General features: G+C 41.7%; 2 protein-coding genes across 2 annotated transcripts; one reads left to right on the forward strand and one right to left on the reverse strand.

Annotated features, from left to right (window-relative positions):
• Nucleotides 1-1,120: 1,120 nt before the first annotated feature.
• Nucleotides 1,121-4,906, reverse strand: mpg (N-methylpurine DNA glycosylase). The gene has a single exon (XM_078400137.1). It carries the CDS (start codon nt 4,662-4,664, stop codon nt 3,519-3,521), a length of 1,146 nt encoding a protein of 381 aa, XP_078256263.1. The 5' UTR covers nt 4,665-4,906; the 3' UTR covers nt 1,121-3,518.
• A 25,760-nt stretch (nt 4,907-30,666) lies between these two features.
• On the forward strand, nt 30,667-60,395 carry blk (BLK proto-oncogene, Src family tyrosine kinase). Its single transcript, XM_078400139.1, has 12 exons — nt 30,667-30,756; nt 32,062-32,104; nt 36,579-36,669; nt 38,211-38,309; nt 41,672-41,775; nt 42,020-42,169; nt 42,747-42,899; nt 50,529-50,708; nt 51,344-51,420; nt 57,184-57,334; nt 59,025-59,156; nt 60,156-60,395. The coding sequence occupies exons 1-12, from the start codon at nt 30,667-30,669 to the stop codon at nt 60,353-60,355; spliced, it is 1,470 nt and encodes a 489-aa protein (XP_078256265.1). The 3' UTR covers nt 60,356-60,395.
• Nucleotides 60,396-64,050: the final 3,655 nt, after the last annotated feature.

Genomic DNA, 64,050 nt, shown 5'->3' on the forward strand with positions numbered 1-64,050 from the left:
GAGAATTAAATCCTGGAATGTTATCAAATGATAGTATTTCCCCATAATCCAACCTGCTAGTACCTGTACTTGTTCTTGCATGCAGGAATGCCCCATACCTGAATTACAAAAACTTTAACTGTGTGAATGCCCATTTAGCTGCATTGACTGTAGGTGAATGGCCAATTTCTTAGCAGTAGCATAGATATTTTATGCTCATTCACTGCCACCACAACATGATATCAGAGAGTACATCAGATATAGGGCAGACAAGGATGGTGTGCTTTTCTTGGCTCAATGCTCTTCTTTGGAGAAATTTTGAATAATTGTATGAAGAGAATGCAGTAAGGATTGAGAAATTCTTTGAAAGATTACATTGCAGGTGGTTTGGCATGATCACTTTTAAATTGAACAGTTTGGTCTAAAAACGTGGTCACTGAACCACAAACAAATTAGGCAGACACAAAATGCTGGAGTAACTCAGCGGGTCAGGCAGCATCTCTGGAGAGAAGGAATGGGTGATGTTTCAGGTCGAGACCCTTCTTCAGACTGATGTCAGGGGAGGGGGCGGGATAAAGATAGGATGTAGTGGGAGATGGGGAGATGGTGGGAGAACTGGGAAGGTGAGGGGAAAGGGAGGGACAGAGGAACTATCTGAAGTTAGAGAAGTCAATGTTCATACCACTGTGGTGTAAACTGCCCAAGCGAAATATGAGATGCTGTTCCTCCAATTTGCACTGGGCCTCACTATGACAATGGAAGAGGCCCAGGACAGAAAGGTCAGATTGGGAATGGGAGAGGGAGTTGAAGTGCTGGGAGATCAGGCGGACTGAGCGGAGGTGTTCAGTGAAACGATCGCCGAGCCTGCGCTTGGTTTGGCCGATGTAGAGACATCTGGAACAGTGGACACAATAGATGAGGTTGGAGGAGGTGCTGGTGAACCTCTGCCTCACCTGGAAAGACTGTTTGGGTCCTTGGATGGAGTCGAGGGGGGAGGTAAAGGGACAGGTGTTGCATCTCCTGCGGTTGCAGGGGAAAGTACCTGGGGAGGGGTTGGTTTGGGTGGGAAGGGACGAGTGGACCAGGTAGTTATGGAGGGAATGGTCTCTGCGGAAAGCAGAAAGGGGTGGAGATGGGAAGATGTGGCCAGTTGTGAGATCTCGTTGGAGGTGGCGGGAATGTTGGAGGACAATTTGTTGTATGCGACGGCTGATGGGATGGAAGGTGAGGTCAAGGGGGACTCTATCATTGTTACAAGGTCATGGGGAGAAGGTTGGAGAATGGGATTGAGTGGGAAAAATAAATCATCCATGTTCAAATGGCAGAGATTCGATGGGCTGAATGGCCTAATTCTGCTCCTATGCTTTATAATCTTATATCTATGCCCTTAGCCTGTGTTCCTCTACTCCTTTTAGACACATTGTCTGAGGCTGTAGAGGTAGAATGTTATAATTATGTGGAAATGTTGAGATACTGGAAATGGAAAATTGAGAGGTATTGAAAATGATAAAACATTTTGATAGTCAGGGAAGACATTTCTTAATTGGAGATATCATCAACCAAAATGTTAAAATTACCACCAAGGGTATGAGCAGAGGAAAAATATTGTAAATTATGTGGAATACAATCTCCCATCTTAGCCAAAAGCATGTGTCTGGGGAGGAATAGTGAATATAAGTCAAGGCAGATGTAAGATTTTATGGAAAGACTAGAATTGTGGCATTAACAGCTGGTACAGACCTGATAGGTGAATGGCCTCTATATTACGTAGCCTTTATTACCCTTTATGATAAATATAAAACATTTTATTGTGAACACAGTTCGCTGAAGTATACATGAAACAAACAAATATGGTGCATTTTAAGGTAGACAATAGACAATAGACAATAGGTGCAGGAGTAGGCCATTCAGCCCTTCGAGCCAGCACCGCCATTCAATGTGATCATGGCTGATCACTCTCAATCAGTACCCCGTTCCTGCCTTCTCCCCATACCCCCTCACTCCGCTATCCTTAAGAGCTCTATCCAGCTCTCTCTTGAAAGCATCCAACGAACTGGCCTCCACTGCCTTCTGAGGCAGAGAATTCCACACCTTCACCACCCTCTGACTGAAACAGTTCTTCCTCATCTCCGTTCTAAATGGCCTACCCCTTATTCTTAAACTGTGGCCCCTTGTTCTGGACTCCCCCAACATTGGGAACATGTTATCTGCCTCTAATGTGTCCAATCCCCTAATTATCTTATATGTTTCAATAAGATCCCCCCTCATCCTTCTAAATTCCAGTGTATACAAGCCCAATCGCTCCAGCCTTTCAACATACGACAGTCCCGCCATTCCGGGAATTAACCTAGTGACCCTACGCTGCACGCCCTCCTATGCAAGAATATCCTTCCTCAAATTTGGAGACCAAAACTGCACACAGTACTCCAGGTGCGGTCTCACCAGGGCCCGGTACAACTGTAGAAGGACCTCTTTACTCCTATACTCAACTCCTCTTGTTACGAAGGCCAACATTCCATTGGCTTTCTTCACTGCCTGCTGTACCTGCATGCTTCCTTTCATTGACTGATGCACTAGGACACCCAGATCTCGTTGAACTCCCCCTCCTCCTAACTTGACACCATTCAGATAATAATCTGCCTTTCTATTCTTACTTCCAAAGTGAATAACCTCACTTATCTACATTAAACTGCATCTGCCATGTATCCGCCCACTCACACAACCTGTCCAAGTCACCCTGCAGCCTTATTGCATCTTCCTCACAATTCACACTACCGCCCAACTTAGTATCATCTGTAAATTTGCTAATGGTACTTTTAATCCCTTCGTCTAAGTCATTAATGTATATCGTAAATAGCTGGGGTCCCAGCACCGAACCTTGCGGTACCCCACTGGTCACTGCCTGCCATTCCGAAAGGGACCCATTTATCCCCACTCTTTGCTTTCTGTCTGTCAACCAATTTTCTATCCATGTCAGTACCCTACCCCCAATACCATGTGCCCTAATTTTGCCCACTAATCTCCTATGGATGGATGACCAGCGCCATTTTAAAATGTTGGCAATACTGTCTCCTCTAGCTGTGAGGCCTTAATGTTGATTTTACTTTATTTGTGCAAGTGATTGTTTTAATTCAGGGATTTTAGATTATTTTCTGCTTTCTTGTCGATATTATTTCAATATGACTGTTACAAGGTCAGAATTGGTTCACTCATTTCTCGGAATATCACATCACGTGATATTTTGAACAGGCTTAGCATTAAAAAATGACACAAAAAGCATATCTGGAGAAAAGAAATAACGACTTGAGCTTCTAAAACAAAACTAAGCCACAGAACCACTAACAATATAACGAGGGCATTGATAATGGTGACATTTCAAGGAGCAAACCAGTTTGACTAGGTGATGTTTCGGGTCGGGACGCTTCAGTTGGACCCGAAACGTCAACGAAACTATGCATGTTCTCAAGAGATGCTACCTGACCTGCTGAGTTATTTCAGCACTTTGTGTCCTTTTGTGTAAACCGGCATCTCCAGTTCGACTAGTCGTTCATCGCCTCTGCTTTCCTGTCTATAACGCTCACACACTTGTTGCCTTTTATGTAAAAGCGGAGAGGTTTGCTGACCCATTCCCCCGCATAACCTATCCCGATGCGGCTGCTGGAGATGATATCTGTTCCAGCAATGGCTTGGGGACCTCGTTCCATCCAGAGATCCGTGGCCGTGGCCAGGTGCTCCTGGTCAAAGCTCTTGGTGATGTCCAGCACTTGGCACAGCTTCGAGGGGCCATTGCAGAGCTGGTGGTCTTTGAGCGGCTTGCCCCCTGCTTTCCTGCGCTTGCTGCGGAGTCCTCTCATTGCATCGAGCCCTTGCAGAGGCTCCAGCGAGCGCACCAGCACGGCCGCCCCGTCGCCCTCGCTCGACACGTTCAGGCAGAAGTAAATGCCGTAGATCTGGTAGACGTACAGAGTGCCTGGGCTCATAAACATCGCGGCGTTGCGGAGGGTCCGCCTGCCGCCGCGGGAGTGCGAGGCGAAATCCTCACCGCCCAGGTAAGCCTCGGTCTCCACGATCCTGCCCCTCACCTCAGTACCATCCGCAAGCCTCCGCACCATCACCTGGCCCAGGCAATCCCGGGCCAGGGCCACGCAAGGCCGGCGGAAGAAGTCCCAAAGGAGCCTGCGAGGAGACGCCGTGCAAGCGTGGAGACGCTCGGTGCAGGTTGCACCGTGGTCCTGGTGCCGGGGCTGGAGCTCGGCCGCTGCTCCCTGATCCCGGGGCTGGAGCTCGGTGGCTGCACTGTGGACCCGGGGCTGGAGCTCGGCCGCTGCACCGTGGACCCGGGGCTGGAGCTCAGCGGCTGCACCGTGGTCCTGGTGCCGGGGCTGGAGCTCGGTGGCTGCACCGTGGACCCGGGGCTGGAGCTCGGCCGCTGCTCCCTGATCCCAGGGCTGGAGCTCGGCCGCTGCACCGTGGACCCGGGGCTCGGCCGCTGCACTGTTGTCCCGTACCCGGGGCTCGGCCGCTGCTCCCTGATCCCGGGGCTGGGCCGCTGCACCGTGGACCCGGGGCTGGGGCTCGGCGGCTGCACTACGCTCCAGCTTCTCTGCAGCAGCTTGCAGCTCGCTGGATATCCCGCACTTCCCCGGGTACGCAGGGGGTTGCAACCTCCTTTTTCTCGATGCCATTTCAACAAGAGCCAGCCGGCCGCAGCCTGGGCTCCAGCGCTGCTGCAGACGGGTAGCTCCGGCTTCCTCTCTGCTTGCAGCTCAGCTCTGAGAGCTCCTCTCCTCTCCTCTCCTCTCGCCTATCAGTAACCCGCGGCACGGCAACAGGAAGTAGGAACGCTGGAAACAGACAGTCCCAACGCATTACTTCTCCGGGTTTCCAAAGCACCATTTCTGGTGTTTTCCCAATTCAGGCAGATGATTTAGCCAAAACCAGAGTCCCGACCCCAAACGCCATATCTGCATTCCCTCCACAGACCCTGCCCGACCCGTTGAGTAACTCAACCAGCTGTGTTTTGCTCAATATTCCAACATACAGTACCCTGTGTCTCCGGGTGATAATGTCATAGGGAAGGTTATGTCCAACTGCTCTTTGTTGAGCTTGCTAAACAGATCTCCAATGCTCTTGTTCTCTCCCATGTTACATTAATGATACATGTAAAATGGGCATGTATACTCTTCGAGTCATCGGTCATTATGTGCGGAAACAGCAAAGATACTAGAGGATCCTCTATTATCTTTGGGAAACAGTCTCTTCGGCCCAAATTCCCCACATCGACAAACGTGTCTCATCTACACTCGTCCCACCTGCCTGCGTTCGCCAATGTCCCTCGAAACCTGTCCTATCCATGTATCCATCTAAATGTTTCTTAAACGTTGCGATAGTACCTGCCTCAACTACACCCTCTGGCAGTTCGTTTCATACATCAACCACCCTTTGTGCGAAAAAGTTACCCCTCAGGTTCCTACTAAATCTCTCTCTCCCCGCCCCCCCCCCCCCCCGGTTTAAACCGATGCTTCTCGATTCCCCTACTCTGGGCAAGACACTGTGTTTATCCGATCTATTCCTCTCATGATGTTGTGCACTTTGCCCTTCTTTGTCAGGCCAAGGTCCTCATTTGTCCTCATTGTACACTCAAACCCAGATGCCCCCTCAACCGCAAAGCTGCTCTGCAGCCTTTTCCGGGCCAACTGGTCAATTCACCCCAGGTAATTTCTGACAAAGTGTTCTTTCACATCCGTCTGCGCGGAGTTCCCAAACCGGGAGCTTCGCGTTGGTTGGAAAATAAATGTCGGCCTCAGTGGGAAACATAACATTTTTCGTTTAAGGGTTTTGAAACTTTATTACCACTACTACACATTAACACGAAGAATTACATTACTTGACTGCATTTGTATTAATTAAACTTTACATAGTGTGGAAAATTCGAATGTTTTTCACTGATACAAGGCCTTTTGAATTACAAATTGATGAGATTTATTTCCCCTTTGCAGTGCCAATGATGAAGAAGAAATCAATATCTATGTACATAGTCAAAGGGCAAAGCTTGACTCTACCCTGCCATCTGGGAGTGGCACTAGGTAGAACACAGACATATCAGGAGCATCTCAAGAAGTCAGTATTCAGTGTCAAATCTTGGATCAATCTGCACCTCATCGGTGGGAACTGAAGCGAAAACACTTCAAAACGTAGAGCATTTTGAAAATCTCACAGGAGATATGTCTGTGTTTTCAGATTTAAGTTTTCTTGCTAGGTCATTTCCAACTATAGTGATTACTGGTATGGATTTCAGTAAATTGTATGTACCTGGCATAAGAAGTACAAAGGTAAACTGAAACAACTTCATGCTAGATGGTATTAACATTCCAAAATCCCTACTTCCCTGCATGTGGAATTCACAATTTAGTTGCTTAAAGTTTGAAATCAAGACCTTAGGCCTTTTCTTTTTACCCACCACGGGATTAGAGACTGCAGTGTTTGGCGGCAGGCTGTGATTATCCACACTGCACCGGACCTACCCACTAACCGCCTTCTTCTGCTTCTCCTGGATGTAGCTTCAGATACGCGAAGGAAACAAAAATGTGTGGGACCGATTCCTTGTATCTAATGCCACACATGGCTGCAATGTGTGTAAGTTATTATAAGGACAGCGGGCTCAGATTTACAACGTGCCAGTGATGATGTGCACTGGGGCCATTTCCCAAATCATTAAAAAAGTTGTTGGATATAAAACGGGCCAAATATTTGGCGTGCAGCAATTGTGGCAGCACTTTCCTACACTAACTGTCTCATCACATCAGAAGCTGCCTGCCCACAGAGTGACGGGTGAAACAGGCACCGCCGCCAGCAACCCATGCATCACCACAGCGATGAATTTCCATCACGTAGCTGTATCGTGATGGCAAGCTGGAACCAATGAGGAGAATAAACGCGTACAGTGTACTTGATTGAACATTACTTCAAATATGTAATGCAATACCATATAAAATGAACTATTATCATAAAGTTTGTAACCGTCATTGATAGGATTGCAAGGTCAGCTTGCAGTGCACAACGCTGTGAATATGGCCCATTTTTAGTCAGAGAGGTTGAATCGGCTCGGCCTAACGCTTTCATTTCTGCCATTGATAAATCTGAATTCAAATCCGCACCGAGACATTGCAAAAGAAGCTTGACACGTTACTGTAGAAAGAGTGCCGCTTTGTCACAGCACTGACAGCAATTTATTGTAAATTAATTGCCCCAAGACAGTATGGTGGCTCGTAAATTGCGGCAATAGTCTCTTTTTTATATTGGGATATTTTCCAAAATGAAAAGGATGGCCGATTATCAATAAATCTATATTGGAACAATGGTCGTCCATGCACGACAACTTTCCTCAAGAGAGTGGAGTGCACATTGCATATTTATCCTGGCGACCTGGTACCTTTATCAGTGTTGTTCTACGCTTGGAGGTGGTTGCCACCTCCATGTCTATGCTGCACGCAGATGCACCGTAGCTTTGCCTATGTTTATTTTTAGTTTTTCTTTCGCCAGAAAACGAGGATGCATTGATAGATTACATTTAATACTGACATTTGTGCGTCTACCCTGTATCTAATTAAAAAAACTACCCATTTTTTTGTTATTTAAAAAAAAAAGGTAAGTATATAATTCAAACACTCCCTGCTGGGTCTCGCCTATTTTGGATGGAAAACACGCTAACTTTCAGGTTTTAATGATGTTTTGACATTAAGCAAATATCTGCAAATGTTGATGAACCTTTTAAAAACAGTTTTTAAAACGCAGATAAACAGTAACAAGTGCAGGGAAGCAACCGGTTCACTATTTTCATTTTACTATGCTACTTTTGTCATGTTTATTAAAGACACATTTTGAAGGCATTAGTAAAAGTAGAATTGTTTTTATTTTGTGCAGCTTGTAGTTTTTAATTTCAGTCAATGAGATGAAATACAAGGGTTAGCTCTGTTGATGAAACACCGAGGTGTCACTGGGTTGGGAATCTTCAGAACCACCTGGCTAATTTTAGTGGGAGCTGATTTTAGGGCTGGCCCATCGGAAACCGGGCATGGAGGTGGTGTGGAGCGGTAATGGTAGAGTCAGGTTCGGACATGTTGCTAAAAACACCCATAATCGTTGAGTCGAAAAATCCAAAACAGTTTTGTACAATGTAGAAGACAATGTCTCGCCACACTCGGAGGCAGTCTACCAATCCCACCAACTGAGGCTTGCTTGGCTTTACCGAAATTACCCACCAAATAAAATAGATCTATTTACCCTGGGTCCTAATCTCCCTTTTTCTTCACTCTTCATTTGTTCAGTGTTTGCGGACTTGGTCAGTGTATCTTTCACACACCGGTATCCCTTTTAGAGATCAACACTAGAAGCCTCTCTGGGAATGTAGAGACAAACAACCGCAGGTGCTGGTTTACAAAAGAAGACACAGAGTCTTCTCCCTCTGAGCTACTCCAGCACTCAGTGTGTCCCCACTCTGAGAAAGTCACTTTATCATTGTAGGTTAAAAGGCATGCGCTTTAACACATTTTACGAAAATATTTGACTTAAATTACCACTTGCACAAAAAGATCGGGGAAATATATATCAAAATGATTTTGGGATAAAATAATTCGATTTAAACTAATGCATAATCCGTGTTCACGTGGGCATAAGTGCCAGTGGTCTCATGTTGGAAATGGTAGGTATTTTATAATTTTCTATTGTAGATAGAATATTCACTAAAACACAGTGACCATCATTGTGGGATTTGCACTTTTCATTGTATCATTGCACTTTTCACTGTATTGTTGCACTTATAAATTGAACAATTTATTTTTTACTATGTCCCCGGCAGTCTTAATATTCCTCGCTTGTAAGTGATTTGCTGTCTGGTCTTATTCCAAGATTAACTATAAACTATAATATAAAAGCTGTGTTCCCATTAGAACTACATTAATAATATGTAAGTAAGTTCAGAGGAGGATACGAAGAAGCTCCAATGGGTTATAGATAGGTTAAAAAATGGATACTGATTTAGAAAATGGAGTATAATATTGGAAAATGTGTAATTGTCCATTTTGGAATGAAAATTAAAAAGGTATATTATATAAATGGCGACGATGCAGAACTCCGAGATATAGAGGGTTTTGGGTTTCCTAGTGCATGATTCACAAATGATTAATATGCAGGTACAAGTATTTTGGAAAATTAACAGATAATATGTATTGCTATTGAATTAGTATAAAAGTAGAGCGATTATGCTTGAATTATAGCACATTGATGTAACCACATCTGGCGTACCATGTGCAGTGTAATTCTCCACATTCAAGAAATATGGTATCCGTGTTGGAAGCATTTCAAATAAAGTGACCTAAACTGGTAGCTGGCATGGGAGGGTTGTAATTATGAGACTTTATCCGCTGTAGTTTAGATAAGTGTGTGTGTCCACATTTAATTATAACATTTAAGATCCTGAAGTACAGACAGACAGAGAGCATTTCCTCCTGTAAGAAAATCTAGAACTCGGGCGTCATTGGTTTGAAAATAAGATGTCACTCACTTAGGGCAAGAATTAATTGTGAATAATTGGAACTGCTTTAGAGGGCAATGAAACACGTGTTTAGATATTTTAAGACAGAGGTACATAGATTCTTGAGCAAAACGCAAACTGCTGGAGTAACTCAGCGGGCCAGGCAGCATCAGTGGAAAGAATAGACGGATGACGTTACGGGTTGGGGCCCTTCTTCAGACCGATCATAGATTCTTGTTAAGCAAAGGGGTGAGAGGTTAACAAAGGTGTTAGGTGGGAATTCAGTTTTGAGATTACAATTGGATCAGTCATCATTTTATGAAATGATGGAACAGATTCATAGGGCTGAAAAACCTACTGTAGGGCCAGTTTTTGCGCATTAAGTCCCATTATCAAGAACAGACTACTATTGTCTTTCTTAAAAACAATTTCCCTGTTTTTTTGGGCGCATTCATTTTTGGAGCACTCTGGGAAAACAACTTACCAGTTGCAGGTCTGAAACAAAAACAGAAAGTGCGGGAAACACTCTGCAGTTCAGGCAGCGTCTGTGGGAAGAGAAACATAAATCATGTTTTAGGTTGAACGCCATTTTTTTTTGGTTCTGATCAAAGATCATTAACCTGAATTGTTGCACCTGTTTCTATTTCCACAGACACTGCCTGACTTGCTCAGGGTTTCCACCATTTTCTGTCTTTCAGGTTTTCAGAAACTTTAAAAAAAATGTTCATCAACATTTGCAGATGTTTGTTTAATGTCAGAAAATCATTAAAAAAATCTAAAGTTAGCATATTTTCAATCCAAAATAGATGAGACCTAGCAGGGAGTGACTCAATTACAAACTTACATTAAAAAAAAAAGGAAATAAATGGATAGGATTTTTTTTAAATTGTCGCTGGAGAGACCACAAACAACACAATCAAGAGAATGGAATGGTGTGGAGGGGTGGGGGTTACACGATAAAAAAATGTGCTCACCTATTTTGGATACAAATTATGCCAATTTCAGGTTTTTTTCTAATGATTTTCTAAACAAATATCCTTAACTGTTGGTGGACATTAAAAACTGCGGTTGATGAAAATCAGAAACTAAGACGAACCATCACAACCTTTGATAGACATTTGGACAGATACAAGGTAGACACAAAAAGCTGGAGTAACTCAGCGGGGCAGGCGGCATATCTGGAGAGAAAGAATGGGTGAAGTTTCGGGTCGGCACCGTTCTTCTGTTCTCGACCCGAAACTTCACCCATTCCTTCTTTCCAGAAATGCTGTCTGACCCGCTGAGTTACTCCAGCATTTTGTGTTTACCTTCTATTTAAACCAGCATCTGCAGTTCTTTCCTACACCTTTTGGACAGATACATGTATATGGCAGGTTTCGTAGGACGTAGGCCAAACGCAGGCAGGTGGGACAAATATAGATTGGCCATGATGGTCGGCGTGGACAGTTTGAGCCGAAGGGCCTGTTTCCACGCTGTATGACTCAAGACAAAAACATTAAACATGTATTTGCATTTTATCCTCCGAATAATCATTGATGGAACTAGATTTCCAGAAGTTTTATGATTGGAGAGATATTTGTTATGAACCATGGAGTGGAAACTGCGAGTTCGGAATCCACTACCATTCAATGGGAACTGAGCCTTGACCTGAACTTATTGTTGTCTTCTGGCGGGGAAAGGGCCGAGCTGGGCGGGTGCCTGGGGAACATCACAACATCTACCGCTGCTGGATACCTGGACTTCAACGTCACATGGGTTTGCAAAGGGTTAAAGTTTACAACCACAGAACGACCAGGAGGCAGTTCTCATCGTGCCGCTCAGAGGCTCAGAAGCAGATCAAGAACACATTTAGATTGAGTAAAATTAGTCTTGTTTATTTTTGGGTAGAAAAGCAGAAATTAATAAACAAAAGAGACGGAGGACTCAAATCTTGGCGCCAGCTCTGGCGGCAATGCGTGACTGAGGAACCAAGTCCAGCGTCCAGTGACCGCGACTGACGTCCTGCTGTGGATGTGAACTGAAGGAAGCCGGGACACGGGCACTGACTGGAGCCGGGACACAGGGACTATCCGAAGCGGGACACGGGGACTGACCAGAGTGGGACAGGCACTGCCCGGAGACGGGCCACAAGGAACTATCCGAAGAGCACTGCCCGGAGGAAATAGCACAGTTGGGAAAGGCACAACGCACGCCTTTCATGCGCCTGGTGTAACTGACCTGTGTTCCTTGCAGCACTGGTCTCTCACTCAAAGACACCCTTTATTCTTCGATTGCTTCATCTTCTGCTGCCGGGTCGGAGGGGTGTATTTTCGCCGCTCTTTTCTGGTGGAAATATAAATAAAAAGGCTTGATGCGTTGTGGTCATTTTTCGATGTGATGGTTTCCGATGATTCGCTGTGTCCTGGCCACTGAGACAGTTGGAAAAGAACAAGCTCGCATCTCTCAACCGAGTTCCAAATGCTGCCCTTTGCAGAGCTAGATGAAGCCGCTGCAATTTTCATCGATTGGGATTTAATGTAAAGAGACAATATTTCAGGTAAATATGCAATGAAGTCGAATGATTGTAGAAAGACAAAAATACTTTTTGTTTTAAAGAGAAAAAACATTAAGGTAACCACTGAGCTGCACCTGTAAAAGTTGCCTGATTGCCTATTTTCATGAACCCATCTTAAAAGTGGAGGATGGAGTTTTGAAAATGAATGAAATGCAACAATTAATTGCATGGGGAGAAAGATGTCAAAAGGAATCGTTCTGAGCGTCACAGGATGATTGCTTTTGATATTAGCTGGGCCACGGGACTTTCAGCTTGACTTGCCCTGATAGAGTTAACTTTGCGATGTAATCCGTCTGACATCGCTCGCCGGGTTTACAACTGCACTTTATTATTACTATTTGATGGCATATTGCTAAGACTATTATCCAATGGCAAACGGAAGAGAACACTCGGGGGAGCACGGATGGCTGGCTCTTCAAAAGGCAAAACAGCCAAAGTTATTGTCGTTCATTTGATATCTATCCCTAAATTTCACTAAAAGCCTCTGGCTACCATTTCAAACGCACGGAATGGCGTAAAGTTAGTATATTTGCGTTGTAGATTTGAACTACACCGCCACAAAGTAAAATTAGTGTAATAATTTGTAATTTCTTTCAATATATTCAAATATATATTGTCAATATATTTTTGCATAAAAATATATATATTTTCGCAAGACATGAGGAAATAAATTCAAGAATGTGAGAAATCTTAATTAAAAATAGAAATGCTTTCGGATGTGTACCAGATCCTCAGATAGACACAAAAAGCTGAAGTAACACAGCGGGACAGGCAGCTTTCTGGAGAGAAGGAATGGGTGACGTTTTGGGTTCAGACCTTTCTTCCACCTGAAACATCACCCATTCCTTCTCTCCAGAGATGTTGCCTGTCCCGCTGAGGTACTCCAGCTTTTTGTGTCAAACTTCGGTTTAAATCAGCATCTGCAGTTGCTTCCTACACATGTACCAGATCATCTGCAGCTGGAAAGGCGAGCAGAATACTGAGGATCCATTTATTGTGTAAATTAACTCCCTCGTGGATTGTGAGACTCTTTGTGAATTTGCAGTGTTTTTGTGCTTTAATGGGTTAATGACTCACCTGCCCATTAATTGATTAATTTTGACCAAGAGGCTGATATGGTGCACCCAGAGTTTGCATTGTGTTCCTTTTATTGTACTTTGGAACATCCTCCACTCCAAAGCCTGAGGAGAATTTTAATACATGGCTATATTAATTTCTTATTAAAAACATTAATTTTTGAAAGCTTTTTGAAGTCATGATGCAGCTTTATGAAATCATGATGCAGCTTTATAAGTCTTTGGTTAGGGCGCATGATGATGTTGATGATGATGATATTGTCACATGTACCTGGATACAGTGAAAATCTTTGTTTTGCATACAATCCTGTAAAATCACACGAAAGATAAGCACAATCATAGATAAGTATAAAAGTGCAACAATTGTAGTGTAATAGTCGACTTTACTGAGATAGTACACAAAGAGTCATCACATTTCTGGTGCCAACAAAGCTTCAAAGTTTTTAAGAGTATAGTTTTATCTTGGCCTTAAAGGCCCGTTATCCTGGCGGCACATATCCTCTCCTCCACCTGCCGCCATCTTGATTTAGACTATTTGGAGTATTGTGTGCAGTTCTGGTCGTGCCATAACAGGATGGATGTGGAGGCTTTGGAAAATGTGCAGAGGAGGTTTACCAGAATGATGCCTGGATTAGGGAGTATTAGCTACAGGGAAAGGTTGGACTGACTTGGATTGTTTTGTTTGATAAACAATCACGGAAGTTGCAGGGAGACCTAATAAAGGTATATACAATTTTGAGAGGCATAGATATGGTAGACAGTTAGAATATTTTTTCCAGAATGAAGAGTTCAAATACTGGAGGGCATAGCTTTATGGTGAGAAGGGTGGTGAGTGCCTGGAATGTGCTGCTGGGAATGGTGGTTGAAACAGATATGTTAGTGGCATTAAAAGGACTTTTGGATAGACGTATGGATTTACAGGAAATAAAAGGATATCAGTTAGGTAGCTAATTGATGGTCTCGGCATCATGTTCGGCACAACAATTGTGGGCCAAAGGGGCTGTTCTTGTGGTGTTCTGTTCGATGTTATATTTCTATGTTCTAATGAGAATTCCAAAATTAGTGTCTAATACATTGAATTTTAAGATTTATTCTATTTCCCCCTTCACGAGGAAGCAATGACAATATGAAAGTATGGTTTAAATAGATTCTTTTTCTTGACCTAATAAAATAATATACCATATTCACAATCTAGGCATGAAGGATATTGAATCTGATGTGGTTTTCATTAATTTCAGCCTTTGTAAGTCAGGAAATTGTTGACCCATAAAACCATGTATTGTCAATGGTCACCACGAATAGCAAATGTTGTTGTCTCAGATTGCCCTAGTTTAACAACCCTGGAAAATAAAATTTTGTGATGAACCATGCTTACCGTGTATTGGCCCTTCGTGGGGCACTGCAACAGATCAACTAAAGTTTTAATCAACTGCTCTTTTACTTACTTAAATGTTCCAAGTATACAAATAGAGAGGTTTTGCATCAGTTACATTTGGCTGTGATAAAACCATGTCTGGAGTGTTGTGCTCCACACTAGTCTTCTTTTTCACTGGGCAGCAAAGTAGGAAATTATGAGAAACAAATAGATGGCGACGAGTAATATTTTAAGCTACTCCAGAAATTGCACAAGATAATGTACAAATAACATGCCAAAAAGCAAGACAAACAAATGAACACATGGATTAGACTTATAATTAATGTCTCCAATCTGCCATATAAATTGCATAATGAAATACGTGAATTTTTTCAGACAGAATATTTCTAGGAAATAATTTTGGAATCTATGAAATCTTTGTGAAGGATAATGAGCCTAATAGATTTCACTTTCAAAATCTCATGTTGAACATTTAAAATAAACAGTAATCATGGAATATGAGCTTGTTAATTTCTATGGACCACTGGATGAATGTTTAATATGATTGCATGAAGGATTATTTATTCAGCTGAAATGCAGGAAAAAAATAAATGTGTGAAATGCTAACCATAAATCTGATAATGTTAGTAATCATAATTTCCAAATTGTGGCATAACTGCGGTTGTGAAGTTTTGTTCTACCGGCTGCATTACAAGCAATATAATGAGAAATAGTGAGAAAATTAATCCCCCAATTGTTATTATACATATTGTCAAGTATTTTGTTGGGGTCTTCCATGCTTTTTATCATGTCAAGGAAAATTATATTCCTTTGGTTGCATTATTTACTTAAAGAAACAAGCTAAAAGAATTGGAGGTACAAAAGACTGCAGATGCTGGATCGTGAGGGAAAAAAACAATCTTCTGGAAGAGATTAGCTGGTCAGACAGCATCTGGGGAAGGAAACGGACAGATGATATTTTGGGTCTGGACCCCCCAAAAAGTCGTCGGTCAATTTCCCTGCTCATATGCTGCCTGATTTGTCAAGTTCCTCCAGCAGTTCAAGCAATTTATTGAACATCAAATTCATGAAAACGGTAGAGTACAATAAAAAAATAGTTTAAAATGAAATTGGTATTGCCCAGTCATCTCCTTCCATTTCTAGTGATCTCTCCTTGCTCTTGATAACAATGTGCATTCACTGCTTATTATAGCTGCTCCCATACTGGGAGTTGTTTCTCTTCTGGGTGTGACATACCTAACTAAACAGTAGGCAAGATGCATGCAGTGGTTAATTTCAATCGTAGCTCCAATTGAAAGTAGCTGTAGATAATATAGATTGAAGCCATTTAGCCGTTTTAACATTTAACGATAAATGTGAATGTGGGGTGTTCTTTGGTGATTCTGAAATCATGGATTCTGTTGCTCAGAACTGGCTGCTACTGGTGCCTTTTATGGTAAAGCTTGTTCCTGCTGCAGGTTTTGTGATCTTAATGACAGTTATATTCCACACCAACTCATGTCTTATGAACCACTTCACCATCCCAACCGCCCAACACCCATGCCTGTTTCCACCACAAGACCCACACCATCACGACCTGCTATTTGTGAACCCCCTGTTATCATAATCATAATCATACTTTATTAGCCAAGTATGTTTTGCAACACAAGGAATTTGATTTGCCATACAGTCATACCAATAAATAGCAACAAGACACACAAAATACATTTTAACATAAACATCCATCACAGTGACCCCTCCACATTCCTCACTGTGATGGAAGGTGAAACAAAGTTCAATCTCTTCCCTTCTTTGTTCTCCCGCGATCGGGGACCTCGAGGCTTCCATTGACGGGACAATCTTGGCTCCCATAGCCGGCAGTCGGGCACTCCACGTCGAGGCGATCAAGCTCCCGCATCAGGGTGATCTCAGCGCCCCACACCAGGCGATCGGATCGTGGGTCACGGCTGGTCGAACTCCATCGCTGCTCCCACCCTCTGGAACTCACTACCTCAAACCATCAGAGACTCCTCACTCACCACATTCAAAACATCACTGAAGTCTCACCTGTTCAACACTGCCTTCAACCACTGACCGTCGCTTCACCTTATTCTTCCTTTCCTGTTCGTTTATTTATTTATTTTTATGTCTTACTTAACCATGTAAAGCGTCTTTGAGTGTCTAGAAAAGCGCTATACAAATGTAATGTATTATTATTATTATTATTATTGCGACTTTGGAGCTTCCCGATGTCATTCTCTACCCGAGGCTGGGAGCTACTCGATGGTGAAATCCGCAGGCCGTGGTAGGAGCGTTGATCCCAGGCAAAGGATCACAGGCTCCGATGGTAAGTCCACGGCCCCGCGGTGGGGCTCAAAGTCAGTCTCGAGCAAAGCCGCCAGCTCCATGATGTTAGGCCGCAGAACGACTGGAGATACGAACCGGAAAACAATGGCATTTCCGGCAAGGTAAGAGATTGAAAAAAAGTTTATTTTGGTTAAACACCAATTGAACCAATCAATTGGGGTTTTGAACAGTTTACTTTAAATAACAAGACAGTCCTCCTCCCATGGAAAATTAAATACCGTGAATTGTTGATGTGCCAGTGTACTGTTCAAGTGCAAATCTTATTTTTCTTCAACAAATCAAAGATTGCTGGCTTGTTTCTTCAAAAGCCTCTGCAATAAAATCAAGATTGCAACTAACATATACCATTTTCAGCTTAAATTCCATCAACATTTCATGGTCACCAGTTGTAATATACAGTTAATACTCCTTCAAATAATTCTGTTATCAAAACTCAAGGATTGTTTCAAGATGTAAGGGAAAACATAACATTTCAAATTTTATAAAGTAGGCTTTTCAAAATCCAGATATGGATACATATCTGAATCTGACTGAACTTTGCCCTGTTCCATGCAATTTTCACCGCTATTTCTTGATTTGCTAAATTGCTTTTGGACTTCCTGAAAGTGCAAAAATGATTGGCCAGGTTTCTGCTGCTACCTGTCCAAAACAACCACTTACACTGATATAGTGACTTCAATTAAAAAAACGAACAAAGTCATGAAACTCATTCCCCAAAGAACTGAAACATTTGGACTTTTTAATAAATTGTTGTTTAAATAAGATCAAGATGCCAAATGCTGACACTGTAAGTGCAGCACGTGTCTGATTTGTGTCCTGATCAGCATGAATTTTGACCCTGGAATTGTCCATAATGGAATGAATATTCTTGTATGATTTTGGTTTCAGGCACGAGCTACTCTTAAAGCACAAGGTCAGGCCTTGACTCAATGAACAGAGATCATAGAACAGTACAGCACAGGAACAAACCCTTCGGCCCACAAATGCCTGTATCAAACATGATGCTAAGACCAACTCATATCTGCCTGCAATAGATTAATTAGGGATCCAGTTACACTGTTCTCTTATTACACATGAATACATTTGATTGCATGGACACATTGGAGAGGGTCACTGCCATCTGATTTCTCCCCCAAGTTCTGCAATCAGGGAATTCATTGTGGTCTCTTGTAAATTGTGGAGCATCCATGCCAATCAATGTATTGTTAGTTAGGTGTGAAACTGTTGTGCAGCAAACCATGGGTCTAAAAGGGAAAATATTTTATGCCACTTATACCATGAACAGCATCAGTTCACTAGGTTAATTCCCAGGATAGCAGGACTGACATATGATGAATGAATGGGTCAACTGGGCTTGTATTCACTGGAGTTTAGAATGATGAGAGGAGATCTTATAGAAACATATAAAATTCTTAAGGGGTTGGACAGGCCAGATGCAGGAAAAATGTTCCCGATGTTGGGGGAGTCCAAAACCAGGGGTCACAGTTTAAGAAAAGGGGTAGGCCATTTAGGACTGAGATGAGGAAAAACTTTTTCACCCAGAGAGTTGTGAATCTGTGGAATTCTGCAGAAGGCAGTAGAGACCAATTCACTGGATGTTTTCAAGAGGGAGTAAGATTTAGCTTAGAGCTAAAGGAATCAAAGGATATGGGGATAAACAGGAACAGGGTACTGATTTTAGATGATCAGCCATGATCATATTGATTGGGAGTGGTGGCTCGAAGGGCCGAATGGCCTTCTCCTGCACCTATTTTTCTATGTTTCTAGGTTTCTAAATATTTTTTAAATGTCGCCCATCTGAAAGAGCTGCCAAACAGAGGGTGGAAGTTATCAATTATTCTGAAAGTTAATGCTGCTATCCCATTATTTGTTTTTGTGAATTTAATAGTTTAATATAAGACTTAATGAATAAAAAGACATTTTTCCTAATGTCAAATATAAGTTTCATTTAGTTTATTGTCACGTGTACCGAGGTACAGTGAAAAGCAGAAAGACTAATACAAGGGTCAGAGGTTATGAGGAGAAGGCAGGAGAATGGGGTTAGGAGGGAGAAATAGATCAGCCATGATTGAATGGCGGAGTAGACTTGATGGGCCAAATGGCCTAATTGTACTATCACTTATGATCTTTTGACTATACATGATTACAATCAAGCCGTCCACAGGATGAAGGGAATAAAGTTTAGTGCAAGATAAAGTCCAGTTAAGTCCAATTAAAAATAGTCCAAAAGATTTCACTAAGGTTGACAGTACTAAATTGCCAGTGGAGAAAATTTGTTTTCTTCCATTTATCTCTGGTATTGTGCTGAATATACACTTATGTTAGAAACGCACTATTGACAGTTGATAAAAGATACACTTCACTTTATTCAAACTCTTAATTGCAAAGGAAAAGTATAAGCACTCACAATTTGCACAGTATACTAATTGTTAAGACACAAGGTCTCAGTGTAACTTGTGGCATCCATTTGTTCTGTGAATCCCAGGCTCGGGATTCCTCCATTCTGAGTGCTCATTCTAGCTTCTCACCACCATCACAGATTCTTACTACATTCCCATTGTTCAATGAAGAGCTAAGTCCTGTTTCCAAGATCCACCTCCCTCCTATTCCTTTTGTTGACATCCAATGAGATGGTACATTGATAGGCCGGTACAGGTCCTACCCATTTTGTCTGGTTGCATCCTGTCACTGGACTACTGGTTGCTAGAATTATATCACCTGCACACCTTTCACCAGAAACACCATATCCTAGGAATTGGTACTGACCCAATCAGTAATGGAGAAATGTGGAATTGATTTTTCCTGACAGTTCATAAAAAGTCCTCGTTCATCTTTGCTCTTCCTCTGTTCATCCCCCTCACCTGGTTTCACCTTCCACTTAGCAGCTCCCCCCCTCCCTCCCTCTGTACTGCAATATATTGACAATCTGTCCTGTTTCCTCTCAGTTCTGATGCAGGGTCTCAACCTGAAACATTGATTACACCTTTTGCCTCCCTGGATGCCGTTTGACCCAGAAAACTCTTGAGCACTCTGCTTTTTGTTCTGGATTCCAGCATCTGCTCTATCCTCATGGCCTATGTGGTGTCATGACTACGCTTCAATGTATTTTGTTGTCTTACTGAGGAATCTAATCATCTCTTTAGTAACTAATAGTAACTGCCATTTCTTCTCCTCACTATTGAGGCCTTCGATGCCATTGGAGATGTTTTTAAGCTGGATTAATTGCTTCTTATCTCAGGAGGTTATAGAGAGGAGTTACAGAGAGGTGGTCACTCCAAGACCACGGGAGGTAGACAAGTGGGTCACGGTTAGGGGGGGTAAGGAGCAGAGGCAGGGACTAGGGAGTACCCCGGTGGCTGTACCCCTTGGAAATAAGTACTCATGTTTAAGTACTGTTGGGAGGAACAGCCAACCTGGGGGCAGCGACGGTACCCGGGCCCTGTTGCTCAGAAGGGTAGGGAAAGGAAGAGGAGAGCGATAGTAATAGGGGACTCTATAGTGAGGGGGTCAGATAGGCGATTCTGTGGACGCAGTCGGGAGACCCGGATGGTGGTTTGCCTCCCTGGTGCCGGTGTCCGGGATGTGTCTGAGCGTGTCCAGGATATCCTGAAAGGGGAGGGAGAGGAGCCAGAGGTCGTGGTACATATAGGTACCAACAATATAGGTAGGATAAGGGAAGAGGTCCTGAAAGGAGAATTTAGGGGGCTAGGAAGAGAGTTTAAAAAAAAGGACTTCCAAAGTAATAATCTCAGGCTTACTGCCTGTGCCACGCGATAGTGAGAATAGGAATGGAGTGAGGTGGAGGATAAATACATGGCTGAGGAACTGGTGCAGGGAGCAGGGATTCAAGTTTCTGGATCATTGGGACCTCTGTTGGGGGAAGTATGACCTGTACAAAAAGGACGGGTTGCATCTGAACCTGAGAGGAACCAATATCCTGGCGGGGAGATTTGCTAAGGTAATTGCGGAGACTTTAAACTAGTACGGTTGGGGGGAGGGACTCAAACACAGATAGCTAATAGGCAGTGTGTGAGGCAGGAGGCAGAAAAGGGAAACACTCAGACCCAATATGTAGGAGAGAAAGAAGTGAAAAGAAATAAACTGAGAATAAGAAATGATGGGTCCCTTAAATGTGTATATTTTAATGCTAGGAGCATTGTAAGAAAGGTGGATGAGCTTAGAGCCTGGATTGACATCTGGAAGTATGATGTTGTGGCGATCAGTGAAACATGGTTGCAGGAGGGTTGCGATTGGCAATTAAATATTCCAGGATTTCATTGTTTCAGATGTGATAGAATCGGAGGGGCAAGAGGTAGGGGTGTTGCATTGCTTGTCAGGGAGGATATCACAGCAGTGCTTTGGCAGGACAGACTAGAAGGCTCGATTAGGGAGGCTGTTTGGGTGGAACTCAGAAATGAGAAAGGTTTAGCAACACTTATAGGGGTGTATTATAGACCGCCAAATAGGGAACGAGAATTGGAAGAGCAAATATGTAAGGAGATAGCAGATATTAGTAGTAAGCACAGAGTAGTGATTGTGGGTGATTTCAATTTTCCGTACATAGACTGGGAATCACATTCTGTTAAAGGACTGGATGGTTTGGAGTTTGTAAAATGTGTGCAGGATAGTTTTTTGCAGCAATACGTAGAGGTACCTACCAGAGAAGGGGCAGTGTTGGACCTCCTGTTGGGAAATGAGACGGGTCAGGTGATGGAGGTATGTGTTGAGGAGCACTTTGGGTCCAGTGATCACAATGCCATTAGTTTCAATATAATTATGGAGAAGGTCAAATCTGGACCAAGGGTTGAGATTTTGGATTGGAGAAAGGCTAATTTTGAGGAGATGAGAAAGGATTTAAAAGGAGTGAAACGGGACTTTTTGTTTTATGAAAAGGATATAATAGAGAAATGGAGGATATTTAAAGGTGAAATTTTGAGAGTACAGAGTCTTTATGTCCCTGTTCGGTGGAAAGGAAAGAATAATAATTTGAAAGAGCCGTGGTTTTCCAGGGAAATTGGACACTTGGTTCGGAAAAAGAGGGAGATATACAATAAATATAAGCGGCAGGGAGTAAATGAGGTTCTTGAGGAATATAAAGAATGTAAAAGGAATCTTAAGAAGGAATTTAGAAAAGCGAAAAAAAGATATGAGGCTGCTTTGGCAAGTAATGTAAAAGTAAACCCCAAGGGGTTCTACAGATATGTCAATAGCAAAAGGATAGCGAGGGATAAAATTGGTCCATTAGAGAGTCAGAGTGGACAGCTATGTGCTGAGCCGGAAGAAATGGGGGAGATATTAAACAATTTCTTTTCTTCGGTATTCACCGAGGAGAAGGATATTGAATTATGTGAGGTAAGCGAAACAAGTAGAGTAGTGATGGAAATTATGAGGATTAAAGAAGAGGAGGTACGGACACTTTTGAAAAATATACAAGTGGATAAGTCTCCAGGTCCTGATAGGATATTCCCTAGGAGATTGAGGGAAGTTAGTGCAGAAATAGCTGGGGCTATGACGGAAATATTTCAAACGTCATTAGAAACGGGGATGGTGCCGGAAGATTGGCGCATTGTGCATGTTGTGCCTTTGTTTAAAAAAGGTTCTAAAAGTAAACCTAGCAATTATAGACCTGTTAGTTTGACGTATGTGGTGGGAAAATGAACGGAAAAGATACTTAGGGACAATATATATAATTATTTGGATAAACAAGGCCTGATTAGAAACAGTCAACATGGATTTGTGCCTGGAAGGTCATGTTTGACTAATCTTCTTGAATTTTTTGAAGAGGTTACCAGGGAAATTGATAAGGGCAAGGCTGTGGATGTTGTCTATATGGACTTCAGTAAGGCATTTGACAAGGTTCCACATGGAAGGTTGATTAAGAAGGTTAAATCGTTGGGTATTAATAGTGAGGTTGCAAGATGGATTCAACAATGGCTGAATGGGAGATAACAGAGGGTAATGGTTGACAATTGTATGTCAGGTTGGAGGCCAGTGTCTAGTGGAGTACCCCAAGGATCTGTGTTGGGTCCACTGTTGTTCGTCATTTACATTAATGATCTGGATGATGGTGTGGCAAATTGGATTAGTAAATATGCAGATGATACTAAGATAGGTGGTGTAGTTAATAATGAAGTAGAGTTTCAAAGTCTACAGAGAGATTTGGGCCTTTTGGAAGGGTGGGCTGAAAGATGGCAGATGGAGTTTAATGCTGATAAGTGTGAGGTGCTGCATTTTGGTAGGACAAATCAAAATAGGACGCACAGGGTAAATGGTAGGGAATTGAGGAATGCAGTGGAACAGAGGGATCTGGGAATAACTGTGCATTGTTCCCTGAAGGTGGAATCTCATGTGGATAGGGTGGTGAAGAAGGCGTTTGGTATGCTTGCCTTTATAAATCAGAGCATCGAATATAGAAGTTGGGATGTAATGTTAAAATTGCACAGGGCATTGGTGAGGCCGAATCTGGAGTATGGTGTGCAGTTCTGGTCGCCAAATTATAGGAAGGATGTTGACAAAATGGAGAGGGTACAGAGGAGATTTACTAGAATGTTGCCTGGGTTTCAGCACTTAAGCTAAAGAGAGAGGTTGAACAGGTTGGGTCTTTATTCTTTGGAGCGTAGAAGGTTGAGGGGGGACTTGATAGAGGTTTTTAAAATTTTAAGAGGGACGGACAGAGTTGACGTGGGTAGGCTTTTCCCTTTGAGAGTGGGGAAGATTCTAACAAGGGGACATAGCTTCAGAATTGAGGGACAAAAGTTTAGGGGTAACATGAGGGGTAACTTCTTTACTCAGAGGGTGGTGGCTGTATGGAATGGGCTTCCGGTTTAAGTGGTGGAGGCAGGCTCGATTTTATTATTTAAGAGTAAATTGGATAGGTATATGGATAAGAGGGGATTAGAGGGTTATGGTCTGAGAGCAGGTAGATGAGACTAGGTCGGAGAGAGTGGTCGGCGTGGACTGGTAGGGCCGAACGGGCCTGTTTCCGTGCTGTAGTTGTTATATATGGTTCAGTCAGTTGACCATTTCTGGATCAGTTAGCTCTGAAACCATGAGTCCTGGTAAAGCAAACAAGCTTCCAAACTCATCACTGATGCTTGGTGAAACTGAGAGAATGTTACTTTGCAGTAATGCTCTTCTCTAATGCTGGATTACATCATCTTGTGATTACTGTATCCTGGAGATTTTTTCCTTCAGATACATTGTTATCAATCTCTATATATTTTTTACATTCTTAAGAGTACTTCCATAAACATCAACTATCCTTGTATATGGCAATATCTACTTGTTAGTTTAAACTGAAAAAAACTGCTCATTCTTTTATTGAGCAGTTCTTTGGGTACGTTTGGTATGGTAACCCATTGGGCAGATTGTTTTTAACCCTTTGAGTACTACACTAAGCATAGGGGAAATCCTGAGATTATTCAGTTATTGAAAGTTGACAGAATCCCTGAGTAGTATTTTAACTGATAATTAAGATCAATCCAGACTAGGATGAAAAATAATTTGACCCACTCTACAACGTATAGAAAGAATATTTCTGCAACCAACATGAATGGAATCAACTTAGATTTTTATTGTTTGAAGTATAGAAATCTTTTAATATGAAATAGGGTTTCAATTTACTTCTAATGCCGCTTTAATATTTATAACTTGGTGGTCTACTGCTACTGACGTGTCTGCTAAATAACCCCAAAGAATCCTTTTAGTTCAATACAGATCTTGAAATCATAGCTTAATAACATTACGCACTCAGCAGTATTGTTTTCCGGCCCCAGTTTTTACGTTACTTTGACGTATTGAGCTGCTCAGTTCCATCAGTGTCTCATCTGTAGTAGTTTATTGACCTCTCACATGTGGACGTTCAATTGGTCTCGCACACTGGGGACAGAATTCATCAAAATTGCTCGGATACAGACAATTTTAGTTGTGCTCTTTGAAGAGTAATTATGTAAAGATTTGAAAAGCTAAGTATTGAATAGCTTCCTTGTTTCCATTTGAGTCTGATGTTTTATGAAGTATACATAAAAAGGCTTGCATTTATATGATGCCTTTAACACCAGTTTCACTTAATAGTTAATGAATTGCTATTGTAGAGTAGTCACTGTTGGCAGCATTTTTATTATTGAAGAACAAACGGTATGTGGCTGAGCTGCCTCTTCAGTAACAACCCAGAAGGATTAATAACCCTTTAACCGCTGAATATTGTTTGCACATAACCTTCTAAATATTTCCATCAACTATATATTGTTGGGGAAAATTCGATTTTGGATGGTGATACTAGTCTGTTGGCTTCAAAATAAATGTTAGCGTTGAAATTCTCTTTTCGCACTTCCATACCTTGAACTTATTCAACTGGCACCGATCATGCCATCTGCTCTTGTCCGCGATACAGATCTATGGATCGAAAAGACTGATAGTTCTGCCTCTCCTTTCATTTGATGATTGCTCTGTGCTCCTCTGGCAACACCTGCAAAGACCAAATCTTATTCATCTCTTTCGTTAACTTTGTAAATTTGCTTTTCCTTAGTCTGTATTTGGGACCTTTGCAGATCTACGTTGAACATGTCAGCCTAAGCTGCCATGCTCTCTGTCCTTCACCTTACTAAAGTAACATTTTCATTTGGTGAAAAAAACCGGAATAATCCTCAATTTGAACCCCTTTATGGGGTGGGGAATGGGTCCTAATATTTTTTGGATAGTTGTAGCATTCTTTCTTTATTTTAATTCTTCTCAATCTGAAATCCTTTGAGTAGTTGTGGGAAATTAGTAAGCCTGTCAAATGTTCCACAGTACTTTTAAATTGAACAACTTGATCTTCACTAGTAATGTTAAAGTATATAGATGTGGTCATAGCACGACTGGTTCTGAGGAAAAAAGTCATCAAATCAAATCCCTTCTCCATTAATAGGATAACATAAATGAGGCTGACTGTTCAGTACCACTCATTTGTATCCTATCTTCATATTGTTTCAGGTATGGGCCGTGGATATCAATGAATAAGCTTTCACCAAAATGGCTGATAGCACGTTATTGCCAAGGAATATCTGAAAAAAGATTTCTCCACTCCAAACCAGAGACAAACTTTTTCAGCAGTGAAATTTGGTTAGTTTTGATCTGAAATAATTTGATGAAAGTCTTTACTTGAAATTTAACCGATTTTGTTTTTATGCACAAGTGAAGTTGCTTCTTTTTGTGTAAATTTTGGACGCTCAACATTCAGAACACTTTAAATGCAGGTTTTCTTTTTGTATGTTTTCCTCCAAAAACATGAACACTGACTCTGAGAATTCCTCCTGTTAATTGAGATTTTGAGCAAGTAAAGAACTTATGTTAGAACAATGATGGTTGGTTACTGCAGGAACTGGAAAAAAAACTATCTGATGTAAGATTTTCACTAAACTTTTCCTTACTTGTCATTTAATTTAAAACAGTTACTTAAATGGAAAGTTATTTCAAGGAAGGTACAAATGACATTGTGCAGAGCGTAGTGAGCATTTTAAAGACATTTAGAACAAAACAGGAAACTAACCTTAAATAACACATACTCAGCCATCAGGCTATAAATTGAAATTAAAAATAAAATTAATCTCATAAAAAATATACCTCTGAAAAAAATGGTTAATTGAGAATCATGACTGCATGTGACCAAGTCATTTTGGAATTTTAAATGTTTCGTTTTTAAAGAAGAATTCTGAGTTCAGTTGTAGAAATTGTGGTTCTGTTCTCATGGTCTAGTGTATTTTGTATATTGATTGTGAAGAAACAACTCAAGATGAATTTAAGTACATTATAGTTTCAGAGATTTAGTCTAATGATCAATTCATGTTATAATACTATCAGTCACTTAAGAGGAAATTTAGAGCAGTGAATACTTTGGGAGAAGCAGTGAGTCTCCTGAACATTAAATGGTGCAAGTTGGACCAGCCTGATAGTCAGTATTTGTTGAAGTTGGATTAGTACATTGCTTGATTGCAATGATTCATATTTTTAAAGCATATGCAATGACATGCATTTGGAATGGGATCAAAGAATGCTCTGTCCATGCACACGAGGCTACATTTAGTTCATGTTTGCCAGTTGTGTGGCTACTGTGCAACATGGGCCCCTGTGGCACTGACTGATATAAGAATCTCGAGCAGCTTTGCCGAGGTGTTCAGAAGCCTGACATCAAAACTACCCATGGTACACTCCGAAGGCACTTCACAATTAACATGTTAAATATTGAAATTTAGTCAGTGCTGTAATTTACGGAAACATGATAATTAACATATGCATAGCAAGATTCTATAAACAGAAATGCAATATAAGGTGAAGTGATAATATTAATGGCATAATGGTATTCCTTAAATAAAACTGCATGACGGAGTTTGTTTTACTTTTATTCAGCGACCCTAATGTTTATAATGAATCAATATTTATGTGCTTACATTTCATCACTCTGATCTTAAAGAATCAAAATGCTGATAAAACTGCAAAGTCAAATTACATGTGAAGATTTGACACTTTAATACGCGTTAAATTTTAGTATACGTTAACATTTTGGAGATTGGAAAGTACAGTTGCCTTAAATAAAGCAAGCCTTAATCTCTTTAAATTTGATATTCTTTGTAGGTGCTAAGGAGGAAGAAATGTATCTTTATTGGTAACACTAAATGTGTGGGTGTGTGGTAGGCGTTGGTTGTAATCGTCTTCTGACATGCATTTTTTTTTGCCCCATGAACGTGAATGGAATCAGCAGTTAGGAAGTGACCACTGGAATGGAAAGTACATTATTTATCAAATCAATCTCATGTTTTTCCACTCTAAGTTTTCCTTCTACTCCTGCTGATTCCGATGCTGTGATTAGGTGTCTAGGGCACTGGAAGCAACCTGAAACCCTTTCAAACTGAATGTACTGCGCAATTAACTCCAGTAGGTTTGGGGAGAGGACTCCTGCCCAGGCTGTCCTCATATCCATGTTGCAGGGGCAATGCCACTGAATGATGACCAGGAACCAGTTATGATGGCCCCAATAGCCATATAGCCTGGTAAATGTCACTGCCAAAGCCTATGCATTACAATCACCATGTTGGTGAAAGCATAGAGATAACCTAACCAGGCGAAGAATCAGGGAGGAAACAAAAGGCTTAGTCATTGATTACATTCAAATTAGAGATCAATCAATATCTGGACATTAGCGGAATCAAGGATACAGGAATAATGCAGGAAAGTGGTGTTGAGGTGGAAGATCAACCATGAACTTGTTGAAATAATAGATCCGGATCAAAGGGTCAATTGGCCCACCACTGCTCCTAATTCATATGTTTTTAGTTATGTTCTCATGATTGAAAAGGAATGCAGATCAAAAACAGCAGTAAATTATTGTCTCAGTCATTGAATTTATGTTTATATCCAAACATGTCAAGTAGTCGGAGGCTCAATTAAAGGTACACTTTAAAATTACAGAACCAAACCAGATGGAACTCATCAGCTACAAGGGTGGAAAAGATAGGGACAATCAATGATGTCAAAATGAAGCTGGGAAGGCCCTTTGATAGAAACAATTGTCGGGTTACTGGGATAGAATGGACAAGTGAACAGAACTGCATTTCTCTAGAGAGACCTGGCATGAACACAATGGCCTCCTTCTGTATTGTAATGACTCCACAACATATGGATTCACATTTCACAAGGAACTAAATAAGAACAAAACTATTCTTGCACTAAATCGGCAAAGGCTCTGACTGATATGCCAGTCCGTGCTGAGTTATCTAATCTTAGGTCTGATGGTACAAGAGATGCTTCAATATATATTAAGGTCCCAGGATAGAGGGACAAATTCAACTCGACCTGCTGCTCCTGAACATCATCCTGTGGCATTGCCCTTGCAACATGGAGATAGACATAGCTTGGGCATGAGTCCGTTCCCCTTGCCTACCGGAGTTAATTGTGAAATATGTTCACTTAGAAGGGGTGCCCTGGGCACCTAATCACAGCAAGTCAGAATCAGCAGGGGTAGAAGGAAAACCCTGAGCCTCGAGAATTCCCAAGATTCATCAACTTTTGAGAGAAGTAATCAGTGAGTCAAGGAGTGTAAGATATTTGGATGAAAAAAGCATGAAATTGATTCAAAAGACTAGCCACATGACTCTTTAGTTTTCCGCAGGAAAAACTGACTTTTGCAGACTAGGGGCAAACTATGGTCTGCACTGAAGCCAAATCAATGCTGCAGATGGCCTCAACACTCTGCTTGGGCACAGGAAAACTGAGTAGTTGTCCCAATTGAATTCTCTCCATCGATCCTAGCTGTGGGTATGGACTTCAGCTGATCAAAGTCAGCCAAAATGGTCCCATTAGCCATATAACCTGGTAAGAGTCACTGTCGAAGCCAGTGCATTCACTCTGACCATATTGGTGAAGATGTACACTTGCCCACCCATCCAACACGATTATTAAATTTGCTGACGACACAACTGTCGTCGGGCTTATCTTAGGGGGGGGACGAGTCAGCATACAGGGATGAGATACAGCGACTGTTAGAGTGCTGTTCCGCTAATAACCTGACACTGAACACAACCAACACAAAGGAGCTAATACTTGATTTCAGGAGGAAACGGGCCGCGGACCCGGCCCCGCTCTGCATAAATGGGGCGTGGGTGGAAAGGGTGCAGACCTTTAAATTCCTAGGAGTCCTCATAAGTGAGGACTTCTCCTGGTCGGCCAACACCACTACAACTGTCAAGAGAGCACAACAGAGACTCCACTTTCTGAGGGTGCTCAGGAAGCACAACTCCAGGAAGGAGCTGCTGGTGGCCTTCTATCGGGGGACTATTGAGAGCCTACTGACATATTGCATGTCAGTGTGGTATGCCAGCTGCTCTGCTGCAAATAAGAAAACGCTCCAAAGAGTGGTAAAAACAGCAAAGAGAATCATCGGCTGCCCACTGCCCTCTATGGAGGATATTGCCATCTCACGCCACCTCAGCAGAGCCACTAACATCATTAAAGACTCCACACACCCCCGGTCACCACCTGTTTGAAGTGTTGCCCTCTGGCAGGCGTTATAGGTCAGCCATAACACGCACCTCCAGACTAAGAGACAGCTTCTTCCCCAAAGCAATCGGCACACTCAATATGAAAAGCTACTGAGTATTACTCATGCTGCACTCTTCCATGCTGCTACCTATCTCGCATTTTACCTTACTATCACCATTGTTTATTAATATATTGCAATATTGATTATTTATTTAACTTAAGCCCTAGTTAAATAACTGTTTTTAAATTGTGTCCTGTGCTTTTATGTTAGTATATTATGCACCAATGGAGTGGCAATAATAATTTCATTGTATGCAGTGCTTTCATCGACAATAAAGGCATTCATTCATGGAGAGATAACTTTGTCAGCTGAAGAATCATTGTCGAGAAGTAGAGAGAAAACTGAGGTAAAGTAATAAGAATTGGATTACATTACGCCACTAAAAATAGCACATGCTGACCCGCGATGCCTGCCTGTTACGTGGCAGTTAATGTGTACTCATCCTTGGCCTGATCGTGACTCAATTTATCCAGCGTGGATGATCATATACTCACAGGTCTAATACCAGTTTAAGGCAGCCTTTGTGTAGCACTCAGAATGTAGCTTGGTTGATTTTCCACTCGTCAGGTTCACTGCTGGCAGAAGAAATGTTGTTCACAGACGTCTGCACTCAATGTACTAACAAAGCATAGATCGTCTTGTTAAATGAAAAAAATCTGCACCATGATGAGAGGCAGACAGGTTGGGTTAATCCATTTGTGAATCAATCTCTGCCTTTGTTCAGGAAGGATGGGCTGTGCTACAAGCACTGACCAGAGGACAAATAGTTTCACCCACTGGAACCTGGGCAAAGGGGCTTCCTCTGAAGCTGGGCAACAGGTCAGTCTATTCCCATTTCTGGTGAGTACAGCTGAAAGATGCTTATGTTTTCCCTTTACTTGGACACTTAATACAGTTGATTGAATTTTAAAAAAATAATAACTTGCAGAAATCCTGCAAGTGCACAGAAGGCCAGCCAACAAACCAGGCATGTTTTGCAACCAGTCAGTATGCTCTCCGCAGTATGTTTATCGAACTTCAATAGAGTACAGTATTCGGCGACAGGGCGAATCTCCTCAAATTTCTGAGCAAGGCGAGATGTTCATAAATTCATAAGTGAAAGGGGCAGAATTAGGCATTTTGGCCCATCAAGTCTCCTCTGCCATTCAATCATGGGTGATCTATCATTTCCACCTGCCTACTCCCCACAATCCCTGACACCCTGTTGGTGAGTCCTGCCAATGAAGATAGGTGCATGGTCAGTTGTGGTACTTTGTTGTCACACGTACCGAGGTGCAGTGAAATTACTTTTTTGCATCCAGTTCAGTAAAAAATATGACTGTACATAACTGTAAATATTACAAGCATAATCATAAGTTAAATACAAGTGTATCGGAATAGTTGATTGCAAAGTTGTTGGTATCCCCCACTGCTGCTCCACCACTCTTTGCTGCTGCAGGCTATGTCTGGTCCGTGCACTTGGCCTCTTGCAGTGGTGTCTGATCCAATCGAGCCCCAGGCTGTTGGAGGGCCTCCAGTGGTCCACTCCGCCGATGTGTCAATCCGGCCACATAGACCGCGAGAGTGACTTTGCCTTTCTGAAGTCAACATTCAGCTCCTTGGCCTTGCTACTGTTGAGAATAAGATTTTTGTTCTGACACCATTCAGTCAGATTGTCAATCTCCCTCCTGTGCTCTGACTCGGCGTTATCCGTTATTTGTCCAACGATCGTGGTATTGTCAGTGAATTTACAGATGGGATTGTATTTGTGTCTGGCCAACGAGTGTGGAGCAGGGGACTGAGCTCTGGGGTGCCCCTGGGTTGATGGTCATCAAGGAGGCAATGTTGTTTTCAATCTGTACTGTTTGAGATCTGTTGATGAGGAAGTCATTACAGGATTAGATACAAGATTTCAACTGTGATGGTTACTTCTAGATCATTCTGGGTTGCCCAACATCTTTAAAACACCATTCATTCTTGGTATCTCAAAGGGAATAGCCATGTTGATTTCTTAGCTTTACTGAACTGTACGCAAAAAAGAAAATTCACCGTACTTCAGTACGTGTGACAATAATGAACCATTGAACCATTGAAATCCCTTTACTCCAAAATCCCATCCCCTGATCCTTTTTGCTTCTTTTATAGGATTGCTTGGAAGATCAAGTAGCATCGTTTAAACATTCTCAGGGTAAGCTTTTCTTACGTTTTTCTTTCTTACTTCTCTGTTACCAAGCTTGATTGTGAACTTATTTCTTGATAATCATTGTTTAAGATATTATGATTTAAATTTGTTATCAGTAATTTTTCCATATATATATCCATATTGAACTTAAAAATGCGAATACTCCTTGCATATATTGTTTCCTATTCCTATGACTTCTTTCCTTGGAGTTCTGTTTATAAAAATTCTATTCCGTATCATTTTTTCCTTCCATTACCATCCAAGGTCTTCTAAATTCAAGCATTTTGCGCTATTCAACATTTAATATTACTGAACCAACACTTAAAGACCCATCTTACATTCTCTCTTATCCCCTTTCAAATTTGGTGTGCTTGAGGAACGAGAAGCTTCAGCTTGAAGAACGTGTATGGCTGCATGTTTTGCATATTAGTAATGCCATATATAATGTTCTTTTCATTATAAAAATAAAGCCCAGTCATTCTGTTGTACACGATAACTCAGCATTTACTGGAGCTTCAATTCTACAGAACTTCTCACACCTTCATCCTTTCTTTTGCCATGTAATGATCAACATTTTCATTGCCCTTTCTTGACTTATTTTTCTTCTATTAGGGTCTTTCGTGCACTTTTGGTCTTTCATCTAGATGTCACAATTTAACAAAGATACTTATTTTGGAATGAAAACCAATTGACACTTAAGGTGCCCAAAGATTTGTGGGCTAATATTCCACTGTAAGAATGGAGGGTGCATTTGCTGATGATTTTGGTAGTTGTGGCCTCAAAAACCCATCACAGCAGGGTACATCGTAGCCATCCGATTGAATTGCAAATGTGCAAGCAGAAGTATTTTGTTTGTGGGGCATGGGCCTTGGGATAGAAACATTCTTTCCTACTGGGCTGGAAGTGCTTCAAAGATCTCTCGCATGTTTTTGTTAATTTTTACATTCATTTCTATCTTTCCACGGCACTAAATGTGCCTAGCTTGTGACAAGATCCACCAATCTTGGACTTTCAAACTGCTCTCTCTCCTCCGTGCTTCCAAGGCTGTTATGTCTTAGACATTAGTGAGTTCACATTGACCAAAATGTTGTGTGACAAAGGGTCAGATACAGCAAAAACCAGCATACAGTTCCCAGTATGGGGCTCCTGTTACAACAAGAGGACAATACTTGCATGATAATAATTTCAAACTGATTTCAATGGTCTGATTATCTGTATGTTAGCCTATTAGCTATGGCTCCAGCACCAGAATTGAGGAGCTGGTGATCTTATCCATTCTTGTCTTTTACTGCACTAGAGTCAAAAAGTCATAAAGCTATGTGGCACAGAAATGGTCTCTTTGGCCCAACTTGTCTATGCCGACCAAGTTGCCTAACTGAGCTCATCCAATTTGCTTGCTCCCTAACTCTCCAAAGCTTTCTTATCCATGTACTCATCTAAGTGCGTTTTAAATGTCGTAATTGCGCCTGATTTTACCACTTCCTCTAGCAGCTCGTTCCATGTACTCACCACCCTCTGTGTGAAAGAATTGCCCCTCGGCTGTCTTTTAAATCTTTCCTCTCTCACTCTAAACCTATGCCCTCTATTTTTATACTTCTCTATCCAGTGCCCTGCATTGTGGCTACTCATCTTATCGAGACCTCTCATCAATTTTCATAGGATCACTTCTGTAAGATCACTCCTTATCCTCCTACACTTCAGGAAAAAAGTCTATTGAGCCTCTCTTTATACCTTAAATCCTCCAGACCCAGTAATATATCTTCATAATCTTTTCCGCATCCTTTCAAGTGTTATAACATCTTTCTTATAGCAGGGTGATCAGAACTGTACATAGTATGCAAATATCTTGTACATTACCAATTATAAATCGAGGATACACTTGATCATGTCCAAGTAATTTATCTACCTCAATGCATTTTAAGATTTCCGGCACCTTCTCTTCTGTATGTGGACCCTCTTCATGACATCACTGTTATCAAGACATCCCCAAGTTCCATTGCATGTATTGGTTCACAAAGGTTCACCGGGTGGCGCTGCGATGGCAGCCTCGTCTACAGTCTGTCTTTTTCGTCTTTTTTTTGTTATTTTTGGTGAGTTTTAAAAGTATGTGTTGATGTTCTCTGGTTTGTTTTATGTGGGCGGGGGGGGGTCAGGGGAAACTTGTTTTCAATCTCTTACCTTGCCGGAGATGCGATTGTTTTCTGGATCGTAGCCCCAGTTGCTCTATGGCCTAACATGGTGGAGCTGGAGGCCTTGCTCGGGACTGACTTTGAGCCCCATTGCGGGGCGTGGACTTCCCATCGGAGCTGATTCCTTGCCTGGGATTGACGTTCCAACCGCGGCCTGCGGACTTTAACATAAAGGAGCTCGCAGTTTTGGGTTGAGACCGACGTAGGGAAGCTCCAAAGCCACACGACGTTCAACGAGCCCCGACCCGCAGTAGATCGCCCGGCGCAGGGGAGCTGAGATCCCCCCTGGTGCAGGAGCTTGATCACTCCGACAAGGAAGGCCCGCCGGCCGGCTACGGGAGTCCAGATCGTCCCGTCAACGGAAGGTTAGAGGCCCCCGACCGCTGGAGGACAAAGAAGGGAAGAGATTGAACTTTTTTTTGCCTTCCATCACAGTGAGGAATGCGGAGGAGTCACTGTGGTGGATGTTCATGTTAAAATGTATTTTGTGTGTTCTGTTTCTTTTTATTGGTATGACTGTAGGGGACATGAAATTCCTCGTAAGTTGCAAAACATACTTGGCTAATAAAGTATGATTATGATTATTATGATTATGATGATTAAATACAGACAAGAAATAATCATTTAACATTGTGCCCATCTTCTGTGCCTCCACGCATAGATGACCTTGTTAACCTTTAAGAAGCCATATTCTCCCCTTAATATATCTTGTACAATCTCTTTGGATTCTCTATTGCCTTATCTGCCAAAGCTATCTCATGTCCCCTTTAGGACTCCCTCTTGAGTATACTCCTGTACCCTCTGTACTCAGAAATCCATTTGATTCCTGAAGCCTATACCTGACGTATGCCTCCTTTTTCTTGACCAGATCCACTTACCTCTTGTCATCCAGTGTTCCCTAAAACTGCAAGCCTTGCCCTTCACTCTAACAGAAACATGCTGCCCCTGACCTCTCATTATCTCATGTTTAAAAGCCTCTCACTCACCAGACATTCTTTACCCGCAAACAAACTCTCCCAATCACCTTCCGTGTACTGCCAAAGGCCATCAGGCCTTTCTGGAGCTTTGGGATCAGATGCTTGAGGCCCAGTTGCTTTCAATGGCCTGCTCCGGCTTGCAGGATGTCTCTCAGGCAGCTCCCATATCCAGAGCAAGTTAATGTGGACAAGTGGGCTGGTTTTGCAGGCACCATGTTCAGCACTGGCCCGGATCCAGGACACACTGGCCTAACAGAGCATTTACTGCCAGCTCTCATTCAACTATGAGCGGCACAGTGGCGCAGCTGGTAGAGCTGCTGTCTCACAGCACCAGAGTGAGACCCGGGGCTTGATCCTGACCTCGGCTCCTGTCTGTGTGGAGTTTGCACATTTTCCCCGTGACCGTGTGGGTTTCCACCGGTTGTTCCAATTTCCTCCCAGATCCCAAAGACATGCAGGCTAGTAGGTTAATTGGCATCTGAAAATCGGCGCTAGTGGGTAGGGAGTGGATGAGAAAGTGGAATAACATAGAACTAGTGTGAAAGGGTGATCAATGGTCAGCATGGAATTGGAGGACTGAAGGGCCTGTTTCTATGCTGTATCTCTAAAACTAATGAATTGCGAGCTGAGGATGTATGATTCACATTTAAGAGCCAAATGAAATTAATTTATACGATAAGCATTTTGGTTAGAAAGCAAAGGAACCAGAAGCTACAAAAGATAGACACAAAATGCTGGAGTAACTCAGCGGGTCAGACAGCATCTGTGGAGAAAATAGATAGGTGATGTTTGAGGTCAGGACCCTTCTTCAGGCAGAAACTACAACTTGATTGATTGAATGAAAGATACACCTTGGAAACAGGCCCTACGGCCCACTGAGTCCATGCCAACCATGGATGACCTGTTCACACTCATTTTATGTTTTGCATTCACTCCTGACACACTAGAGATAATTTTCAAAGGCCAATTAACCTGCAAACTCACACGTCATTCCCTCAAAGAAGTTGCGTCATTTCTCTACACAGCTGCAGTGAGTCAATGATAGTTAGATGTAAGTTATTTTCCTAAAATCTGCCATAGTTACTTCCAACAGTGTGGATACGAAGCTTACTTGACCAGAGAATAGCCAATCATCTCTCTGGCTATCTATAGAGCTGTTAGTGTATGCAGCTAAACAATAAAGATGACTGTGTAGTGGCCTGGCCGCCACAACTGCCTTTTAACAAACTGGATGGCGGAATTGCTTACCATGAGATAAACTAATTTTTTTAATGCTCAATTTAACTCATTATGCGATGGCTCTTGTTCCAACAGCAAAGACATTTGTAGCTTTGCACGATTATGAACCAACAAGTGATCGAGATCTGGGATTTAAGAAAGGTGATCGCCTTATTGTCATATCAGAGTAAGTAAATGCCAATCACATTTTTCTTTAGGAACTGCTTTCAGATATGCACTTGGTACTAAAATTGTACCTCTCAATCCCTTTTATGGCCACTGGTTAAGCATATTTGGTTACAGAAAGTCAAGCATATGACAACTTCTTCATACTCAGTTGCAAATGGGCACTTGAACCCTGTGTGGGCAGGCTGGGCCTTGGTGCCATTGTGGATTTCACAATGGTTCCTTGTACACACAAGCTTGATGCTGCTCTAATTTACCTCGTCAGCAGGGCATTTCTAGTTTTTGTTTATTCACCTGCGGGTTGGAGGCATTCCTGCAATACAAGCACTTACAATACATCCATCAGAAGACAGATACAAGTCAATCATTCTGGCTAGTCTAAAGAGCCACATAAAAGCCAAACCAGATCAGCACGGGAGATTTCCTTCCTTGAAGGACGCCACTGAAATAGATGGTCCATTATTGTCATGGTCACTATTACTGATACCACCTTTTTAATTCCAGTTCTATTTAATTACTTTACTTTTAATTCTCCAGTTGCTGTGGTAAGATTTGACAGCAGATTGCCACAACTGGTAGAGGTGCTGCCTCACAGTGCCAGAGACCCAGGTTCAATCCTGACCTCGGGTGCTGCCTGTGTAGAGTTTGCACATTCTCCTTGTGTCATGTGGGTTTCCTCCATGTGCTCTGGTAATCCCAAAGACGTGTGGACCTGTAGGTTAATTGGCCTCTGTTTAATTGCCTCTTATGTGCAGGGAGTGGATGAATGGGATAACATAGAATTAGTATGAACAGGTGATCGATGGTTGGCATGGATTCAGTGGGTCAGAGGGTGTTTCTATGCTATATATCTAACCTCGTGTCTCTTGTTCAAGCCAATGGATTAGCACACTGGGAGGTAGACCAATAGCAAATCCCCACACTAACATCACCATCAAGTTGTAGATGATCAACCTTTCGACATTGAATTCTTGTCATTTGTTTAAAGAGTAAATATATTTAGAAGATTACTTCTGTTTAACTATTGGTTATTTAAATGTGTTATTTTATTATGCAGAGTGAGTATTCAGAAAACTTAACAGTTGAAATATTAGAGCTAAATATCTGCACTGTGACTTGATCCAATATAGTAAATGGGGGGAGGATGGCCATCTCAGGCTGAACCAGCACGCCACTTACATGAAGAATGATCTGTCTTGTGTGATGAATTTCACAAACTGCTGTTTGCAGAGCAGCTCATAACTCAGTCAAGTGGAGAAAAAAATGACCTTTCAAGGAGAATGTTTAAGAACAGAGATGAAGATTTAATGCCCTCAAAATAACCTGATTTGACACTTAAAATGTAAAAAAATTGTGCTGACTGGCTATTTTCACAGAAGCAAAACAAATTGCAGCAATTGCACTGACAGTAAATGCAGGAACTGTGAAAGCACTCAACGATTGTACAAATATTGAATCTATTGATGGATTGTATCAGATTACCCATGTCAGTATTTTCACAGTGATTCAAAACTGACCATTTTTATTATATTTATTTTCTAGAAAAGGGGATTGGTGGAAGGCTAAATCTTTGGTTTCCGGCAATGAGGGTTTTGTTCCCGGTAAATTCATGGCAAGAGGGGACACAGTCGAAGTGGAAAAGTAAGTCATTCAGATTAAGAACTTTATTTCTTTGTTTAAATTTTATATAATTATTTTGATTCCAGGGTCAAAATTTGCAAAGGTACTCATTAGAAGTATTTAAAATGCTATAATTAGAAGTACATGATGCTGTAATATTTCAATACTTTTATGAAATGTTCGTAATTGTTTTGTGAGTTTCCTGGCAGACTCAATTATGTAGAATTTTTTTAGTGTTGTCTGCAGTAATGGTCCTTACATGTGTTTCCATTGTCTTGACATAGCACTATTCATTCACTATCCTCAGTTGCTGTTACTGTTGAGGTACCTATCGCTTACAGCTGATAGTCATAGAGCCATACAGCGCGGAAACAGGCCCATGCCTACTCAGATGCCCCATCTCAACTGGTCCCACCAGCCCATGTTAGGCCCATATCCCTCTAAACCATTCCTATCCATGAACTCATTCAAATGTCTTTTAAATGTTGTTGCAGTACCTGCCTCAACTACCTATTCTGGCAGCTCATCCACCTACCCATCATGATTAGAAAATTCTTGCTTTCGGGAGAAACACAACAGACAGTCCAGCTGGGAAGAATTGTACTTCATAATATTGAGATTGATATTCAGACTTTGGGACTCGCGTTACTAGCGGATGGGGAAACGTCATGAGGAGGGATGAAGTATTGGAGCTTTATTTGGAAAAGGTAGTGAAATAATGAAACAGTTTGACAAAATGAATGCAGAAAGACTGGTTCCTCTGACTGGAGTCTCGGTAATAAGGATCAACCATCTGAAAATGTCAAGAGGAAATGAGGGAAAGGTGAGGAGAAAATACCTCATAGCGATTGGAGCATGGATTATTTTGTACAAGGACTAGTTGAGGCAGGTGTTGTAGCATCTCTGATGTGAAAAGGGGACAAGTAACAGGGGATGATATATTGCTACAATCGTTGATGCAGACAGAGCTGCTCAGGGTCATCCGTGCCAAACGGAGTGAACAGGCCTGTGGCTCAACACTGGAGGATGAGAAATACTGGTGGACGTTTAGCACAGAAAGCCTGAGGCATTCCTGGAATGAATATTTGTTTCAGAGTGCAGCTTCCCACGGCCCAAAGGAAGTCTTTATTTCGGATGAAATTTCACCATTCCATCAAATGAGCTAAAAATGATATAAAACTAAAAATATTTATTTCAAAAAACATTTAATTGAAAACATTCCAAAGAAATGTTTTCTATGTTAATTGGAAGACTTTTAACCCAGTCAGCTAGTAACTTCCTTTTATAACTTCTTGTTCAAGAACCAGAAATGAGAGTTTTACATACAAATGTTACAATACCACAGGGCTGCATAAAATGCTCAGAGCTAACAGACTGGGGCACTTTGCTGCAGAAGATCGTACACCATTGTCATTGGGGGTTGACATTTCCTCTTGCCTGTTACATTATTGGTCCTTTAATACCTTTCTAACTTTATGCCACCTCCAGTGATTCATGTGAGCTTTGGGGCAATGATACAGCAAGCTCAGCAAATTAATTTTCAGCATTCTGATATCTGCTGTTCATAATTCCTAAGCCCATTTTGAGCTTAGATTAAGCAAGCATGGAATGGACTTGCTGGGACAATATTACAGAAAGTTGGTTTATTAGAATGGAAGAATTCTGAGAAAGCTTGGATTTAAATGTACTCATTTTTTAATATGAACATAACATTCTTTTACATGAATGTACAAATTTCGAGCAGGAATAGGCCAGTCAGCAACTTAATCCTGCCCCGCCACTTAATACGTTCACAGCTGACCCGATTGTAATCTAAACTCTACTTTCTCATCGAACCGGTAACTTACACTCAAAAAAAAGATACAAAGTGCTGGAATAACTCAGCGGGACGGGTAGCATCTCTGGAGAAGATGGATAGGTAACGTTTCGGTCGGGACCCTTGTTCAGACTTGCATTTCCTTTCATTCCCTTGCTAAGCCCATCAACGGGCAAAAGAACAGTAGTTTTGCAAATGTTGTCAACCTAACCTACGGACTGATTGCATTGGCCACTTTATCTGTAAATGCTCCTGGCCCATATAGGCTTGCAATCACCCCTGCTTCAAAGAATTCCAAAGAATCAAGGACTCCTCTGTCTTTAAACGGTGATGCCTTAATTTTAAGCACTGATCCTATAGTTCTTGCTTCTCCCACAAGGATAACACCTTCTCTACATTCATCTTGTCAGGATCCATCCAGATCCTATGTTTTAATCAAGTCCCCTATCACTCTACTAAACCCCAACAGAAAGAAGCCTAACCTGTCCAACCTTTCTTCATGTGACAACCTGCCCTTTCCATTCTAAGAATCAGTCTGGTAAACCTTCTTATAAATACTTCCAAAGCATTAACATCCTCCTCAAAAAAGGAGACTAATGCTGTGCATAGTAATTCAGAAGCAGCCTCACCAGTGTGCAATAGAACAGAATTTCAACCTCCCTACTTTAGTGTTTCCCCAGCAATCAATAACATGCTTTGCTAGTTTTCCTAATTACTTGCTTCACGTGTCTCCTGGCATTTTGAAAAATGTTCACTGGGGCACCTAAATCACTCTGCATATCAGAGCTCTGTGATCTCTCATCATTTAGGTAATATGTTCTTACATTTTCATTCTCCTGTCAAATGGACCATTTCCAATTCCCCAAATTATACTCCTTTCATAAGATCTTTGCCCACTGGCTTAACCTATATAAGTACTGTATCTTCATAACCTTTGCATCTTCTTCGCAATTTATCCTCCTACCTTTGTTGTGCCCTTTAATAGCTTTTATCCATCATTTATATGTTGTTTAAAGGGTAGCCCCAACAATGATTGCTTTGGCACACTACTTGTTATATCTTGGCAATAGCTAGAGAGCACTGTATGCCTTGTCTCCCCTCCTGTTACCCTTAGAACATAGAACAGGTCCTTCGACCAACAATGCCTATTGAACATGATGCCAAGATAAATTAATCTCAACTGCCTGTACATGAACCTCCATTTTCTGCATTATTTTTTGCCAATTTAAAAGCACTTAAATGCCACTATCACCCTGACAAACTTTTATCCACGTCAACATGTTACCTCCTACGCCATGAGATTTTATTTTCTGCGAGACCTTTGATGTGGCAGATCTTCAAATGCCTCTGGGCAAATGTCAGGCTGTTTGTGACCTCTGTGAAGACTCCCACTGTCTGCAAAGAGTTGTAGTCTTTTAGCCTTGGGGGTCTTAATGGAAACCAGTGTCAACCTAAATTTTGCAGATGATTCCTTGCGTGTAACCCAAACCCATCATTTCCTAATGTAGAATGTTCACCATGCTCCAACGGGTCAAGGTAAATATCTATTAATGATCTCTTATTTCAGCTGGTTCTTCAAAGGAATAAGCCGGAAAGATGCGGAGAGGCAATTGTTGACTCCAGGCAATAAACTGGGGACTTTCCTAATCCGGGAGAGTGAAACTAACAAAGGTTGGTAATTCATGAACGTGTTTTTGTAGATTAGCTGCTCGCATGAGGCAGCGCTTCCTGCAAATCTCTTAGATGTTGGGGAGATCAATGCCCGTGATGGACTGGGCAGTGTCCATTGATTACAGATCAAAAGTATTCAAGGCTGACAAAAAAGTACGATCATAGTTGCAAGTTTTAACTTTCAAACTTCTAAAGCTCTGCTGCATAGCGGTGACCTTTAACTTGCTTTTACTATTTTGTCTAGGTGCCTTTTCACTGTCTGTGAGGGACCATGACTCTAAATATGGTGATATAGTGAAACATTACAAGATTAGACTCCTTGATGATGGCGGTTATTACATCACTCCTAGAGCCACATTCGCCAACTTACAAAAATTGGTTCTGTATTATTCAAGTAAGTATTAGCAACATTAATGCAAATATTTTGGGGCAGCACAGTGGCATCTGGTAGAGCCACTGCCTCATGGTTCCAGAGACCCATGCTCGATCCTGAACTCAGGCACTGTCTGAATTTAGTTTATTGTCACGTGTACTGAGGTACAGTGAAAAGCTTTTGTTGCGTGCTAACCTGTCAGCAGAAAGGCAACACATGATTACAATCGAACTATCAACAGTATACAGATACATGATAAAGGAAATAAAGTGAATAACGTTTAGTGCAAAATAATGTCAATGGAGTTTGCATATTCTCCCTGTGACAGCAATGGTTTCCTTTGGGTGCTCCGGTTTCCTTCCACACCCTGAAGACGTGCCGGTTTATAGGTTGATTGGCCTCTGTAAATTGCCCCTAATGTGTTGGGAGTGGATGAGAAAGTGGGATAATATAGAACTAGTGTGAGCAGGTGATTGATGGTTGCTATGGAAATGTGTCGAAGGGCCTGTTTCCATGCTGTATCTTTCAATTCAATTCAATTTCATTCTAATCATGTTAGATAGTCTGAAATATTTGCTCATTTATACTATGTCTTCAGAAAGTTCAGATGGTCTGTGCCAGCGTCTGACTATGCCATGCCCAATGCTGGCTCCTCGAATGCCCTGGTGGCCAGACGAATGGGAAATCCCAAGAGAAGCCCTGAGGTTGACAACTAAACTGGGAGCTGGGCAGTTTGGCGAAGTTTGGATGGGTGAGTACTGAAATTGGCAAAATTTATTAGTGACAAAACTTCAATTTGTGCAGCAGTTACTAGCAAGGAACTATGGTGTTTTCAGATTTGGTGGGAAGGAGTCCTTCTGAGCTGATCCCACTCCTCTGATGTAACACTGCCAATCTCCCAGCAGGAATCTTGCTGGAAGTGAGTTGTGGCAATGTGATCAGAAAGATTGATAAAAGTGTTGGGACATTGAAACCGCCTTTCTGCACACCAGTCTGTCTGAGATTGGAACCTGGCAGATCCACTGGTTAAGATGATAGCTTGCATGCTTGCATGAAGATAGACACAAAAAGCTTCAGAGTCTGAAGAAGGGTCTCGACCCGAAAAGTCACCCATTCCTTCTCTCCAGAGTTGCTGCTTGTCCCGCTGAGTTACTCCAGCTTTTTGTGTCTATCTTCAGTTTAAATCAGCATCTGCAGTTCCTTCCTACGCATGCTTGCATGCTGTTGAGCAGGAATGACCAAAGACAGCGAACATTTTCTGCAGATGTGAGAACCTGGGACAGTCGTGGTGTACAAACTGCACAAACTGCAGTACTGATACATAGAACGGCCTTGGGTCTATTTAATGTATTTAGGTTAACTGCTTACGATTTAAAAAATAACATGTTACTTCCAGTTTGCTCGAGAGTTTTGCTCATCCTCGGAGCTCAGTTTAACATCAATGTGAAGCCACCTACTTTATGCTTAATGTGCCAATGCACCGTTGGTCTTCCTGTTGAGATGATTGCTGTTGGTAATGTTGTTATTCTGCATGGCTGTTCTAGTGAGATGGCCGCTGATGATTTTGTTTCATTTGGTGAAAAATTGACAGAGCTTTTGTCATGTAATGTATTGGTTATTTTAGTAATAGTTATGTGCTTGTTCCCAATTAAGTTAATTGCTTCAGAGAGCAATAACTAAAATATGCAGGAAAATAAAAGAGCCAAGCAGAAAATGATATATATATTTTAATAACACCTTTTGGTCTGTTTAGATAGTGGATAGCGGATGTCCTGATTTCTGCAATATTCAAAAACAAATGAGTCAAGTGATTCAAGTTGATAACGTGTAACTTTGATATTATCAACAACATTTAGCATAAGGGAATAAAACAAAAATGTCATAAGCAATTATCAGGTCATGGGTTATTATTTTACTATTTGGATTTTCTGCTCATTAAACATACTTTCTCAGGGAAAAATGGATTTCAAATAGAAATTTTTACCCAATAAATGTATATATTTGTCTCTAATATTCTCATTTTCTTAACTGAAAGTTGTCGGACTTCCCCAATTTTGCACCTCCCACAGTGTCTGCAGACGTTTAGCAGGTTTTCTGTGGAGCTGTTATTAACAGGTAGAGAGGAATTATCAGCAACAATTCAACTGATGGAGATGTCAATCCAACCTTTCATGGGTGTCATCATTTGAACATCTTCAGTAGAGAGAGGTTCAGAGGAAAGATATCAGGAGTTAGAGCCTCGGCTAGTATCTAAATGTAATTTCATGCTGTAGAATTGAGGCTGTACTGTGGAGATTAGAAACTCTGTAAAACCAGGAATTACTCTAGCATGTTTCTGGTCTGTGTAGTTCTTTTTACAGTGCAATGTTTAGAGATACAGTGCCCTCCATAATATTTGGGACAAAGACCCATCATTTATTTATTTGCCTCTGTACTCTACAATTTGAGATTTGTAATAGAACAAATCACATGTGGTTAAAGTGCACATTGTCAGATTTTATTAAAGGCCATTTTTATACATTTTGGTTTCACCATGTAGAAATTACAGCTGAGTTTATACATAGTCCCCCCTTTTCAGGGCACCGTAATGTTTGGAACACATGGCTTCACAGGTGTTTGTAATTGCTCAGGTGTGTTTAATAGCCTCCTTAATGCAGGTATAAGAGAGCTCTCAGCACCTAGTCTTTCCTCCAGTCTTTCCATCACCTTTGGAAACTTTTATTGCTGTTTATCTACATGAGGACCAAAGTTGTGCCAATGAAAGTCAAAGGAGCCATTATGAGACTGAGAAACAAGAATAAAACTGTTAGAGACATCAGCCAAACCTTAGGCTTACCAAAATCAACTGTTTGGAACATCATTAAGAAGAAAGAGAGCACTGGTGAGCTTACTAATCGCAAAGGGACTGGCAGGCCAAGGAAGACCTCCACAGCTGATGACAGAAGAATTCTCTATAATAAAGAAAAATCCCCAAACACCTGTCCGACAGATCAGAAACACACTTCAGGAGTCAAGTGTGGATTTGTGAATGACCACTGTCCGCAGAAGACTTTATGAACAAAAATACAGAGGCTACACTGCAAGATGCAAACTGCTGGTTAGCTGCAAAAATAGGATGGCCAGGTTACAGTTTGCCAAGAAGTACTTAAAAGAGTAACCACAGTTCTGGAAAAAAGGTCTTGTTAACAGATGAGACGAAGTTTAACTTATATCAGAGTGATGGCAAGAGCAAAGTATGGAGGAGAGAAGGAACTACCCAAGATCCAATGCATACCACCTCATCTGTGAAACACGGTGGTGGGGGTATAATGGCCTGGGCATGTATGGCTGCTGAAGGCACTGGCTCACTTATCTTCATTGATGATACAACTGCTGATGGTAGTAACATAATGAATTCTGAAATGTATAGACACATCCTATCTGCTCAAGTTTAAACAAATGTCTCAAAACTCATTGGCCATTCATTCTAGAGCAAGACAATGACCCCAAACATACTGCTAAAGCAACAAATAAGTTTTTCAAAGCTAAAAAATGGTCAATTCTTGAGTGGCCAAGTCAATCACCTGATCTGAACCTAATTGAGCATGCCTTTTATATGCTGAAGAGAAAACTGAAGGGGTCTAGCCCCCAAAACAAGCATCAGCTAAAGATGGTTGCAATACAGGCCTGGCAGAGCATCACCAGAGAAGACACCCAGCAACTGGTGATGTCCATGAATGACAGACTTCAAGCAGTCATTGCATGCAAAGGATATGTAACAAAATACTAAACATGACTACTTTCATTTACATGATATTGCCTTATCCCAAACATTATGGTGCCCTGAAATGGGGGGGGGGCGGGGACTATGTATAAACACTGCTGTAATTTCTACATGGTGAAACCAAAATATATAAAAATGGCCTTTATTAAAATCTGACAATGTGCACTTTAACCACATGTGATTTTTTTCTATTACAAATCTCAAATTGTGGAGTACAGAGGCAAATAAATAAATTATGTTTGTCCCAAACATTATGGAGGGCACTGTATCTCTAAACATTGATCTCTATTTCTGAGCATGCTCATTCTTTGCATTCGGTATCTTCCCCATTTAGCCATGATTTCACTGAGTGTTTGATCACAAGAGGATTTTAACCAAGACCCTGCTGCGAAGCAAATAAACCCTGGCAAATCGATCTAGCTTTGGCATGTTTCTGGAGTCGCTGCATGTGGTTTACATCTGGGCTGGTTGCAGAAGGCAGATGAAGTGTTGTTCCTCTGCTGAGAATCGGAGGCTAAGACACCAAGAAATAATTAAAATAAATTAAAAATAGGTACCAATGTTTTCTTAATTCCCAGGTTAGGAATCCCAATTCTAATCTCCATTTCAATCCGACACAAGTCTGTGAATCCCAAGCAGTGGGCCGGCGGTAGAATAGCTGCGTTACAGTGCCAGAGACCCGAGTTCGATCCTGACTATGGGTGCTGTCTGTACGGAGTTTGTACGTTCTCCTCGTGACCTGCATTGGTTTTCTCTGGGAGCTCTGCTTTCCTCACACACTCCAATGGCGCACAGGTTTATAAGTTAATTGGCTTGTTAAAATTGTAAATTGTCCCTAGTGTGTAGGACAGTGCTAGAGGGCGGGGTGATTGTTGGTTGGCACGAACTCAGTGGGCTGAAGGGCCTGTTTCCACACTATCTCTAAACTAAACTAATGTAAACTAAACAGAAACGATGAACTGCAGATGCTGGTTTAGAGTAGAAGACACAAAGTGCTGGAGTAACTCAGCGGGTCAGGCAGCATCTCAGGAGAACATGGTTAGGCGACCTTTCTGGTTGGGTCCCACTAACTACTCCAGCACTCTGTGAATCCCAATCTGTTCAGCCTCTGTCATTGAACTACATGTCGAGTCGAGTCAGGAAGCAGAACAACTGATGAACTGGCACACAGATCTGGCACTCCATTTGTCCTGAACTTATGGGAATCCATCTAAGTCCATGTCTTACTTCCCAGGGAGCCATTCAATGCCACTCATTCCCTTCAAAACCACGAGGCACAGCCAGCCCAGTGCGTCCAATGTAACTGTTTTTAAACCTTTACTTTGGCCCCTGTTAGAGCTACAGCGGATAATCAGAGGAAAACATTGCCAAATCTAGCTGCTCCAACAAATGAGTGTTTGCAATACTAGAGGGGGGAAACCACACACACAGATGATAGCCATAATAAGAAATGTTAAGCAGATGTGGTTATGGGTGAGGGTGGATTAAGATGCATCTCACACTTGCTTTTTAGCTCCTCAGACCACTTGGTTCCAGTGTGATATAAATACCTGTATTCATGAGCTCAGAAACCACAGCTCTGTTACAAATGAATGATGACCGATGAATCATGTGATGGCTTGGCCCAAGTGCCAGATATTCAGCTTGTTTGTGTCGTAGTTGATTTGAATATTTCCATGATATAAGTGAAGGGAAGTGTAGTACCGCCTGGCACTCTTGATGGACAGGATGCAATGCAGAGTTTGTTGCAAACAACATTGAGAGTCAGAATGAAATGTTTATCAGGCTGTGACTGCTAAATTTGCAAATCTATGGTTGAAGTGATATCAAATAGCACATTGACTCCAGAGATTATAATCTTGTTTTATCTATTTTCTTGCTGTAAACATTTGCCATGAACATTTCAGATTTATCAGGAGTAATCCTGTGAATCGAACGTTGTTACATATGTGGGGAAACCAAGATTAAATAATAAATAGGGAGTGATTGTGTCCTGTTAATATAGTGGGCAGAGGATCATCATCTGAACACATTCATATCACGTGGTATATCAATGATTTGGATGAAGGCTTTGTGGCCGTTTGCAGATGATACGAAGATAGGTGGAGGGGCTGGTAGAGTAGAGAGTGCAGGGACCCTGCAGAAGGACTTGGACAGGTTGGATCTCCAGATCCAGATTCAGGGACCGTTTCTTCCCAGCTGTTATCAGGCAACTGAATAATCCTATCACAACCAGAGAGGAGTACTAAACTACTATCTACCTCATTGGTGACCCTCAGACTATCCTTGATCGGACTTTGCTGTCTTTACCTTGCACTAAATGTTATTTCCTTTTCACATACACTGTGAATGGCTCGATTGCAATCATGTATTGTCTTTCTGCTGACTGGTTTGCACGCAACAAAAGCTTTCCACTGTACCTAGCTGTACACTGAGAATAAACTAAACTGAGGTTGGGGAGTTGGCACAAAAATGGCAGATGGAATACAGCTTAGTAAAGTTTGGAGTCATGCATTTTGTTAGTAGCAATAAAAGTATAGACTATTTTCTAAATGGGGAGAGATTTCAGATATTGGAGTGCTGGTGCAAGATTCCCCAAAATTTAATTTGTAAGTCAAATCAGTAATAAGGAAGTCAAATGCAATGCTAGAATTTGAGGAGGAATACGGCATTATAGAATACACACTGGCAAATTGAATTAGCACATAATTATGTGAGGTGATGCACATTGTGATAGGAAAACTAAAGCTGTAACATGCATCTTAGGAAATAAAGAGGACACTTGTGGTGCAGGGATACAGGTCAATAAATCACTAAAATTGGTACCATAACAACTAAAATGTGGAAAAAAAAGCATTGGATGTAGTTGTATAGTTTTGAATCTAAATTTAATGAAATAATATAACACTAGCATAGGTCAGCCTGGTCAGGCTGTACTTGGTGTACTGAGTCACAACTACGCAATTTATACTGCAAAAATGCCAGAGGAACACTGTGGAACATGCAGAAAAAATAGTAAGTATTTAATGAAAAATAAGATAAATGTATTTACTTAGGGAATGGCTACAAAACTAACTGATAGAATAAAACAGAAAATGATGGAAATACTCAATGGGCCAGGGGGCATATGCATAAAGAGAAGCACAGTTAATGTCAGATCAAAGAGCCTTCACCAGAACTTCAACCTGAAATGTTAACTGTTTCTCTTTCCACAGATACTGCCTGACCTGCTGAGTATTTCCAGCAATTTTTGTCTTTTAATTTCCGACGTACGGCATGCTAAAGATAGACACAAAATGCTGGAGCAAGTCAGCGGGTCAGGCTGTATCCCTGGAGAAAAGGAATAGGTGACGTTTCGGGTCGAGATCCTTCTTCAGACTGCAGAAACCTTCAACCTGAAACGTGACCTATTTTTCTTCAGAGATGCTGCCTGACCCAGAGTCACTCCAGTATTTTGGGTCTATCTTTGGTGCAAACCAGCATCTGCAGTTCCTTCCTACACATTATACCATGCCAATTCTTTGATTCTCAGTTACGGTAAATTATGGACCTTGCTAATGTCAGGAAAAGTTAAGATAAATTACTGCTTTCAGGAAGAAGGTAGCGGTTATTTGAGTGACAAGGGAATGGATAAAGTTGAAAAGCCGAGGAAATGGAGGTAGAATCAAAGAAGACTAGTGGCCTGTTGTGTGCTGTATATTCTATTTAATTTTAAATAACACTGTAAATTTTATTTGTCATAGTTTGTTGGTTCTGTCTGCCTCATGAAAATGCTGTGTACTCCCAGATCAGATTTAGCACTGACTAGATTTGTTGAAGTCCTTTTATGTTCTGCTCAAATCTATACAATTTACGTTGTACTTTTTACAAATCTTAGAATCTCAATAGATAGCGCGTAAACAAAAGCTTTTCACTGCACCTCGATACACCAAACTAAAGGGCGGCATGGTGGCGCAGCAGTGGAGTTGCTGTCCTGCAGCGCCAGAGACCTGGGTTTGATCCCAGGGTGCTGTCTGTACGGAGCTTGTATGTTCTCCCCGTGACCGCGTGGGTTTTCTCCAAAATCATTGTTTCCTCCCACACTCCAAAGATGTACAGGTTTGTAGGTTAATTGGCTTGGTGTAAATGTAAATTGTCCCCAGTATGTGTAGGATAGTATTAATGTGTGGCTGGTCATTGCGGACTCAGTGGGCCGGAAGGCCTGTTTCCTTGCTGCATCTCTAAACTAAATAAACTAAACTTCTACTCCACATTTCACCACCCAGATGATTCCCTAAATCTCTGCTTAATTTACTCTTTATGGACAATTTTAAATTATGAATTTCCAACAAGTTGGACTTATTGAGATGAGACACTCATCTTGTTTTGCATCCCTTTAAGGAGCATTGAGCACAAACATTGACTCTGATTGGGATTGTTTGGAATCAAGGGTTGATTGTGTACTGCTCTTCGTCAGTCACAAATGCTGTGTACTATTTTGACAAGACTTGCATTTGTTTGTGTAATGTTTAAAGGAGATGATTCAAAAACCCTCTGTGAATTGAATGGCTGGCAATAAACAGTTTTACAATAAGAAATTAGATATTCATTACTGATTTTTTTTAATCCTTTGCACAGGTTACTATAAGAACAATACCAAGGTGGCCATCAAAATGCTGAAGGAGGGGAGCATGTCTCCACAGGCTTTTCTGGAAGAAGCTAACATTATGAAGACAATTCAACATGACAAGCTAGTGCAGCTGTACGCAGTTGTGACAAAGGAACCCATATATATTGTGACTGAATTTATGTCAAAAGGTACAGCAATGACAGTGTATACATGGAACTGCAAACAAAATGTGTAGGAAGGAACTGCAGATGCTGGTTTAAACCGAAGATAGACACAAAAAGCTGGAGTAACTCAGCGGGATGGGCAGCATCTCTGAAGAGAAGGATTGGGTGACGTTTCGGGTCGAGACCCTTCTTCAGATGCAGGTTTATAAAAAAAGAAACAAAATGATGGAGTAACTCAGCAGGTCAGACAGCATCTCTGGAATAGGTGAACTTGGATAGGTGACTTTTCAGGTCGGGACCCTTCTTCAGACATTGTGGGGGGGAGAAAGCTGGACGAGAGGAGGGCAGGACAAAGCCTGGGAGGTAATAGGTTAATCCATGTGAAGGTGGGGGGGGGAGGGGGGGGGGGGGGAAGAGGGGGGGGGGGTGATGGGTAGATGGTGGACAAAGGTCAGAGATGAAAAGACAGCAGGTGAGACAAAAGGTTTGAAGAGTTGTGAATTGTGAAGCTAGGAGAATGAATTGTGAAGCTAGTAGAATGGTTGTACCCAAAATCCTGATTGGTTGGGAGTAAGTTTGTGGAATATCTTACCCTGCTTTTTCTTCAAGATTGGTAATGGGTTGAACAAGATTTGACTGTTCATTTTATTCTCCTGCAGGTAGTTTGCTGGATTTTCTAAAGACTGATGAAGGACTTAAGATTGTGTTGCCAAAATTAATTGACATGTCGGCCCAGGTTGGTCTTCTGGGATTATTTTTGTATTTTCTATTTATTTATTTTTTTGGCTGCTTCCTTTGATTTGCTGTGAATGCTACTCCTGGCAAGTGACTGCCTCAGATCGTACCAGGACACCTTTAGTTTTTGTTGACACTTTAGTGCGATACTGTGAATCATTGGTAGATATGAAGGAGACCATGTGATGGGAAGAATAGTCTGATTAGAATCACAGGATGATATTGCAATATTTATCCCAGTTAGTTCACCTATCTGTGGTGTACACCATGTCCTTGCCTTTCCCCAGAGCCCTTCCATTCCATCTCATATCAATGCTAAAGGAAATGAATCTGTGAAAAAATAATAGCTTTTCATTCCTAATCAGTATTCTTCCAAGTGGCAACAATAATGACACGGCTGACACAAATCCCCGACAAACCAAACAAATGTTTTTTCCATTGACTCTCCACCCCTTTCTGCTTTCCGCAGAGACCGTTCCCTCTGTAACTCCCTGGTCGACTCGTCCCTTCTCACCCAAACCACCCCCTCCCCAGGTACTTTACCTCCCCCCTCGACTCCATCCAAGGACCTCAACAGTCCTTTCAGGTGAGGCAGAGGTTCACTTGCACCTCCTCCAACCTCATCTACTGTATCCGCTGTTCCAGGTGCCAACTTCTGTACAAGGGCGAGACAAGCGCAGGCTCGGCGATTGTTTCGCTGAACATCTCCTCTCAGTCCACCTTAACCTAGCTGATCTCCCGGTTGCTCAGCACTTTAACGCTCCCTCCCATTCCCAATCTGACCTTTCTGCCCTGGGCCTCCTCCATTGTCAGAGTGAGGCCCAGCGCAATTTGGAGAAACAGCACCTCATATTTCACTTGGGTAGCTTACGCCCCAGTGGTATGAACATTGACTTCCCTAACTTCAAATAGCCCTTGCTTTCCCTCTCTCTCCATCCCCTCCCCTTTCCCAGTTCTCCCACCAGCCTTACTGTCACCAACTACATTCTATCTCTATGGTAGACACAAAATGCTGGAGAAACTCAGCGGGTCAGGCAGCATCTCTGGAGAGAAGGAATGGGTGATGTTTCGGGTCGAGACCCTTCTTCAGACTGATGTCAGGGGAGGGGGTGGGACAAAGATAGGATGTGTTTTCGTAGAGTTGGAGGGCAGGAGGAATCACAGAGGGGGAGCAGTGAGAGAGGATGTTGCTAAACCTTCATCGAAGAGAGGAGGAGAACGTCTTCAAAGTAGACATACCTTGAGGAGAATTCGCAGTGGAGCGGCAATATGTGTAGGAAAGAAAACCGCAGATGCTGGTTTAAATCGAAGGTAGACACAAAATGCTGGAGTAACTCAGCGGGTCAGGCAGCATCTCTGGAGAGAAGGAATGGGTGATGTTTGGGGTCGAGACCCTTCTTCAGACTGATGTCAGGGGATGGTGGACCTTTTGTAAACCTTAGGTAAACCAAAACCATCAGTAAGAGTCTTATATGTACATACTCTCATGGTCTAGTAGAGAAGAGCTCCTGCAAGGCCTTTGATGCCAGAGGTGGGAACACTTGATGGTTAGAATAGCCACATCTTGGCCAGAGAGAAACAGTCAACTCTTTTTGCAGATGCTGCCTGGACTGCTGAGTTTCTCTGGCATTTTCTCCTTTTGGTTTGGATTTCCAGGATTTGGTTTGTTTTCTGATTTCCACCAGCTTATTAGTGGAGGCGGTTGGTTCACCTGACAAGCTGAGACATCAGACCCTTGGCAGTAGTGGGTGCTTCAAGTGGAAGCAGTTGATTTGAATGCAGAGGGGAATTGACTTTGATCATTTATGGTGGACGAATGTACCTCGTGAGCAAAATTATCCTTGAAAATGTCCTTGCAAATAATAAATTAAAATTTAAAACTTGCTGGAATTATGAAATAAATCCAAAATGGGATGGGACAACTCAGGCAGCATTTGTGCAGAGATGGTTATCATTTCAATTTGTTGACCTTTGTCAGAGTTAATTAAAAACTTAGATATTGACAAAAATTGAATGTTTCACCATATGGAAATGTCAAGTGCCACAAGTTAAAAGAAGGGGTCTAGACTCTTTCATGTGGCCAAATGCAGTGTACGTTTGGCATGCTGGTCCTTCAGTCCTGTTTGTATTGATGCAATGGAAACATTAACCAAAGTGGGTTTCTTCTGGTTAAAGGCACATTAAAAACTGTAAGATAACTACTGTGTGAGAAGCAATTTGGAGGAAGCAATTCGGTGATTCGGTTGCATTGCTGGGTCTAACATCCCACTAAGCAAGCGATTAATGAAAATAAAAGCAATAAGTTGTCTTTCCGCTGACTGGTTAGCACACAACAAAGGCTTTTAACCAAAGATACTAGAGGAGCAAGTTAGACAACTCGACCCTAAAAGTCGTAGTATGTCATGGTGCCATTTTAGTAGGCAGAAACTTGCAGAAACATTTTAAAAGAAAAATAACGAAAATCTGTGAATTGATAGATGAGATATATTCTGCATTTTAATGGTATCATCACACATACTGTTCCCCCACAACACTGATTACACTGCGAGAGGCATAGCGACCGGCGGGTTTTGCCTACTAAAATGGCTCCTTAGCGTACTACACTTCAGTATAGGCGATTTTAATGGAGTGGTCCATCTTGTTCTCTAGTATCTTTGGTTTTAACTGTACCTCAGTACATATGATAATAAACAAAACTAAATGTAATTTGACGTGAAGGGGAACACACTGTGGAATATGGTCAGAAATGGATGACAAAGGTTAATCTGTATTGGTTGACAAATGGACTCCACAGCACAAATAATAAAAAGCGAGAATGTAATATTTTGGTAGGTTCTTGCTATTTGTGGGGTTTTTTTTCAAGAAGGTAAATGTTTCCTGGCCTCAATATTTTTTCATGGCTGTTCTCCTGCTTCACAGGTATAATATATGATAAGACATTATAGTCATGTTTACAGTCATCCCCTGCAGTCAGAACTCTGTCATTTGAGCAAAAACTTTCCTTTAACCTAAGACATTTAATATAGTTCACATGTGCAACATGTTACAGCTGTTGTTAGTCTCTAGTGGGTTAGGGTGAGAGCCAGTTATATCAATGATCTTTTACAGCTGTTAGTCATCTCAGATGGTAGAGGCTTGGAGTGAGATAGACCCCTACAATCGTCTGAATCAAGCAAGTTAACAAGTGTGAAATCTTGATGAAAAAAATAATTTACAGCCTTTTCTGAATCTACGAAAAGACATAGTTGATTAATTTCCAATTTTCTTTTGAAAATTGACCTATATATACGAAAAAAAGGTTAAGCTATGTATAGTTTGCACATTTGCTAAATTTAGACACAAGCTCTTGGCAAGAGAAGATGCAAATTTAGGAAGATGAGTGGCCTATCAGAGAATGTTGTTATTGCTTTACTTTTACCTCTTATCAGCTTTGAAATCTGTAGAGGAAATGAATTCACTGCCTCTAATTTCCACTATGATAAGCAGATTTTTTTTTAATTGACCTGCATTGAGGAAATGAAATACTGCAGACATCTGTACGTTATCGATTGGAGTAATTTGTTGTATTTGTATGGAGTTGCAGACTTCTCAGTGCTGGCAGTTCAAAATGTGGAACTCCATTGTATTCACCAAATTGCTTACCGTGATAATGGAACATCCTTGCAAGCTCAGGCTGAGATTTTACGATCCAAGATGTTACTGCAAATTTTGGACTTAAACTGGTAATATAACATTTGCAGCAAAGAAGTTGAAAGATAGTCGCTCTGCCAGGATGTTGTTAGAAAAAGCCACAATGAGGTTTGAGCAACGACACACAAAAAAACAAAAATAGAAATTCATGCCAATGCAAAGTGACGTTGGTCTGAAGAGAATAACAGGACTCGGCCCAGACTTAGCCAGGCTGGTTTCAAACTGGGTATCCTACTCAGCCCTCATAGGAAGCCTCTAACTTTTCTCCCAATCCATCACAACACTGCCTTCTTTTGCCTTGCATTTTCCAATGAGACCTTCATACATCACTGTGACTTAATTGTTTTCCTAGCTGGCCATTACTGTGCAACCCGATAAAGCCATTAATTCCAGCTTTTTGTGCTTTCTCTCCTTTTTTGTCTTCTCCATCGAACAAACCCAAGACCCATTGTCTACCATCTTCTCTTTAAACCCCTGAGGAGCACCCCTGCTTTAGGTTGCATCTATAATATATTATTCTCTGGCTTCACAAGAGTGCCACCTTAGAGCAGCTTGTACTGGAGCCTACCAGAGAGAAGGCAATTCTGGATTCAGTGTTGTCCAATGAACCAGATTTAATAAGGGAACTCAAGGTAAAGGAACTGCTTGGAGGTAGTGACCATAATATGATTAGTTTTAATCTGCAATTTGAGAGGAAGAAGGTTAAACCAGGAATGTCAGTGTTGCAGTTGAACAAAGGGGACTATGAAGGCATGAGAGAGGAGCTGGCCAAGGTCGAATGGAAAAGGATCCTAGCAGGAATGACGGTGGAACAGCAATGGCAGGAATTTCTGGGCATAATCCAGAAGACGCAGGATCATTTCATTCCAAAGAGGAAAAAAGATTCTAAAGGGAGTAAGAGGCAACCGTGGCTGACAAGGGAAGTTAGAGATGGAATAAAACTAAAAGAAAAGATGGGGGGTAGTGGAATCAAGGGATATGGGGAGAAGGCAGGCTCAGGTTACTGGTTGTAGATGATCAGCCATGATCACAATGAATGGCAGTGCTGGCTTGAAGGGCCAAATGGCCTCCTCCTGCACCTATTTTCTATGTTTCTACCTTGGCATGATGCTGAGTGGAAGCTAGGCACCTTGCCTTTGGGAAGAAAAGATTTTAAAGCAGCACTCTAGGTCTATTAATTCTATTTAAGACTATTTTGCTTACCTGTGGATGTTGGATAAGTATACTCCTCCACTCCTCAAAAGCATTTGCTTGCTTTGTCTCTGTGGATGGAGAGGCACAGTGCTGAGTCCAAGCTCCAGCACCAACTCTCAGAGGAATGGACCATAGATGAAGTTGAGAGAAGAAACAGGATCAACTGGAATCCTTGTGTGAAAAGGAAGTAGCTTGCCTGGATATTTGTTTCATGGGGAAAAAAAATGTTGCCCTTAAAAGGAATGGAGATGACGTACTGGAATTATTATTAAGAATTAATTTAAAGCTGGCGAAACACTCTATTTAGAACCCTTAGTGCTTTTGCAGTGGAGGAAGTGGTCAGAAATGCTGAAGTACAGTTGAAGATTGTAAAAGTGATTACTGAAGTCAACTTGTTTGAAAAGCTCGAAGAAGCTGAAGAAGATTCTTGGCTGTGAGTCAGATGTAGAGCTTGTTTTTGCTGAAGCATGCACAACAAACAGAATCATGGATACACCAAAAATATGAACACCATTGAAGGTCTTACACATTTGTACAAAAGAATCTGTAGGGGAAAAAAAACTATTACTATACCCTGTATTCCAATGACCACTCTCACATAAAGATGGCAGGAATAGTCTTTGACTACCATAGGGAATTGAACTTTGATTAGACTTCTCAGTGAAGAAATCATCTGACAGAATTGGAATGTAAATTACAGTGTTCAACGTGCCGGTGTCGTTCTGGTCTCTCAGCAGTGAGTGCAATTGGAGGAGAATGATGCAGAGAGAGGGGTCAGCTGTATATACCAAGTCTAACAGCAAGTCATGCAAAGCATAAGAGTGCAAATTATTTCAACTATGGACTGGCAAATTTTACATGTTAAATGTGTATATTTCAGATTGCAGAGGGGATGGCATATATCGAACAGAAGAAATACATCCACAGGGATCTGCGTGCTGCTAATATATTGGTTTCAGAATCATTGGCCTGCAAGATTGCAGATTTTGGTCTTGCCCGACTTATAGATCATGAATACACGGCACGTGAAGGTAAGTCTTTGTTGGTCAGCTATACATTCTTGATGAGGTAAATGTGCCTACCTTTGCATGAACTGAATGACTTGGCATTCTTTCTGTTTCAGAGACTCTTTACCCTTGTAGCTCCACTTCTATTAAGTCAAAGGATTTTGCAACAGTGGACAAGCTGTTTAATTTTCATGTTGGTCCATGTGTTATTTTTCAATGCCACAAATCTACACCTCAGTTCTCTCATCCAGGAAGAAGAGACCATTTCATAGGACCTCATAGATTCTGTCATCGTAACTATCTTCAAGACGGGGGAAAATCAGATTGCTACATGAACAGTTAGATTTCTTTTCTGTCTACCAGAGGAAAGATCTTACCAAATCTCCTCAACAGTCCATGATTGAATGGCGGAGTAGACTTGATGGGCCGAATGGCCTAATTTTGCTCCGATCCGATTATGAACATGAAGTTATGAACTTCCTCCCAGTCACTGAAGAGCTACTCCTGGAATCACAGTGTGGATTCTATCTGTCCAAGATGGACAAAGGACATGATCTTCACCATGCTATAAATCCAGAAGAAACTATTATCATTATTAACATACATATTATTATGGCACAGAATGAGGCCTTTCAGTCCATCGTAATCCTTCCCGCTCCCAGTAGAGTAATCCATCAATCTCATTCCCATTCCCCTTTCTTCTGTTACTCTGCAATGTATTCTCTCTTAAAGGCCCAATCCTTTGCTTCTGTTACCATTCACCTACACTGAGGGGGAATGTGCACCAATGGGCCAGTTAACCAACGAGCTCAAGTTTGAGATGTGGGAGGAAACCAGAGCAGTTTTAATGCATTTGATTACTTTATATTGGTCTCTGGTTGAAGTAGTGTTTTTGGAAAATACACAACATTCCAATGAAGGGAAAAAGTATATATTTAAAGATAAGCTTTTTATTTGTCTGTCTGTCTATCTGACTAGCTGACTGTCGGTCTGACTAGCTAACTGTCTGTCTGTCTGTCTGATGGTCGGACTGCCTGACTCGCTAACTGTCTGTTTGACTTGCTTCCTCTCTGCCTCTCCGTCTCTCCGTCTCTCCATCTCTCTGTCTCTCTGTTGGTCTGACTGTCTGACTAGCTAACTGTCTCTCTGTCTCTCTGTCTCTCTGTCTCTCTGTCTCTCTGTCTCTCTGTCTCTCTGTCTCTCTGTCTCTCTGTCTCTCTGTCTCTCTGTCTCTCTGTCTCTCTGTCTCTCTGTCTCTCTGTCTCTCTGTCTCTGTCTCTGTCTCTGTCTCTCTGTCTCTCTGTCTCTCTGTCTCCCTGCCTCCCTGCCTGTCTGATGGTCTGACTAGCTAACTGTCTGTCTGCCCGTCTAATTATCTATCAACTGGATGATCAGTTGCTCAGTGTTTTAGTGATTCATGTAATCTACAGATCTCTATGAACCAGCTGAGTACTGGTTGGTGTTGCATTAATGAACTCGCTGTACTGGACAAACTGATTGATACCCAGTGACCCTCAGTGCAGCACTGTAACATTTGGACAATGACAAGTTTTGGGTTTGCGAGTGTAATAATCATCCAGCAGTAGCTCAGAGGACCTACAGCTTACAGCTCAGAGAACCTACATTAATCATTAATGGTTGATTAACACATCAGAAGGAAAAATAGTGTAAATGGGAAGAAAAAGCTTTGATCCCTATTCATTTTCCTTTGCAGGTGCTAAATTCCCTATCAAATGGACGTCACCAGAAGCCATTAATTATGGCACATTCACAATCAAGTCTGATGTTTGGTCCTTTGGTGTACTTTTAACAGAAATTACAACGTATGGGAGAGTACCATATCCAGGTAGTGTGGAAATTGTAATGGATTTTGGGAACCTTGTGCCTATTACAAATAGTCTCTGAAATAATTTCAAGCAGTTGTAATATTCTATCATAGAGCAGATTGATGCCACTTCTAGTAAGACCCATTCATGAAATGACGCAATATTGTGGTGCTGTCATGTTGGTTTCAACTGAATAGAAAACACCCTTCCGCCCAAGAGCATTGCATGATTTGTCATATAACTTTGATCTCCCAGGCCATATATTAAAATGATTAGTTGCATTGTATCCTTCTCTGAAATTTGGAATGCTAAATAAATAGTGCTTGATGTGGCACATTATTGGATAGAAATAACATCTACAACCCATCATGCCTGTTGCCGTTCCGTCTATATGTCCCATTCCAAGACATTTTTCCAAATCCCTTTATTCATTCACTGGATGAATTCCTCTTTTGCCATTGGTTTTAGGAGGACATGTATATTTGAGACGAACCTTCTCTACCTTCTCCTTGTATTGTTTTTCAAAATATATTAGATTTCCCTGCTCACATTATCCCTTTTTGTGTCTATTTCTCTCATTAAAGCCCCTGATAATTGTGAAGATGCAGTCAACTTCCAAGAGGTACAGAAATGCAGATGTTATGAGGTCAGCAACTTAGGGCAATGGGCATGGCAGCCTCCCTCATGCTCTAGTATCCCCTCCCACCACAAAAAAAACCCTGATGGTTGAAAGCTATTTGGGTCAGACTGATACTAGCTGCTGATATGCAAGCAACCTTGACCCAGGAATGCAAGTCAGGATTGCAAGTGCGAACCAGGCTAGTGGAGGCTGCAACCCATTACAATCATGCCTCCTTTCTGCTCCGTATACAACACTCAGGCAATAACAATGTGAAATCTGCCTGTAAGAGTATAAGGTCTTTCATGTCATGTATTGCATTCATCAGTTTCTCTTCACCTTAACGATCGATCCGTTACTTTTGTCAAAAATCTATTGGTTGTTCTTTTGTGTTCTGCAGGGATGAGCAACCCTGAAGTTATCCGTAGTTTAGAGCGTGGCTATCGAATGCCTCGCCCAGACAACTGCTCAAATGAACTCTATGATATCATGTTGAATTGTTGGAAAAACGTTCCGGAAGACAGACCAACATTTGAGTATTTACAGAGTATTCTGGAGGACTTCTTTACAGCCACGGAAGGGCAGTACCAATCTACTTAGCTACAAATACCTATCTTGTAAAAGAAACAGCTGATTTGTCACAGGACCTTCAATCAAATATTAATTTGTGCATAGTTGGAAACAATTCAAAGAAAACCAATAAGTATCATTTTTTGTTGTATTGATTTTTTATAAGTAGGACTGGATTTGACGTCCACCATTATACTGACACACTGGTCAGAAATCCGGAAAACTCAGCAGTAACCAAAATGTTGGCAGAAAGAAATGCCGGGAAATGTTCAATAGAAGTGCCTTCCACAAATCACTGTGGGTATATAAAGATTTTTTTCTGAAATGAACACCCTCTCAGCATTTCTGATGGCTGCTTCTCCTCAGGATCTCTAGTTGGTTTAGGCAAAATCTGTTTATTTCTTTGAAGCTGCGTTTTGTCCCAAGTTTATCATCTTGAAACCTTCACAGTGGGATTTGCTGTTACCTAGCTGTGTCATTTCTCCAGCTGAATGATGAAACATCGATAGATCTGCATTTCATTTTCATCATGTTCCATGTTACATTATATAAATAGTATCTGACCCATTTTATGAAACTCTAACTACTTATGCTGAAAGTTTTCTTTGTGATATATTAGTTTTGTGTTGCTAATTTATTACAGGATGTGAGCAAGTAGTTTATAAGGGGTACAAACATTTGTATTGTTCTCAGAATTCACTGTATTTTCATCTTGCTTTTTACTTGAATGTTCATATTGTTTAGTGACTAAAGTGCAATTCCAACTGAGCATTTTGCTGACTTTAGGAATGTTGAATGATGTTGATCATTGGAGCATATTTACTCTTGATTGTTGCTCAAGTTCACGCTATACATAAGTTTACAGAGGCAGAGGTTTCCTGAAAAGCCTTTGTTCTTCACTGAACCAATATTAATGATCTGGATGATGGTGTGGCAAATTGGATTAGTAAATATGCAGATGATACTAAGATAGGTGGAGTAGTTGATAGTGAGGTAGATTTTCAAAGTCTACAGAGAGACTTGGGCCTTTTGGAAGGGTGGGCTGAAAGATGGCAGATGGAGTTTAATGCTGATAAGTGTGAGGTGCTGCATTTTGGTAGGACAAATCAAAATAGGACGTACAGGGTAAATGGTAGGGAATTGAGGAATGCAGTGGAACAGAGGGATCTGGGAATAACTGTGCATTGTTCCCTGAAGGTGGAATCTCATGTGGATAGGGTGGTGAAGAAGGCGTTTGGTATGCTTGCCTTTATAAATCAGAGCATCGAGTATAGAAGTTGGGATGTAATGTTGAAATTGTACAGGGCATTGGTGAGGCCGAATCTGGAGTATGGTGTGCAGTTCTGGTCGCCAAATTATAGGAAGGATGTCGACAAAATGGAGAGGGTACAGAGGAGATTTACTAGAATGTTGCCTGGGTTTCAGCACTTAGGCTACAGAGAGAGGTTGAACAGGTTGGGTCTTTATTCTTTGGAGCGTAGAAGGTTGAGGGGGGACTTGATAGAGGTTTTTAAAATTTTGAGAGGGACGGACAGAGTTGACGTGGGTAGGCTTTTCCCTTTGAGAGTGGGGAAGATTCCAACAAGGGGACATAGCTTCAGAATTGAGGGACAAAGGTTTAGGGGTAACATGAGGGGGAATTTCTTTACTCAGAGGGTTGTGGCTGTATGGAATGGACTTCCGGTGGAAGTGGTGGAGGCTGGCTCGATTTTATTATTTAAGAGTAAATTGGATAGGTATATGGATAGGAGGGGATTGGAGGGTTATGGTCTGAGTGCAGGTAGATGAGACTAGGTCAGGGAGAATGGTCGGCGTGGACTGGTAGGGCCGGACAGGCCTGTTTCCATGCTGTAGTTGTTATATGTGCAGAAAGAGTGGGGAACTGTTTGCAAGGCTTGCAGTTCTGTAGTTTATGGATGATAAGAAGAAATCACTTGACGTATTTGTTGTTCTGCTAAAACTAAAGATTGTTCGGATGAAGTGTATTCCAAATGAAACATAAACTAATTCGACAGAGGGTGCCTGATCTGCTGAATTTTTGCAGCATTTTCTGTTTTTATTTCAGATTTCCAGCACCTGTGGTTTTATTGTAAATTTTCATTTACTTAAGAATTTTTAAAGGTTGTTTAAATTCCAAAACCGAAGTAACTTACTGAAAGAGTGAGGTCATCCTTTCACACTCGGGGGATGGGGACAATGTCTATGAAACTTAAACGGAACATATTTAGGATTGAGAAATACAGCAAAAGCCACCTTTCGGCAGCACAGCCGGAAGAGCTGCTGCCTGACAGCTCCAGAAACCCGGGTTCAATCCTGACTTCAGGTGCTGTCTGCGCAAAGTTTGCACGTTCTCTCTGTGGCTGTGTGGGTTTCCTCCGGGTGCTCCAGTTTCCTCCTACATCCCCAAAGGTGCGTGGGTTTGTAGGTTAATTAGTTTAGAGATACAGCACGGAAACAGGCACTTCGGCCCACCAAGTCCCTGCCAAACAGCGATCCCCGCACATTAACACTATCCTACACATCCCAGGAACAATTTACAATTCTACCAAGCCAATTAACCTACATGGTTTGTACGTCTTTGGAGTGTGGAAGGAAACCGGAGCTCCTGGGGAAAACCCACTCAGACCATGGGGAGAACGTACAAACTCCAGACCGTACAGATCAGTCAGGTTGAACCCCGGTTTCTAGGGCTGTTAAGCAGCAACTCTACCACTGCGCCACTTTCTGGCCTCTATAAATTGCCACTAGTGTACAAGAAGTGGAAGAGAAAGTGTGCTGACATGGAAATAACGTGAACGGGCGATGGATGGTTGGTATGGACTCTTGTGCTGAAGGACTTGTTTCCACGCTGTATTTCTAAACTAAATTGATGCACTGATGTGAAGTAGGTACTTCCATTTGAATCAGAGGCTTACAATCTCTGCAGGGTTGTTTGCATACTCCAATGTGGCATGTGTACAAAGATACCAAATGACTAAAGACAATTGATGCAAGGAGCATCAGCTATAATGTCAAACCAATTGGTGCCAGATTGTACTGTTTCATAAGTGTCCTTCTTGTTACTTCAATTAACTATGATTGGTTGTTGAAATAAAGTTTATATTTTCCAGATTTGGTGTCACTATTTCTTTTTGTCTGCAGATAATGCTAGAGTACCAGAAGCTGGAATCATGAAGCTGGGGTGAAGACATATATGATAGGGCAGTGCTACGGAGAACTGTGGCAAGGAAGTTAGCGGGAATCTTAGCAGTGGGAGGGTTGGGACTCAGAGCTCAACATCTCTCCACCCGGAGCTCACCATTGCCTCACCCAGAGCCCAGCAACTCCTTACCAGGAGCTCACTATCTCCATACAAAGAGCTCGCCATCTCCTTACCCAGAGTTCACCATCTCCTTACCCAGAGTTCACCATCTCCGTACCCAGAGTTCACCATCTCCGTACCCAGAGTTCACCATCTCCGTACCCAGAGTTCACTATTCCTCAGATCTCACCCATTCCTCACCCAGACCACACCGTTTCCACACTGATAGGTGAATCAGTATTTAGGGATAAGGATAAGAAAGCTTAAGAAGGATATGGCCCAAACGCAGGCAGGTGGGAGTGGTGTAGATGGGGTTGACACGGGCAAGCTGGGCCAAAGGGTCTGTTTCCATGCTTTAACTCCTACAAATGCAGACAAATTAAAATTTGCATGCACATCTCTGATTCCAAATAGCATATATCTA

This window comes from Rhinoraja longicauda, chromosome 5 (genome assembly GCF_053455715.1).
Source record: "Rhinoraja longicauda isolate Sanriku21f chromosome 5, sRhiLon1.1, whole genome shotgun sequence".
Lineage (NCBI taxonomy): Eukaryota > Metazoa > Chordata > Chondrichthyes > Rajiformes > Arhynchobatidae > Rhinoraja > Rhinoraja longicauda.

What these genes read in the sequence shown, in the direction of transcription:
- blk (XM_078400139.1), top strand. Translation starts at nt 30,667, where the DNA reads ATGGGCTGTGCTACAAGCACTGACCAGAGGACAAATAGTTTCACCCAC. An exon ending in GTTTGGCGAAGTTTGGATGG is followed by an intron (nt 42,900 to 50,528) that starts GTGAGTACTGAA and finishes TCCTTTGCACAG; the next exon opens with GTTACTATAAGAACAATACC. An exon ending in GACTGAATTTATGTCAAAAG is followed by an intron (nt 50,709 to 51,343) that starts GTACAGCAATGA and finishes ATTCTCCTGCAG; the next exon opens with GTAGTTTGCTGGATTTTCTA.
- mpg (XM_078400137.1), bottom strand. Translation starts at nt 4,664, where the DNA reads ATGGCATCGAGAAAAAGGAGGTTGCAACCCCCTGCGTACCCGGGGAAG.